At 42.9% G+C, this 57042-nt stretch overlaps 3 long non-coding RNA genes across 6 annotated transcripts; 1 reads left to right on the forward strand and 2 right to left on the reverse strand.

Moving 5' to 3' along the window:
• Window positions 1-10842: 10842 nt before the first annotated feature.
• On the reverse strand, window positions 10843-32575 carry LOC111770925 (uncharacterized). 2 transcript variants are annotated; one of them, XR_002804409.2, is made up of 3 exons: window positions 15771-16532; window positions 12915-15264; window positions 10843-11538 (listed from the first exon to the last, which is right to left on the reverse strand). It is a non-coding gene; the product is annotated as an uncharacterized lncRNA (long non-coding RNA). The 2 variants fall into 2 exon arrangements; XR_002804408.2 differs by lacking the exon at window positions 15771-16532 and adding an exon at window positions 32498-32575 and having other exon boundaries at window positions 11217-11538.
• On the forward strand, window positions 15629-53285 carry LOC138921062 (uncharacterized). 3 transcript variants are annotated; one of them, XR_011433322.1, is made up of 5 exons: window positions 15636-15893; window positions 47557-47658; window positions 48292-48487; window positions 50177-50303; window positions 50819-53285. It is a non-coding gene; the product is annotated as an uncharacterized lncRNA (long non-coding RNA). The 3 variants fall into 3 exon arrangements; XR_011433323.1 differs by lacking the exon at window positions 15636-15893 and adding an exon at window positions 46307-46512; XR_011433324.1 differs by lacking the exon at window positions 47557-47658 and having other exon boundaries at window positions 15629-15893.
• LOC111770926 (uncharacterized) lies at window positions 38116-48196 on the reverse strand. The gene is made up of 3 exons (XR_002804410.2): window positions 48014-48196; window positions 39667-39945; window positions 38116-39348 (listed from the first exon to the last, which is right to left on the reverse strand). It is a non-coding gene; the product is annotated as an uncharacterized lncRNA (long non-coding RNA).
• Window positions 53286-57042: the final 3757 nt, after the last annotated feature.

The following is a 57042-nucleotide window of genomic DNA, read 5'->3' on the forward strand; positions in this document are numbered from 1 at the left end:
ATTTTAATGTGTTTAATCTCCTCCTCCACTTGCATTGTGGAGCTTACAGAAAGGAAGGGAAAAGCAAGACTTTATCCCCAAAAATTCAACAATAAAACTCAGTTTCTTGTCATATGCCCTGCAGCCTCCACCAAAGAAAAGAGGTTAAAGTGACAATATTCTAGAACCAGAGAATTTCCTTTGAGAGATGTCTGTCTATAACATTAGTCCACAATGACTTTAAAAATAGATACCCTTTCAACAAGTGTTTTTTTGTGTTAGACCTTTCAAATATGTTGTTTCATTAAATTACCATAATAACCCTAGAAGTTAGGTATTATTATTCTCATTTCAAAAGTTTTTTTTTGAAAGATTTTATTTTTTTCCTTTTTCTCCCCAAAGACCCCTGGCACATAATTGTATATTCTTCGTTGTGGGTTCTTCTAGTTGTGGCATGTGGGACGCTGCCTCAGCGTGGTTTGATGAGCAGTGCCATGTCTGAGCCCAGGATTCGAACCAATGAAGCACTGGACCGCCTGCAGCGGAGCACGTGAACTTAACCACTCGGCCACGGGGCCAGCCCCATTATTCTCATTTCATATCTGAGGAAAATAAAATATTTTTAATGCACTGGTTGACTGTTTAGGGGCTATACGTCCCTCTCTTTCTAGTATGCATTCTTTTTGCAACATGACCTAGGCGTTCCTCCCATGCAGTGGCTCAGTCTATCTCTTCACTCCCTAGAGTTTGAAGTGACCTTGTGACTTACTGTGGCCCACAGAATGTGCTCGAAGAGACATGCGAGTTCCAGAGCCCGGCTCAAGAGCTTCTGCCTTTGTTCACTTGGAACATTCTCCTGTAATGTCCCTGAATGCAGGAGGCCCAGCCTATTGGAGAATGAGAGGCCATGTGGAGATGCCCCAGCTGACAACCAGTACCCGCTTCCAGACACATGACTGGGGCCATCTTGGATCTTCCAACTAATTGCCTTTCACTGAATGTAACTTCACGAGTTAGCAAAACTAGAAGAGGAACCGCCCACAAAACGCACAGATTTCTGAGAGATAATAAATCATTGTTGTGTTAAGTCACGAAATCTGTTATGCAGCAGTACATAACTGGTAAAGTGGCTGCTTGTTGTTTTTTGCATCAAGCGTCTATTCTACCTTCATTTGCTGATAGCCTCCTAAATCCCTTTTGTTATAATTGCTAATAAGATGCTCATTCTTGCTCTAGTCAATGGGTAGACATGTGACTCAAACTGGTCCAGTTGGATTCTCTGACTCTGGAATTTGATTCATGACCAAAGGGAGGAAAAATCTGGATGAAACTATTGAGACCTCGTTTCTGCTATCAAGGTGCTCTGGAGCTGCTGATTCTTTTTCTTTCAGGTCACATTGGTTTAAAACATTATATAAATCATAATGTACATCATTATATTTTGACCTCTATATACACTGCATCCCGTCCATCACCAAAAGTCTAGTTTCCATTCGTTGCTGTACACATGTGCCCCTTTACCCCTTTCTCCTTCCCTCTGTCCCCTTCTCCTCTGATAACCACCAATCTGTTCTCCTTATCTATGTGTTTGTTTATCTTCCACATATGAGTGAAATCACATGATAATTGTTTTTCTCTGTCTGACTTATTTACGGAGATTCTGCTTCTTATCTGTTTGAAATCTCAGCCTGAATCAGTTTCATGCTTGTGACCAAATGTCCCTAAGGAGTACGCTTGGGCAGGTTAAGAAGCTAGCTCAAAGTCACACAGCTGTCAGAATCTCCTGGAACCCACGTTTGTCCCATCCACTTCCCACTGATCTATGTTGCCTCCCCGATTCCTTCCAGTCTAATTTCCTCACTCATTTTGGCATCTTGAAGATGCCTGACCTTTCTTAACAAGGACTTAAAGAGCCAGTGATCAAGCCGTGAGCTGTAACTTAACTTCTATGCTGGGTTTCTCACTCAATAACCAGGTTGACAGTAACCAGAGATGGGACCTTCTAAACTGGAGAAATAGTGTGTTGAGCACGAAGTGGAGACTTTTTTTGATTTATTGAAGTATAATTGACAATATTTAGGTGCACGCATTTAAAGTGTACAATCTGAGAAGTTTTGCCACATGTGTACACCCACGAAGCCATCACCACCGAAAGTTTCATTTCCTTGCTCTCCTTTATGCTTCCTTCCTCTCTCCCTGCCCACGCCTCTCCTTTTCCCAAGCAAACTTGAGCTGCTTTCTGTCATCCTATAATAGTCTGCACTTCTTAGAATTTTATAAAAGTGAAATCATGCCGTATGTGCTCTTTTTCTCCGGTTTCTTCCACTCAGCATAATTTTGAGATTCCTCCATGCTGTCACATGTAGCAATAAATAGTTTATTCCTTTACATTTCTGACTAGTATTCCATAGTGTGTGTATACCACAGTTTATCCATTCTCCTGTTGAAGGACATTTGGGTGTTGCCTATTTTGATCTACTACCAATAAAGCTTATGTGAACATTCATATACAAGTCTTTGCTTCCATTTCTTTCAGGTAAATATCAAGGCGTGGAATGACTGAATCATACAATAGGTGTATATCTAAATTTTTAAGAAACTGCCAAACTATTTTCCAAAATGGTTGTACTATTTTTATATTCCCACTAGCAGTATATTAGGGTTCCAATTCCTCCACATTCTCACCAAATTTTGGTGTGTTCAGTCTTTTAAATTTTGGCTATTTTAATACGGTGTAACAGTATCTCATTGTGGTTTTAATGTACATTACTCTAATGACAAATGCTGTTGAGCACATTTTCATGTAATTATATGCAATTCGTATATCTTCTTTGGTGAAGAGTCTGTTAAAATATTTGCCCATTTAAAAATTGGGTTTATTTTCTTATTATTGAATTTTGAGCATTCTTTATATATTCTGGATATAAGCCCTTTATCAGATATATGCATTGAAAGTATTTTCTCCTAGTCTGTTACTTGTCTCTTAATAGTGTCTTTTGAAGAGCAGATATTTTAAATTTTGATGAAGTCAAATTTATCAATTTATGTTTTTAATGAATCATGCTTATGGTATTATATCTAAGAGCTCTAACCCAAGATCACAAATGTTTCCTTCTAGAAGTTTTAGGTTTCACATATAGATGTGTGATCCATTTTCAGTTAGTTTTTATGTATTGTGCAAGGAATGGATTAAGGTTCTTTTTGCATATGGATTACCAATTGTGCCAGTATCACTTGCTGTCATGATGGAATAGAAGGATAGAAAAGACTATTTCTCCATTGACTTGTCTTTGCATCTTTGTAAAAAATTGGTTATCCATATACGTGTGGGCCTATTTCTGGACTCTGTCTTCTGCTCTATCACTTTATTTGTCCATCTTTATGCCAAAATTACATTATCTTGATTACTGTACCTTTATAATAAGTTTTGAAATCTGGTGATATTAGTCCTATTTTTTTAGGTCCTTTGTTTTAAAACTTATTTTTGCTACTCTAAGAATCAGCTTATCATGTTCTACACATACAAAAAAACCCTGCTGATTTTTTATCGATATTGCACTGGAGATGTTTCCGACAGTTTGGAGAAGAACTGACACCTTAATAATATTGAGTTTTCTTCCCATGAACACAATCTATCTCTTTGCTTAGGTCTTAATTTCTCTCTGCAATGTTTTATAGTTTTTTTTTTAAGATTTTATTTTTTTCCTTTTTTTCCCCAAAGCCCCCCAGTACTGTTTTATAATTTTCAGTGTGCAGAACTTGTAGAGTTTTGTCAGATTTATCCTTAAGTATTTAATACTTTTGATCCTATTGTTAAAGATGCTTCTCAGAGGAGGAGGGGGAGGAGAGAGGGTGAAAGGGATAAAAGGGCACATGCGTACGGTGATGGATGGCAACTAGACTTTTGGTGGTGAACAAAATATAGTCTACACAGAAGTCGAAATATAATGATGTACACCTGCAACTTATATAATGTTATAAGCCAATGTTACCTCAATGAAAAATTAATTTAAAAAATGTATTGTTTCTGGGGCCGGCCCAGTGGCACAGTGGTTAAGTTCACACATTCTGCTTTGGCAGCCTGGGGTTCACTGGTTTGGATCCCAGGTGTGGACATGGCACCGCTTGGCACGCCATGCTGTGGTAGGCATCCCACATATAAAGTAGAGGAAGATGGGCACGGATGTTAGCTCAGGGCCAGTCTTCCTCAGCAAAAAGAGGAGGATTGGCAGCAGATGTCAGCTCAGGGCTGATCTTCCTCAAAAGAAAAAAAAAAAATGAGTTGTTTATTTTCATTTCAATTTCCAACGGTTTGTTGTCAGTATATAGAAATGCAACATCCATTCTTGATAAAAAAGAAAACTCTTAGAAGACTGGAAATAGAAGGGAACATCCTCAATCTAATAAACGGCATCTGCACAAAAGCTAAAATTGATGCCATACATAAGGGTAAAAGTCTGAATTTTTCTCCTTAAGATCCAAAACAACACAAGGGTGGCTGCTCTCATGACTTCTGTTCAACATTGTACCGTATGTCCTAGCCAGTGCAATAAAGCAAGGAGAAAAGTAAAAGTCATCTAGATTATAAAAGAAGGAAAACTGTCTTTACTTGTAAACACGTTATTCTCTACTTAGAATAGTCAGTGGGATTGATGCAAAAAAGCTACTAGGACTAAGAGATGAATTGAGCAAAGTTAAAGGATACGAAATCAATTGCACACATTATGTTTTGTTTTGTTTTGCTTTACTGCTGCCCTTGATATACATGAAGTAATAGACGTAAAGCAATTCATTTTTACTGCATCTTTACTTGTACATTTTTTCTTAAGTCGAATTTATAGTGTTTATAATCTTAAGCATCTTGTAGATATAATATTACCTTGTTTGACTCGTAAACCCAAGTGGAACAAAAATGTGTCATACTTAATGCTGACAACTCAGAAGACATACCCATTTTTACTAAACTACTAATATCAAACTATACTTGTTTGTCAAAGATTTACTCAAATCACATGACATTGAAAAACATTTGGGTTAGTATGTTTATTTTGCAGAGTTTTAGGAAAGTTTAATTTATATAAGCACTTATTTATCTCTAAGCTAATTTGAATAGAGCTCCTTTGCAGGATTTTATAAATTAATTAGGTAATACCATCCAGAGATAGAAAAATATCACGTCTATATAACATACGTTCACATATGCATACATCCGTAAACATATGAACAAGCACAAAGGGAGGTCTTGTAACTTTCATTCTAAAATTTTAGCTAAGAGTCAGATAAATACAGTAATACAAAACTCATGGCTTGATATAAAATAGTTGGCTCTCCTCTTTGCTGCACTTTATATTTTTTTGATCTGAATTGTCTTTCTGGCACATGGAACAAGTTAAGGTTACCTGCTCAATATGAGGGCTAACGCTTTCTACCAATGTTTGTACAGGAGACTTTTAAGCTTTTCTTTTGCCCTGATATGTAGTTGCTTTTGGGGGCCATCAAGTTCCTTGAGAGCCCCTGATGGAGGGTAGGGGCTGTAAAGTTCCAGTGACTGTAGAAGCTGAGGGCCTGGAGTGGGAAGGGAAAAGTCTGGCAGGGGTAGACAGAGGGACAGAGGAGGTAGGGGCTTGAAGGGGGACATATGAAAGGATTCAAGAAGCTGAAGGGAAGATCAAAGATGGCAAAGGAGGAAGGAATGGAAGTGGTGGGAAGCGGGAGAGGTCTTAGATGTGCCAGTTTGGGGAAGCTATTGAAGCTCCAAATTATCCTCAGTGAAGTCACGCCAACAAGAAGTGAAGCAGACAGAGTTGGCACTGTAGTAACAGAGCATGTAGTCAGCAGGGATTTGAGGAGGGGAGGTTCAGTTGACTGAGCACTTCTCATAAAAGAAGACGAATCAAATAGAGAGAACAAAAAGCCGGGGAAAAATTTCCAGCCCAGGAGTCAGGGAGTGAATCTGCACTTGAAACAAGGAGCCGAGAGGAACTTCCAGCCAGAAGGTACCTTTCAAACAAAGAAGCTGAGACTAACCCAACCTCAGAGAGTATACTCAGAATCTTTAGACTCAAAATCTGTCCTTACTGTGCTTCGGTGGACTGTCATCTGGAGCAGTGGCTCAGGAGTTGGACTCACCAATGGATCCTCGGTCAATGAGTCAGGAGTGAAGACAAAGGTTTCAAAGGTGTGTATTTGGGGTCCTGGGTGAGAGGCCCGGGGGTCCAATGATGAATCCGATCTGATCTGAGTCACAGCACTATAATTGTTAAAGAAAAAGTTCTTCTGACATCTGTTAAAATGGTCAGGAAGCTTTATTCAGGACTGTTGTGAAAGGTGTCAAGACTACTGCAACAGGGAAGCTCATTTGGGCCCAATTCTGAGCGCGCAACTGGGGATTTATAGCCAACGAGCAGAGTCGAGGGTAAGGGGTTGGTGGATGGAAAATGACTGACTGGGAGACATTAAGGGCAGGGGGATTCTTGCTAAACCAACTTAGGATTCTTACTGAAGACAGGCCAGGGGGATCAGATATCAAGGGCTGTGGATGAGGAATTTGATCAGATATCAAGAGTAGGGGGAGTCTCACTAGACTGATTTGGCAGGATTCTTGCTACAACTGGCGTGGGGATGCCAAAGAGAGGGCCTGAGGATGAGGACTAGTCAAAAAGAGGGCTCAGAGGGACCTGTCTGAAGTTGGGTCAGAGCGGCTTTATCAAAGGATGCCCAGAGATAGTATTTATGATTTTTTTTTTGCTGGTATTAATGGGGCTGATAGTCTGTGCCTTTCATAACAAATCAAAAGACATTAGGGCATGTGAGAGTTATACAAAGGAAATGCTCAAGTTCAAACTGATTACTTGAGGCTAAAGTCATTTCCTCAGCTTCCTTTCACTGATGAGTCTGCAAAGGAGCTGAATTCTAACCTGGTTCCCATCACCTGGTAAATAGGGCTGGTTCAAGACACAGACAAGAGAAGCAGGCCTACCTGTCTGAGGTGGGGCAGATTCTGGAAGAGACTCCAGACCATGGGGCCAGGAAGGAGAGAGGGCTCTCTTAAGTCCAGAGCCCAGTTGTGAGCCTGGATCCCCTGTCTGGGTTCTGACTAAAAACAATACAACATCATAACAAAAATGCTGTACTGTCTGCAATTAAATTTAAAGAACTTTGGCAGAGGGAGTGTGACGTCAGTCTCCGGGTTTTTCATTGACCCCCAGGGGCAGTTAGTTAATATTGAAGGGCTCTACTCAGGAATGAATACACCCTCCAGGGGAGGTTTGCTGGAACTGGAAAGATCGTTAAGAAGCTCCCGCTCTGGAGGCAGCTGTAAGCACTCCCCCGTCTTCATTCCCCATCAACACCACTGGCTTTGTTATTTAGCACAATGGATCTTGGAAGAGATTTTCATTGGTGAAAGAAGAGGTGTTCAGAACACGTGAGTTGGTTGAAAATACTGTCGCAGACACTTCTGCCCTTGCTTAAATGGGGTTTTATGATCTAGAAAGCCCAATGGGAACTCTATGTCCTTCCAAATGCTGTCTCTGTCTTAAGGTTTGAAACAGAACCTGTATCCACAGCCTGTAGGCAGATTCTCGCACCTGACTCTGACTAGATGTTCAGCTAAATCTTGCTGGTGGGATAGCGTCACCTCCGCCTTAAGTGAATCTGTTACGCAAGGGGTTTGTCAGAGTGCCAGCGGGACGGACAATGGGCACTTGATTGGGTTTATAGAACTGGCTGTACAACTTTTTTGTGCCTGCTGGCTTCCAAGTGTTTATTTTATTGCTGAATTCAGTCTGAGACTTGCTTTCATTGTAACGTACCACCTGGTCACGAAGTTGAGGAGGGGTGACCTGTAGCCCTCACCTCCCTCTTTTCAGGCACAGAGGCCCACATACGCCCACATGTGAATGTTTGCATTCCTAAGTTCAAGGAAGTTCTCTCTGAGGCTTGAATAAAGCTTGGCTCTATTGTAAAGGACCTTTGTTGTAGCAGAAGTGTTATTTCCATGACCCCTTGTGTTTCTACATATTGGTTCTTCAACATAAACAGTTCATATATTAAGCTACCTCAGTTCTTCTATTAGCAAGACTTAGGAAACTAACCAAATGGTATTGAGCTAGGAGTGAATTAAAAGAGAGCACCCAGCAGCTCCAGGAACCATTTTTTTAAATGTGTGTGTTTGTGTTCTTGTGTTGTTTTGTGTGGATGAATCAGTTTCAGCTTTTGAACGACACTTAAGGCAGGGCTGATAGCCCTGAGCCAAGAAAACCCCTGAGGGCTACAGTTTCTCCTCCCTGGCCTGAGCCCTGTGTTCTTTTTAATTTCAAAAGGCACAGGACACCTGCCCCACTCCAACTTTTTTTCCCATTGAGTCAGTTATTTTATTTGTTTGTTCTTTTAATATTGTTAAGTGCCACCCCCGCCCCTCCACAGTGTGGTGGATGCCTTTTTTCTGCTCCCATTCTCACATCTTTGTACCATGAACACCCCACGAGTGGTTCTATACCTCTGTGTCAGTCAACTATTGTTTTGTTAAGGAAGAAAATGCTTACTTCTTGCTGTTAACTACGTTGTGAAATTCCTTTCGGGGACCCCACAAATAAAAGAAATAAGACCATGAGGAGTCCTTAGACTCTTTAAAATTCCAGACTCTCTAAAAACAATATTTCCTGTCGAATCTAAATGTTAATAAGGTGATCAGTTGAGAGCCAAAGCACCATTGCGGGATGAGCTATTTTGGACATTATGCCCATGACGTGTAGAACGGCCAAGCCACTGTCTACGTTAACTTGTCCACGTGAAATTTCTGTTTTTCCGATTTGCATTTATCAATACTACATCAATGTGTACACGTCCAGTGTGTAATTGCACACCACAAAACAGTAGAGAAAGCTGACCGTTCCATGCCACTACGATGAGAAGCCATACTGAAAAGCTACCATCAATTTAACTTTTTTTACTCTTGACCTTGAACTATGCTTTGTGATCACTCTGTGAAAAGCAAACCAACATAAACACAAAAGCGCTATGTTTTTAAATGATTCCACCGAGGTGTTACTGGACAGCAGCAAAGTGTTCAGAAAGGGTCTTTGCTCTTTATTAGTGTCAGAAAAACGCTTCCTTGGGAAGGCAGTTACCTCTTGTTTAAAGCCCAGAGGATGGGAATAGGAGAGAGAGATGACTGTCTGATTGGGATTGATGCCAATGGAATGCAGACGAGTTGTACTTATAAGGCCTTGTGCTTGCCCAGCTGGGAGCGGCACTGTTCAGGAAAGCCAGGGAGATTTTTTGGCTGCATCAAACTACAGTAATGACTTTTTCATGAAAACTTGCAATATTCCTCATTAGGTTTGATGTGGTGTCATGGCTCCTGGATTTTTAACCAGAAACTGGATGAGAAGCCACTTATGTTGTACCTTAACCATCTGAGCTTAGAGCTTTCCTCTGTAAGATCCAGACGGTGTCTCCCACCTTACAGTGTGGTTCAATCAGAGGTGTAAGTGAAAGTACCTATGTCAGTAAGGAACATAGTAAATGCTCAATAAATGGTAGTGCTCTCAATCTTATCTTCAATCAATCATATAAGTGTGCTCTGTGTATAGCTCTTATTTAATTTTTATGTTTGACTCCTCAAGCAGGATGTAGAATCCTTGAAGTTCTCTTCTTTATTATCTTTTTCTTTTGAAAAATCAATAGCAATAAGCCTAAAGAATCAATGTGCATTAAATTTGTTGAATAAATGACACTTTTTCCTAAAAGTAGTTTTAAAGAAACACCATGCTAATATGAGGTAACTTCCTGTACCTCTGGAGACAGCCTGGAGGTTACCCTTATGACTCAATGAAGAAAGCCCCCTCAGTACTGAGGATGGGACTGCTGAGCCGAAGTTAGGAATGGAGAGTGTCGGAGAAATCGCCTCCCCACATTTGAGTTTCTAGGTTCCTTTCTCTGTACTGTAGGACAGAGAGCAGGGCACGTGCATTGCTTTCGTTCATCAGCAAATCAAAACACGGGCTGCCTATTTGCTCTCACTTTTAACACACTGGCACTTGTGCAGGAAAAGAGAAGAAAAGGAAAACACGTTCTTCAGGCTTTCATGACCCCTTCTGCGTTCATTAGTAAACCAGAGTGTGGAGAATGCCTGTGGCTGTGGGTACAGAGGCGTGCACACAACTGACTCTGCCTTGGGTCCTGGCAGGCGCAGCAAACAGTATGTTGTACACTCTGAGGTCCACGTAGTTGAACCTGAGTCTGACAAAACATCTTGTCTTCTGGGTTCACCCAGAACCATCTTAAGGTCAGGACAGCAAGTTGTAATAGCTCTAGGTCACTATGAGAAGTGTCCACTCTGCTTTGCCTCGACCCACTGGTCATCCTGAGTGTTGTAGAAACTGGATTTATTCGGGCTCATAGAGGCACGTGTTTTCGCTCTTACTTTTTGTTTTTTTTTTAAATATAACTGCCTTCCTTTACTAAAAATGAGGTTGGGAAATTATTTTGAGGTTTAAATACCTCAATCAGTCAGGAGGCTCTCCATAGTTCTGAAGCTCTTTCAACTTTTTCAAAATCAATCTCCTTTCTCCATTTGCCTTGTTATTCCATTAAAACATAATTCTCTGTCAACTCCCTTCTCTTTGTCTTGGATCCGCTAAGTCTGGGTTTGGTAAACAATTTTTGATTCGATGAATATCAACCGTTCCTCTATCCACTTATTCAATGACTCCGGTGTTGTTCCTACTGTGTGCCACTGACTGAATTTTACTGATGAGCAAACGGAAACTCAGAGGATATGTAACTTCTCCAATGCCAAGAGCAGCTAAGAAGCAGAGCTGGGATTTTGAAAGCATTTTTAAAGTTCCTCAGACTTTAAGCCCCATGCTTTTTATTCAATACATCTAATTTCAACATCTAGCAAGAATTCAAAAACTGGTGATAACCTACCTTTAATTATACATCATTTTACTCTTAAATGGACTTTTCCAGCTATTCTACCCAATTGGCTGCCAGTGTTACCTTCCTAAGTATCTTTGTCTTTATCTTCTCTAGGTCAATATGCAATCAATTCAGGAAGAGGAAAATAGGTTTGAAATTGGAGATTGGGAATATTTGTTCAGAGTGGGCCAAGCCTTAACTGCAAGATCTCCTATAATTTTAATGATAGAACCAGCTTTAGGGAACTCTTGTTAGGTTTGGGGAAACCATCTAGTACAAGGAAGTAGATAAGATGGGAAGAGATGGTTAGGTTTTTATATTTAAGCAAAGCCATTTTATTCTTACTTTCTGAAATAAGAGAAAAGAAATATGAAAATAGATTTATCATGGTATTAATTGCTAGTCTACGATAAGTCTATTTTTATTTTCTCTGAAGTTGCAGTTCTATTTTAGTTTATATATCAATCGTGCTTTTAAGATATTTTAAAAATTTTGACTAAAACCAACAGCGAAGGCTTTAAACAAACTCATTCCCCAGAACGCGTTTCTGTGGTTCCGAAGCTTTTCTTGGTGGAGCTGAGACTGGAAGCAGAGTTGTGAGGTTGGCAGGCATGGCCGGGAGAGGGTGTCCAGCTAAAAGAGAAGGTTTATGAGTGATCTGTGATGGAAAAGCCTTGGAAACATGGTCTTGTCTAACCTTTCAGCGAAAGGATCCTACGTGGAACTCTACGGCCCAAGCCATCCCAACTTTTTATTTATTTTAATTTTGGTATTTTTCTATTGTGGTAAACGCATAACATAAAATTTACCACTTTAACCATTTTTAAGTTTAAAGTAGAGTGGCATTAATTATATTTTCAATTTTGTGAACCATCTCCACTATCTATTTCCAAAATTTTCTCATCATCCCAAGCAGAAACTTTATACCCTTTAAGCAATAATGCCCCATTCCTCCTCCCTCTGGCCCCTGGTAACCTCTGATCTACTTTTTGTCTCTATGAATTTGTCTGCTCTAGGTACCTCATGCAAGTGGAATCATATAATTTTTGTCTTTTCATGACTGGCTTCTTTCCCTTAACATGCTGTTTTCGAGTTTCCTCCATGCTGTAGCATGTGTCAGAACTTCATTCCTTTTTATGGCCAAGTAATATTCCATTTAGTTTATGCATTCCTTCCTCAATCTGGCTTTTTATTTGAGAAAATTGTCACTGAGAGCAAAAAGGGCATTTTCTCAATGGATGATAAATAGATATTCCTTTCTGTTGAACAAGACGTGGTAGGCGGGTATCAGGTGAGGTTGTTAGCTAAAGGCACACAAATAGCATTCCTTTGATTGGCTCAGAACCTAACGAAAATCATTCTCAATCCTGAATTTCCAGATCAAGTTAATTTCCCTTCTGCCCAGGGCTTCAACTTTCCCCTGGACCCTGGGGAAAACACGTTCTCCATGTCCCAAATTTTGTGTGATGAGAAACCTTTCTCCTGATCAAATTTTCACAGCAGATTGCAATTTGGGGCCATGAATTTTTTTTAATACAAAAAATCTATACCAATGATGATTTATTCTTTAAAAATCAGGTAAAAATATTTGAAACTTAAAACACCTGTGCAGAGAACATATTCTAGAAGAGCATGTGTACTCGTTTCCGGTTCCAAGGTATGTATTCTTGTGGTTCTCTGGAGGCCCAATGACATGAACAGATATCTTTTCTGCCTTCTCCCTCTGAATTTGTCTCACCTTTTGCAACAGCCTCCCACAACCTACTTAATCATTCGTGCATTAACTAATTAACAGACATGACAGAATAAATTATTAATTATTCAATAATTATAATTATTAATTGAATAAGCATATTATAATCAATTATTAAATAACTAATGATGACGTTCAAAGTAATTAAAATTATCCTTAATATTTGTTATATCATAAGTATTAAGCACTTGATAATGAAATAAAAATTGATTAATTTTTGCCATTTTCATTCATGATTCTCTATAAGGCCTCTCACCAGATATTATTGATTTGCCAACCGGCCTGATTTTCCCGGCATCCTGAGAAACCGGCCTTCTAATCCTGCAGACATGAGTCAGACAATAGCCGTGCTGCAGAGGTACAGAATGAATGTCCCAGGAGGACGTATTTGCCCGCTTGGCGTGTACATAATCGCTGTAAGCCATCTCACAGAAACTTCCGTGCAGTCTCGGTACTAGTTAATTACTAACTTTATGCGAGAATTCATAACAGAGTTTTTCACTCTCTTATGTCATTTGATCCTCACACGGGCAGGGTGGAGCAGACAGGTGAGGAAAGGGAGCTGCAGAGCATTTAAATTGTAGAGAAGCTTGAAATCAAATCTTCACCCCATAAATCCCCTCTCTTTCCTTCTACTCAGACGAGTCCAGTTTATCTTACACTGGGGAGTAGGGCTTTGCAAAGGAGGAGGGCACAAGGCTTTGCAACGCTTAGCTGAATTAGTTGAAGAAAGTTCTGCAGGCCTAAGAAGCTGATAGCTGAGTGAGTCTTCCATTCACATGAAAGTTTAGATCCCCACTCAGTGTGGGCAGAATTGATGCTTATAATGGAACAGCAAGGGTCGAACATGATGCCCACGTGTCTCTTGCATAAACAGCTGGGGTCTGTCATGGGAGGTGATTATCTTGTTGTAAGCTGAATATTAATGTCGCAGTCCATCTGGGCACGCTCGGTCTTCTTTGACATGGAGGGGCTTTCCCATTGTGAATTATTGTGAAATGGCAGGTCCTCAGACGGGAAACCGGAATTCAGAAGGTGGGGCTCTGGCAAACAAGAGAAGGAATCCTGAGGATTTTCTGAGCCTCACTTCTCGGGTCTGAAATTTGAGGAACTGAGAAATGCTTTAAAGGATTTAGGTGCTAGGAGTTAAGTCCAACCCCAGGATCCGGGAGGCAGTTCACAAACCCTACACTGAAGATTAGAATGCTGTATTTTCGAAGTCAAGATGTTCGGAATTCTCTGTGTCCACAGAGAGTTGCTATCCCATACCATTAGTAATGCTTCAGTGAACTGGTTCCATGTTGTATTATCTGTGTAGACTGGGGAGGTAGGTTTGATGAGGCAATAGGGAGAAAGAGTCACGTGTCCGCCCTTGGGCCAGGTTGGTAAATAAGAGAGAGGTGCTTCTCCCTACAAGCCCTGCTTGATTGGACCTCTGGGGCCCAGCGAGTAAGCGTGAGGCCCCCCAACTCAAATGCCTGCAGAGCCAGGCAAGTAATATAAATGATTAAAAGCGACTCAGTAGGATTCTGGCAAACTGGACAACATGGCTCCATTTAGAGGGAAGGGCTGTGTCTGAGCTCGAGCTGATTGCTGACATGCAGAAATATGTGCCGAATGTTGCTACGTCTTCGTATGTTTCCAGAGAAGATGGAAACCTTGATTTTTTAAATGTGAAATATATCAATTGGGATATTGATGACAATTCATAGTTTTTTAAAAAATTGCATTGCAAGTTCATTACCTTGACGTTGAAAGTCCTTTGTCTCAACACTCTGCTCTCATACACTGTCTACAGATTTGTCCCTGACAACAGTAATAAAATTGACCTGTAGAGCCCCGACTTTCTCTCTCTCCCCTTTAAATCTGCCAGGGCTTAGAATACATGGCTTGCTGAATTCTCCCAAATGTCCTGGTAAGCGGGCGGGGGCGAGACTTCCGCAGTCTCTGCCACACAGCAGACTCCCAGGGCCTGATGGATTGGCTGGGTGTGCTGCCCTTGCTCTGCTGGCCTTCGCTCCTAGTAAATGCCCCTCAGGGTATGGGGCAAACCCCTCCCATTGCTGAAACGCAGCCCCTCCTGGAGTGGAACAGGACGCTATTGCATGTATTGCATCGGTAATAGCGCTGTCCAAAGGTCTACAAGAGGAAGTCAAAGAAAAGCCCATCAAGGCCCATCCATAACAGCAGGGAAATTCCAGGTCGTGAGCTTCTACCCACACTGGTGGCAGCCCTGCTCTGTGGTGAGCCCCAGCTCTGCAGCTGTCCTGTAGTGCCTCTGAAGTGCCGACAGAAGGATGACCCGTTGAGGTGGGCTCTGGCCTGACTGATGCAAATGTCAACACCAGCCCCGACCACGATCAGCAGATGAGTCCCCTGGCATTTGGGGTCTGCAGGGGCAAGTGGGTACTGTAAACACCTGCAGTGCTGAGAGCATGTCCATCTAGTTGGCTTCCATGGGGCCCGGGGCCAGCTGGGACAGTGCCGCAGGAAGCAGAAGCCGGGCCCTCAGGCTGTGTGCCACGGTGCTCTCCTCCCCCGTCCTGCAGATGAGTTGTGTCAGCCTGCTTTCCTTCCCATCTTGAGCACAGCGTTCAGGGCAACCACTGAGAGGCAATAAAAATAATGAGACCAAGGCGACAGGACCCAAATCCATGTTTTTACTTTGAGCAGACCCCATGTGTGTGCCATGCAGCGGAGGGGGTGGCCTCTGATCCTGGAGCCCCTCCTCTGCCTCCTGTCCCCTTTGGGGAAGGGTCTGTCCCGGGGCAGCCTCATCCCTTTAGGATCCTGTTTCCCCTCTCCCCGATGGTCTTTATAGTTTGCGTGATTTTGCTTTGTGCACCAGAGAAATAGGAATGGGAACAGAAACAGGATGCAGACGTCCACGGCTTCTTCCCCAGCGTCACACAATTACGTGCTTCGAGCTAGTGGCTTTGAGGAATGAGGAAAAACCTGTGGTTTTACCCCAACGTCCAAGAATTAGACGCAGCTTCAAGGGGGGTGGGGATTGTCTGGACTTAAAAATAGGCATGCAACACGTCTAGTGAGGAGATATGACCGCCCGTTAAAAGGACAAAATAGGAGCCCGGCTGTGGGTCAGGGCAGATACCTTCAAGGCTTTTCCCAGCCAGGCCCAGCCCGGGGGCTGCTGCTTGCTGTTGAGGTTGAGGGCTGATAAAGAAAGACTTCCTCCAACTTCTAAGGTCCACAAAGAGCAGAGAATATCCTGGTGGTGAGTCATACCCTCTGTAATCTATCCTCACTTTGTCAGAGAGAAATTTCTAGAACTCAAGCCTGCCCATGCGTGTCACTCTGTTTAAATTTGCTCATTGGTTCCCAGACTCAGCCAGTTTTACAAGACCCCTCATGATCAATCAGGCTCCAGCTTATCTCCATCAAAGTACTCACAGGTCCACAAACAGCCCATGTTTTCTCTTGCCGTGGGGTTTTGTTCTCTCTGTCTCTCTGTCCATTTCTCTTTCTCTGCTTGACTAAATCGTACTTCAAGATTGAGGCTTTGGGAGATTTCCGGGGTGGCTGCCCTGCACCGCCTGCTCCCATCTGAATTAGGGGCTCGGCAGGCCCAGGACGCTGAGCTTCCACATCTCTGACCCCGGCCTTAAGCACACACTTTGAATTGTCTTGTTCCTTCTGTGTGTTTTCCATCACATTGTGAGATCTTCAAGTGCAGGAACCATATCTCTTGTTTGTTCCCCCAAGGATGAACTGTCCTTTCAGTCATTATGTTTTGAGCTCCCATGATGTGTCCGAGGCGCTGTGCTAAGCTCTGTAGTCGCAGCGGCAAAAAATACAGAAAAGAAACCTGATTGCCACCTGCATGAGTTTGCCAGGGCTGCCATAACAAAGTGCCACAGACGGGGTGGCTTAAACAGCAGAAGTTCACTGTCTCACAGATGTCAGCAGGGTTGGTTCCTTCTGAGGGCTGTGGGGAAGAACCCATTCCATGCCTCCCCCACTGCTTCCAGTGATTTGCTGATCGTCTTTGGCGTTGCTTGGCTGGGAGAAGCATCACCCCAATCTCTGCCTTCATCTTGCCATGGCGTTGTCCCTGTGTGTGTCTGCCTCCCAATTTCCCCTTTTCATAAGGACATGGTTATATTGGATTAGAGCTCACCCTGACGACCTCGTTTTAACTTGATTAGCTCTGTAAGACTCTATCTCCAAACAAGGTCACATTTTGAGGTAATGAAGGACAGGTCTTCAACATATGAATTTTGTGGGGGAGAGGACGCAATTCAACGCGTACAAAGGATGTTGTGAAGCTGGGGATTTGGGTAGGGGTGGAGGAGATGCAGCATGACAGCAGACAGGCCCACATGTGGCAAGTGCTCACCTAGGAAGCGTACCTAATCTTGACGTGGCAATCAGGAAAGAATTCCTGTGAACAAGGACTGACTCCTGAGACCTGGGGGACAGCTGAATTATTCAAGTGAGAGGAGCAGAGAGTGGCGAGGACCTGTTGGGAGCAGAGGGGACAGCATGAAACAAGAGAATATGGCTCCTTGGAGAAACTGAAAGAAATTTTGTACAGAGAGAGCATAGAGTGGGAGCAAGGATTCAGGGAGAGGAGGCTGAAAGGAGAATAAAGCCAGGTTTCCATGATAAGGAAAATGGGACTTAGTCCCTAGGGCAGGGGAGAGTCCTGAAGGGGCTTTAAATAGTGGAGCAATGTGACCGGCATAAGCCCTCAAGAAGCCCACAGCCTCGTAGGAAAAACAGACCTGCCAACCAATCAATAATACTGAGTACTAACGGCCGCCCTAGAAGCATGTGCGGGAGCAGAGGAAGCATAAGAGCCAGAGGAATTCCTGTCCCCTGCGGACAGCTTAGCTGAAGGGAACAAGGGGGACAAAGAGGGGTCAGGAAGAGCTGCTGAGTGGATCTGGTGAAAGTCCTTCTGCCTCCAGCAGAGAGGCCCCAGCAGGCTGCTCCTGACCATCCCTGCCTGAGGGAGTCAGGAGGCTGTGTCCACACCTGCGCTGGGTACGCTCTTCCCACGTTTTGGTTGACACATAGAGTTCACGTTTTTGTTGTTACTATTGAGAAGATATGGAAGTGGACTTAGCGAAATTGAGTAATATAATCATAAAAGCCAGCCATAATTCTCTCTTGTGGGATATCAGAGGGATGGAGACCTGGTAGGGCTATTGTTTCCAGACAGCAGGTTATAGAGTAGACATGTGAATCGAGGTAATCGGAGGGGATGTACGAGGCCGGGAGAAGATGACTGCGGTGAAAATCAAGAGGGAGCAGGTGCTGGGACGCATGGCCTGAGGGATGGATGCACCTCCCTACAGAGCCCCCAGGAGGGGCACAGCACTGGAGGTGAGGAAGAGGGGTGTCTGGGGAGTACCATTTAATTGATTGCATAACCCTGAGAGTGAGTGCCTCATCGCAGCGTGGGGATGGGCACATTTGCTTTCTTAGTCACCAGGTTGAGCTTGGGTGCCAGCTAGAGAAGGGAACGGTGCAGGCTGGCTCACCTGTATGTGGTTAGGGATACTATTCAAGCCTGTTTTCTCACCTATTGTTTCTCTTCAGCCTCATTTCAGCCCTATAGATAGGTGGGGCAGGGATTATTGACTCTGCTGCAGATAAGAAGACCCTAGGGAGAGGCTGAGCAACATGACCAAGGACACCAGGGGTGACAGAGCTGCTCCTCCACCCAGGCTGACCTCTTCTTGACCTCCACCTCTCTTCCCGGGGGCTCAAGCCCCGTTCCGGTCATGGTCAAAGAGATGTAGTGCCTCATGTTTTTCCAAATCATGGAGACAGGATTGATTAAACTGGCAAGTTACTTTCAATTGTACCTTAAAAAAACAAAATGTGGAGAGCGACAGGTCAGATATGTGCGTGGAACCAATGGTGTACTCAGAAACAACAACTGGACGTGCATGTAGCAGCATGGGTGGGTCTTAGGAATGTGGCCCTGAGACAAAAGGGTAAGAAGCAGCAGGAGATAGAGGATACAATGGACTTTTTGCAAATAGAAAATACATGCATAAAACCACAATATTTTTAAAAAATTGGCATAAATAAAAATATATGATTAAACACATTCCAATGGTTATCTATAGGGAGTTGAGTTGGCAAAAGCTAATAAATCAATAACCAAGGGAAAGGCCCTGCACAGCCCAATGATGACAATGTGTCATGAGTAGAGGAATACTGCGTGGTCAACCTCTATAGTCAGAGATGCAAAATCCCCAAAACGAACAAAATCAGGACAAACCCTCTGAAACATACTGCAAAGAGATATGAACTGGGAACTTGTGGCCTTAGGCTTTGTTGACTGTGAATGGGAAGGCAAAGCGGGCAGACCTAGAACTTTCCTTTGTTTATTCACTTCACAGAGAAATTGTTCCCAGCGTTTCCTCAATGAAGATTCATCACATCCATCCATCCATCCCACCCATCCACTCATCCACCCATCCATCCATCCATCCATCATCCATTCATCCATCCATCCATCCATCCCATCCATCTGCCCATCCATCCACCCATCCATCCCATCCATCCACCCATCCATCCATCCATCCACCCACCCATCCATCCATCCATCCATCCACCCATCCATCCATCCATCCATCCACCCATCCACCCATCCATCCATCCCATCCATCCACCCATCCACCCATCCACCAATCCATCCATCCATCAATCCATCCATCCATCCATCCATCCATCCACCCATCCATCAATCCATCCATCCACCCATCCATCCACCCATCCATCCATACATCCCGTCCATCCATCTAACCCACCTTTGATCCATCATCCATCCCAAACACTTATCAAGTGTTCCTAAATGTAAGACCCTCTCCTTAACACTGGAAGGGGCAAAGAGATAAAGAAACCATCTTCCCCCTGGAATTTTTAATTCACCTTGAGGATGGGGTGATATGACTGTGTTACCACGGATTTTAGAGCTTGCCTAGACATACAGCTTGCACAAATAGCACTAAAAATGCCATTTTGACCCATCTCTTTTAGTCAAATTGGGAGGTGGGGGGAGTGATGCAGAAGTTATAGATGGTATTAGGTCAATCACATGGCTTGATTTTATGATGGAAACCCCAAAGCAACTGAGAATTGTCTGCCTCTGAACAAAAATAGTTAACCTTTAAAAAAATTATTTATTTTCTCTTTTACTTTCTTTAATGTCAGTTAGGGTTGAGAGCATTTTCGGTCTTTTACTTCATTTAACTTTCACAACCACTGTATGTGTGTGTGAGGAAGGTGCCTACATTATGCCCATTTTTATAGACAGAAAACTGAAGCTTAGGTTAAGTAACTTACTCAAGGTCACACAGTGATGCAGTAGGAATTTGAGCCCAAGTATTTCAACTCGAAAGTATTCTTTTTAATCCCCTACACCAGGAGTCAGCAAACTTTTTCTATGAAGTGTAAGTATTCCAGGCTTTGTGGACCACAATGTTTCTGTCTTGACCACTCAACTTGCACTATAGCGAAAGCCGCCATAGACAGTAGGTCACCCAGTGGGCGTGACCTGCGTCAATATAATTGCATTCCCTGTATTCCTTTCCGGGGGTCCTTTCTCTGGCCTTGTATAGTTTCCTCATAGGCATACTCTCATCAATAGTGTGCCAAAGTCTCAAGAGCGAGCCTCTGAGGATCTTTGGTGCTGTCTCTCTGCAGCTCTCTCCTCTGGTACTCTGCTGTGCAACTCTAACTGCCTGGGTCTCAGAGCTCCATCACCGTCTGCTCAAAGTGTGGAGACAGCTGGGCTGAGCAGGATTCTCCTCCCCATGTTATGCCTTGGAAACTCTCTCCAGGCAGTAAGCTGGGTCAGTCAGATGATTCCTCTCTCTCAGGAAGCACAATCTCGTGATGCTTGATAGTCAAAGTCTGCAAACCATTGTTGTATATATTTTGTCCAGATTTTTAGCTGTTTCAGGCAGAAAGACAGATCTGGTTCCTGTTACTACATCCTGTTCATAAGTAGATGTCTTGGTAAATTGACCTTTCAGTCAAGTTATTTTCCAGTTATATCCCTAGGCTCCATATCTATGTGCTGTAGTCTCTGAGTCCTTGCATATTTGTAAAGATCTTTCTTTCACTGAAACAGGGAACGATATCTTGGCTGCATATGATTCCTGCATTATAGTCCTTTTCTTTCAGCAGTCTATAATGTTTCCTAGAATTCCTTCTGGTTCCTAGTGTGGCAGAAAAGAAGCCAAATGTCAGCTAATTTTTCCCTTTGTATGTAACAAATGTTCCCTTCTGAAAGTCAAGAAGTTTTTAATAAATTCCCTTTTGTCCTTGGAATTCAGAAGTTTTAAAAATTAGGGTATGCCTCTTTTGATCAATTAGCCTAGAATGTATGAAACTCTTCCAGACTATAGACTCAGCTTTTCTTCAAGCTAGGGACAATTTTCCTCTACTTCTTGAATTGTTATCTCTCCTCCATGAGTACTCTTCTACTTCTACTGGAAATCCTGATATAGGCTCACAATCCCTTATCTAAAGTTTTTGTGTTTTTTATTTTTATTTTGTTGTGTTTTTTAAAAAACAAATTTTCAGCAAACACATTTGGTGGAAAAACATAACCGGAACTGATGTGAGGCTATTTTTAGTCATTTAAAAAATTAGAGTGAATATTCACGTGTTTTGCTCCTGAAAATGTTTGATTTCAGAGTGCTTCCCATATCCTTCTGGGGATGTTACATAGTATAGACTATAAATATGTAAATATATATAATGTAAAATATGTATAACATACATAAACATGTAAATATATACATACATAAAATATATATACACATCAAAATGTATATTATATACTGTATTACTTCTCAAAGCTGAAACAATCTAAATTCCAAAATTCTTCCCGCTTCAATGGTTTCAGATAAGAGATTGCAGATCTGTAATCACATATTTGCTCTTCTGGGTCTGTCCTCAAGGCTAACATTTTCCTTGGTGTTCCTCAGTCTCTGAATTTTTCCTCTAAGTTTTCATCTCCTTTCCACTTGACCTTCCTAGTTATTCATCGGGTCTCAATCCTTACCATCATCGACTTCAATTTATCTATGCTTATCTTAACAATTGAAAATCATGATTTTATTTATGGTACAATTACATCTCTTTTATGCTCTCTCTTTCCCTGTTTTTGATAAAGATATTGTATGCTTCCTCCAGGATTTCTATTTTTATAGTAAGCTGTGATACTAACACTCCTGTATAGTAAGTTCTGTAATAAGTCTTATACTAGTAAGGGTTTGGTTTGATTGTGAATGACCAATTCTATCCCACCACCAAAGAAATAAAAATAGCTACTCGAACAAGATAGATTTTGATGTGAACATAGGCATATGAACTGGACTGCTGGTACATTGACTTCACAGTCACCAAGGAACCACCTCCTTCCATTTTGCTGCTTCACCGTCTTCAACACTTGGCTTCTGTGTTGTGGTTGGAGGTGGCCATCACATCTGTCATCCAGCCAGCAGGAATGAGATACAAAAAGGGGCGTGGCATAGAGCTTCCCTTTGAGGACATTTCCTTGAAGTTGCATATGTCAATTTCATTTCTCTTTCGTTGGCCAGAACTTAGTCAATGACCATACCTACCTTCAAGGCAGTCTGAGAAATGATGTGCCTATTTGGGTGGCCATGTGCCCAGATAAAAATCTTTATAGAATATGGAGAGAATGGATATTGGGAGACTCCTGGCAGTCTCTGCCACTGTCTACTTGAGTACCTTGTTTTCTTTTCCCTGCTCGTTAGCTCTTCACCCTTAGTGCTCAGATCAAGTAGTTAGAGTGTCTTATGTGACACAAACCCATGAGTGGTGGGAGGTCAATAGTCTATATCCCTGTGAGGCAAGGACTATACTGGACTGTCTCTTAAGATATAAATCTTCTTGTAAAATGGTAAAAAGGATGGAAGTATGGCTTTGCCATCCATGGATACAGTAATAGGAAAATATTAAAAAACAAAGTTCAGAAGCAGCAGATTTGGTTTAAATGTAAGCAGAATAAAACAGGAACATTGATGATAATAATTTGCACACAGTACTTTACAATTTTCAAAATTTTTTCCACATTTTGAATAAACATTATTGTGCTTGGTCGTGAACATAACCGCCATTTGTAGAAAGTTGTATTGGTTTCCCGTTGCTGCTGTGACAAACTGCTACAAACCCAGTAGTTTGAAATAGTACAAATTTATTATTTTACAGTTCTGGAGGTCAGAGTATCTGAAAAGAGTCTCACGGGACTAAAACCAAGGTGTTGGCAGCATTGGTTCCTTCTGGAGACTCCAGGGGAGAAGCCGTTCCCTGCCTCTTCCAGCTTCCGGAGGCTGTCTGCATTCCCTGGCTTGGCTGCATCACTTCAACCTCTGCTTCTGTGGTCACATCACCTTCTTCCACTGCTCATTCTGATCTCCTACCTCCTCGTATAAGGGTCCTTGTGATTACACCAGGCCCACCTGGTGGTGGGTCATCCCAGCTAATCCAGGATAATCTCCCCACCTCAAGATTCTTGACGTAATCACACTTGAAAAGTCCCTTTTGCCATAGAAGGCAACAGTCACAGGTTCCAGAGCTGAGGACGTGGACATCTTTGGGGGGTCATTTTTCAGCCTTCCACAGAAGGCAACTGTATTCCCATACCAGGCTCACTGTTTTCTTTATGCCATCTCTAATGCTCACAACATCCTGTGACATAAGTGTGATATTCAATATAAGTGTTATATTCAGTTTGCAGATGAGAAATCTGAGGCTCAGAGATGCTAAATAATTAACATGTGTCACACAGTCTCTAAGGAGTAGAGACAGAATTCAAAGCCAGATCTGCCCAACTAAAGCTCATTCTCCTTTAACAACTATCAGTATCCCCCTTTTACAGATCATAACCATCTATCAATGAAAACAGCCCCATACAGGTTGGGGAGGCACCAGTGACTTCATGAATTCTTCCTCCATTTCCACAATTATACAATTAATCCAGAAATCTGGGCCAGTAGGAATCAGCCACTTTTATTTCATGAGCAAAAGTGTTCCTAAAATGCTGAGAATGTAAACACAACTGTAGAATATGGTGAAACTCAGGACAGAACATCCCCTACGACGTGGAAGAAAGGAGGCCTTCGCCATGTCTCTCTGTGGGGGACATGTCGATGGAGTCGGGAACAACTTCTCTCAGTGTGCTGAGGTACATTCTGTGATCTCCTGGGAAGGGGTGGCTGTGTTTTTCTATGAGTTTTGCAGTCATTTCTGTCTTAGAGTCTGAAGGACCTAAGCACAGTCATCACTTAACCACAGGAGCTATTGACTCCCTTCCCTTCAGTAAACACTGTGGGGAGGTTCTTTCTGCTTCCTCCTTGCAGCCATGGTAACCGTTGTTGGGTAATCCATGGTTGCCAGACTCCTCAACCGAAGTGAGATTTTTGAAAAACCTGATGTCATATCCAGGACAAACACGAAAAGTCCTTCTAACCATACTAGACTCCTTAATAACTATGGTGTTTCAGAAGAAATTTATACACCCTAATATGCCCCTTCCTACTACTGCGGAAAGCGTCATTCACACAGAGATCTGTCTCTATTCTGAGAGTAGAGGGAAAAATAATCATTAGAGTTATTGCATATAAAATGCTTGTTGGGCCAGAATCCATGGGTGGACTAATTCAGCTGTTCTGCCTTCCTCAGGCAGGAATAATATGATTCCCATTTCACAGACGAGAAAGTTGATGTCTGGAAAGTGGAGCCCTGTGTCAAAGCTGCGTGTCCGTAAGAGTAGAGCTGGGATTTGAACCCGCTGTGAATGATTCTAGGCTAGGGGCTGTGCTGTGAGCCAATCTTGTGAGTCAGCCTTACGTATAGATTCCATACTGTCCATTATGTGTGTTTATTTTGTTATCAACTAGCTTTCTAGTTCTGGAGATAAAACCAAGGATGAGTTCTTCTTCTCACTGAGGGAGCTTTTACCCAGAAAACACAGACTTTCAAGAAACAGGTTGAGCCAAGGCGAACTTTCTCTGATGGGGAGAACGGAAGGATGCCCTGCCAAAAGGGAGAAGTTAAGGCCCTCAGTGACCCCTCCAGCTGCACGTTCCAGCCTGTGGGACGGCAGAGGAGCCCTGGGGCCTCAAGCCCTGCTTGCTCCCTTGAAGCTGGTGTGGTCTTGGCTCCTGTGCACAACGGCCAGGCATCCGGGACCTGCGATGACCTGGCATAAGTCACCTGCCGATCCTTTAACAGTGAACAGCTGGAGTCTAATCACACTCAAACATTCAAACTCTGCTGCTTTATCTCGACGCTCTATCAGCCAGCTTTATAAATGGAAAGACAGCACGGAAACCAGAGGAAGACAGTCTTCTTATAAAGTTACATTTATTTGTTTGAGGGGCTGTAGTCCCCAAAGTGGATTTTCCCAGGGGCCCCTTCCACGGCAGCATGCTACGACACTGTGAGGAATTTATACTATTATTAGGAATATTATTACATATTATATATATTTTTATATTATGTATTAATATGTTAGGGATATAATTTTTTTTTTTTAAGATTTTATTTTTTCCTTTTTCTCCCCAAAGCCCCCGGTACATAGTTGTATATTCTTCGTTGTGGGTTCTTCTAGTTGTGGTATGTGGGACGCTGCCTCAGCGTGGTTTGATGAGCAGTGCCATGTCCGCGCCCAGGATTTGAACCAACGAAACACTGGGCCGCCTGCAGCAGAGCGCGCGAACTTAACCACTCAGCCATGGGGCCAGCCCTTAGGGATATAATTTTTATTGAACTATCTGGACCTTATTGAACCCTCAGGTGTATGTTAACATTCTTTTTTTTTTTTTTTTGAGGAGGATTAACCCTGAGCTAACATTCATGCCCATCTTCCTCAACCTTATATGTGGGACACCTACCACAGCATGGCTTGACAAGCGGTGCACAGGTCCACACCTGGGACCCGAACCAGCAAACCCTGGGCTGTCGAAGCAGAATATGCTAACTTAACCACTGTGCCACCAGGCTGGCCACAAGGTTAACATTCTTAATGTGTATAAAGAGTTCTTATAAATCCACACAGGAATAAAGACGAACAACCCCACACAAAAATAGGAGAAATAAAGAAATAAACCGTTCACAAAAAAAAAAGAAATATAAAGTGCAAAAAATGGTAAGAAAGTAGTCAATCTTACTCTTAATGAAAACAATTTAAAATAAATGAGTTGCTATATTTACCTTCCAAATTTTCAGAAAAAAACCCCCAACAGATTTAGAACTCCATGCTGTAGAGAGTATGAAAAAATAGAGTTATATATTCTGTAGTGAGAGCATACATTTGCTTGAATTATTACAGAAGGGCATGTTGGAAAAAAATATATATAACCTTTAAAGAGATAGAGAGCCAACTCTGATGGGTCACTGTTTCAGTGGCCCAGGTTCATCTCCCAGTCACAGAACCACACCACTCGTCTGTCAGTAGCTGTGCTGTGGCAGAGGCTCACATAGAAGAACTAGAAAGACTTACACCTAGGATATACAACCATGCACTGGGGCTTCAGGGACAAAAAAATAAAAGAGGAAGATTGGCAACAGATGTTAGCTCAGGGTGAATCTTTCCCTGCAAAAAATAAATAAATAAAGAGAAAGACACATACATACCCCAAGGCATAGATACACAGATATAGAAATAGAGATGCACTTACACACATATACTGCATGTCATTTGACCCAGCAACTAAACTTTCAGGAATGTGACCTAACATAGCCAATCAACTTGGAAAGATGCTTAATCTCACTAGAAATCAGGGAAATGCAAATAAAATACAAGAGACTGTTTTTAATCAGAGCGGCAACAATTCCAAGTTTTATCACATAAACATGGGCAGGCTTGTAGTGACACACACACCCTCATCAGATCTCTAGTGGAAGTGTTATTTGTGTAGCCACTTTGATGGGAGATTTGACAGGATCCTTTAAAATTAAAAACGTGCCTTCGCTTTGTTGTTGTTAATGCGTGGAGTTGATTCCGACTCCTAGCGCCCCTGTGTACAGCACAGTGGAACCCTGACCAATCTTTTTGTGCCATCCTCTCACTTTCTGGCACTGTATCAGACAACACTCTGCTGCTATTCATAGGTTTTCATGGTCAAGTATTTTGGGAGTGGGCAGCCAGCTCCTTTTTCCTAGTCTGTCTAATCGAGAAGCTCTGCTGAAGCTTGTCCACCACGGGTGACCCTGCTTGTGTGTGAAATACCAGTGGCATAGCTTTCAGCATCCCAGCAACACACAGCCACCACAGTATGACAACAGACAGATGGGCAGTGTGGTTCCCTTACTGGGGAACTGAACCTGGGCTGCTTCTGGGGCGGTGGGTACACCAGACCTTAACCATTAGACCACTGTGACTTCTCTATGATCCAACCATTCTGCTTCTCTGAATCTTCCCAGAGAAACATTTGCACATGTGCAGGAGGAAAAGATCTAATGCAGCCTTTCTTGTCTTACCAATAACTAAAAAGAGCCCAAATACCTGGCAATGGGGAAATAGCTCAATAAGCAGGGGTTTGTCCTCGTTGTGGAATCCTACGCAGCACTTACAGAGAGGGGTGCAGAGCTTCCTCTGCTGACATAGAAACACCTCTAAGATACGCTGCTGAGTGAATATGTATACAGCGTGTTAGCATCTGTGCACCACTTCCAGCCTCACAAATAAAAACTATCCAGCACTATATATTTTACTTAGATCCATGAAAATACATGCAAACACCTTAAAAAAGAGGAGGACATGCATTAACCAATAACAGTAGTTATCTCTATAACAATGACTGTGACCAGATTAAAGCTGGTTATTAATAGGGACTTTACTCACATCTGTAATGCTTTTTTACCAAGAGCATGTGTTCATTCAGTACATGTGTATTTTTAAAATATTTAAAAGAATGATTGCAAAGATTTTGCTACACTGATACTTATCAAGGCATTATTTGGAGTCCTGAAAATTTGGAAATAACCTAAATGTCCAACAGGAAGGAATACATCGTGGGATATCTCGTGATGGATTACAACACAACTGTCGAAATAATATTTAGAAGTCTACTAAATAACAGAAGGGAAATGTCCACCATAATTGTCCAGGGGAAAAAGCAGATTACCAAACAGTGTGTAATTAAATACCTGTCAACTGATGGGTCCAAAGCAGAGATGTCAGATTCCAAAATATGCTAGCCAAAAGGCTTTCTAAAGGCTCCGTAACACCAAAGACAACAATGTGGGTGATAGAAATAATGATCCCACTGAGATGATGGAATGACCAAGAGCCACAGAAACTGACAAAGAGGAGAGCTTGGCCAGGCAGCTAGGTGGAGCATGGAAGCAAAGTGCTACGATGCTGCTGAGGGTGAATCAGTATCAACTTCTGCTCGTTCCAGACCCTTCTGGAGTCCAGGCCCAAACTGCAGTTGGCCTAGCTGTACCCAGAGAATCTGATCCTTCACTGGTTGTGTGACCAGCAGCAAGGCAGTCTTGTCTCCTTCCTCCAGCTTCTTCAACAGGGACTCGGTCAGGCCAAGGACAATGGCTTCCTCCTGTTGGAAGATCTTTTCAGACTAGAGAGTGTGACCCCCAACTGCGCAGGGCACCTGCAAGTTGCTGAATAACAACATGCATTCCAGACTCAACTCTTCATTTCCTCCATGGAGCACCGAGCCCCATACTGCCTTCCTAGGGCAATGCTAGGTGGTTAACACCCACAAGCCCCTTTCTCTTTGGCTTATCGAGAAAGTGGTTCATGTTCATTAAATCATGAGAAGTGTCAGACAAAATGGCAAAAGTCCCCCTCAAAAGTCAAGAATGAATGTTAGAAAACTAAGTGGTAGAATTACTCACAGAGAAACTCTTTCATGGAGTAGATAGATTTCACTTTATGAAAAAGGAACAGAGAGAAAGAAGAGAGAACAGAAAGAAGGGGTGAGCGGGAAAGAGGAGAGAGAGAGAGAGAGAAGAGGTAACGACCTGACCAGAGAGTTTGCCAGAGTCACACATGACTGTTTATTTCTAACTGCCCACTGCTGCCAGCGACACTGTGCTCTCCCTTTGGTGGAGTGGGGGAAGAGCAGCAAGATAAGATAAGGGGGCAGAAGAAAGTCCAATTTGAAAACCCCCAAGTGGAGAATAATCTGAGTCCTAAGCACTGGGCAGTTGTGGTTAAAGCAATTACAATAAGCAATCAACCAACCAAACAAATCCATGTCTCTACCTGCGTTTGGGGATAGAGAAGAGGAAGCATAAAATGAGGAGCAACAGGATGAAGCGTTTCCGATGCTGCAGGTGAACGTCAGGTGCCCAGATGGGTTCCAGAAGCTGAGAGCCTCAATTTATTGAGTTCGATTTATTTCCGCCATTGTTAATAATAAGCTGTGATCAATTTAATTTATCTCTTTCATTGTCCATTTTCCCTCTACTGTGTTTAAATCCTCTTCCCCTCCCTCTTGCTTTTAGGCCTGCAGGGAGCAGTTACTCTTAATGAAGGGGACCAGCAATTCAAAGTCCCTCCATTGTTTTATAACAAGTGGTTCCTTGCATGGAAAGGAAGCACCTAGAAAGGGCAGATGGGGTTGGAAAGTTCCTAACAGAACTGCAGACTTGCCCGGGTCGAGTGGAAGAACTCGTGAAACCTGCACGCCAACTTCAGGGATCTGAATAACAATTGGCTTTGCTGCTGCTGTTCAGCTTGCAAAGACATTTAAAAGCTTTCTTGCATGATTTGTCAATGGATTTACTTAAACAATTTACATCCTGACTCTGAGAATAGGTCTGTGCTTTTGAGCAATACTGACACCCAGTGTTTGAAACGTTAGGACTGAAAGAAAAATCAGACTGTGCAGGGACAAGGAAGAAGAGACTAGAAGAGCTCTCATTCATTGAGGACCTACGCATTGTACAGATGGAGGTTCAGAAAGGGGAAGTGACGATGAGCTGGGCCGTCTTCCTGCTCTGCACCAGGCTTGCTCTACTCAAAAGTGAACGTGGGGGCTGGCCCAGTGGCATAGTGATTAAGTTCATGTGCTCCACTTTGGTGGCCTGGCGCTTGTGGGTTCGGATCCCAGGTGTGGACCTACACACCACTCATCAAGCCATATGGTGGCAGCAAGTCACATACAAAATAGAGGAAGATTGGCACAGATTGGCTCAGGGCCAATCCTCCTCCTCTACCCCCCACCCCCTAAAAAGTTAATGTGGGTGTCCGGGTGTAGAAAAGATTATTCAGTGACTATCTGGTTTGAAAAATTAATATTCAACTTATGGGAGTTACAAAATTTAAAAAATAAGCTAGTTTTTACGTTCAACTTCCAAATCTTATTTTATTTATTAGTAAAGTACGTTCACAGCAATCATATTTACTATTTGGGAAAGTCTGTCAATCAGCAATTGAAATACTTAAGAAGAAACCTGAATATTAAAAAATAGGGAAATACACTTAGAATATTTAAGGGGGCTAATTAAGTTTATCATGGGATCCCCTCAAACATTGTAATTCCATTTGTAAACTTATCATATTAAGACACCTTTTTGAGCACATCTGCCTGAAAAGCCTTTCCAAATACTTTATAATAACTTTTTAAAATCAGATGAAACAAAATATAAATAAGGCAGTTTGTTAAGTTTGTGAAATGACTCAATATTGTTTTCAAACATAAAATAATTAATCTTGTTCCTTTCCGTTTAATATGTGTAAATAACTGAAAAGCACATTTTAAATTGGAATCACAAGGCTCATTAGTTAGATCCTTCAATAGGGCAAATGATCTTTAATACGATAAGTACATTACATTCCAAGTAAACACAGATTATCCTGAAATATAATACAATGGTATTAATGATGGATTTGGTTTACATATTAATCCAAATCTTCTTGGTGTTAAAAAGCATTTACCCTATAAAGAAACTGTATGTCAACCTGACCCATGTCCATTCTGCTTTCTATGTTGATGCTCAAGGTTACTCGTCAGCCCCCCGGACTGTAGTACCGATCCATCCTATGACGTTAATGGGACACAGGAGAATAATTTATAGCCGCCATAGCCCATGCCCTTCAAATTGTAGGGTGTAGTGGTCCACACCTTTGGGTTTGAGATATTTAGATCTTGCGTTCCTCCTCAATTCCCACCCAGATTGTAGTTGACTTCCTTTTCTGCTTCAGTTGGATCTGCATTTCTTTGACTCCTTTGTGTACCAATGCCCACTAAATTATGATACGATAATTTGATAATTTCCTATCACTTAGAATTTTTATTATAAATTTACTGTAAGTTCTCTCTTGGACTTAATTATATTTTGAATATAGAATCACCTTTTGTACACCTAAAAAGAAAGTAAATGTAAAATAAATTGGTGAACTTCTTCATAGTCAGAGTCTCTTTTGAATCACTTTTCCCCATAATTGTTGGAGTATATGCTTTTCAAAAAGTTAAAAAAACAAGATTCTTATGCAAGTATAGAATAACAACCGTCAAAGCTTAATGTGAGAACCAGCAGGATGGTAAACCTGGTTCAGAGGAGAACGACAGGAACGAAGGTTGTATAGGTATTGAAAAAGTATGTGGGAATAAGATTGCTAGATTAGAAACAAAACTGCTTAGTGTCCTACAGGACAATAAAACGTACCTTCAGAGTTATCTTTTCTATTAGACAAAGATCATTTGCATCCCTACCAGACAAAAACCTATAAGTTAACATGTAACTTCACAAATTGTGAATCTTTACCCAGTAGCAGTTAGCAAGTCAAACAAAAGTACATTCCATTAGACAATTGAATGACCTATACGACATTGAAATGACATGCCAACCTCTCTTTGCCTTATTTCCAAGTTTTGGGTAATTTTTCTTTCTTTCTTTCTTTCTTTTTAAAGATTGGCACCTGAGCTAACATCTGTTGCCGATCTTCTTTGTTTTTTTGCTGCTTCTTCTCCCCAAAGTCCCCCCAGTAAATAGTTGTAGATTTTAGTTGTAGGTCCTTCTGGCTCTGCTATGTGGGACGCTGCCTCAGCGTGGCTTGACGAGCAGTGCTAGGCGCATGCCCAGGATCCAAACCGGCAAAACCCTGGGCCACTGAAGCAGAGTGCACGAACTTAACCATCCAGCCATGGGGCCAGCCCCTGGATAATTTTTCTTGACGTTACTATCAAAAACCTTAGTGATGCAGCATTTCTTAAAATAATCCATTGAAGACCAAAACCATTGGCCTGGCTCTCAAACTGGCTTTACAATTATGTAGCATCAGCTAACTTTCGTCTCTTCCTTCAGAAATGTTGTTGAACACGTCTGCTTCACTGCCTTCCCCACCTCCTCTTCACAATCGTTTGATTCCTGGGGTTGAAAGCAGGTTATACTATTATTTCTAGGACGTTCCTCCAAGTCATTCTAAGTTTTGTGTTGACACTTTTATGTTCTTGCATTTTTAGGCAATGATAACTAGATCATGACCTCTACTTGGCAAACAATGGTTGTAAGAGGTTGTTTATTTGAAGGTGCTCTCAGTTTCGGAGATTTTAAATTGTGGGGGGAAATCCTGTGTCTTAAAATTGATGACATATAGCATATCACAGAGTAGTTGAAAGATTAGTTGAGAGACTAGTGTGCAGCACGTAGAGAGTATATATTTTTGGTTCTCCATAACTCCATAAATGTTAGTTTCCCTTTTCCTCTCCCGATACTAAAACTCAAGTGACTTATATGAATACATCCTCTTCCTGCAATGAGGAATGCAGGCAACCAGAGAAGAGTTTGTTCCATAGGGGTTCCCAAATTGCCAACTTCTACAGACCCTGACTCTCCCTTTATTCTTACCTTTGTGGCCACGAAGGGACAGGGCCAGAGGTAGATTCTGAAGTCTACTTGCTGCCATGAAGGCATGAAAATGTCCCCAGGAGCCCATAGGTAGGGCAACTTTTATCTGAGTGTTCTCAGATTTTGATGCAATAATGATTCTGTTGACACCACAATACTTCACAAGATCTCATTTGCTTAGGAGTGTTTCCCAAGCTGTTTCATGTCATGGCATATGCAGCAAATGATAATATGTATCCAAGCCCTGGGGCCAATGGAGAGGCTTCTCCAGACCAGAAGTGACTGCCCAGGGGGCTCCAGCTGCCCGGCCCTACCTGACCTCTCAAAGGCCGAGGGGATCATAGCCATACCCTGTGACGCATCTGCCGCACGGTGACCTGCTATGCACTCTCATTTGTTGGGATCTAGCACTGGTGATAGGCTTGAGTGTGAACCAAGAGTGAAACCTTAAGATGAGAAATAAAGCAGGTTATGCTCTCGCAAAAGAATAGTGCAATTTCTGTCTATTGGAAGAAATGAGTAACAAACCTTTCAAAATTAGTAGTCAGGATTCAACTGTAGCCTGGTCACAAAACTACTCACCTTATCCTTAGATGGGGACAGAAAAAGTTTACTTTTCTTCCCTGTGGCTGATCTGATTTTCCTCATGAGCCCAAACCCATTGGGTAATAGGAAAAACAAACTAAACTATGTTTAGAATGATCTGGTGAACTTAGTCTTTTTGTGGTAACATAAACTGTCTCAGTGTAGGAAAAATGCTCAGTTCCTTTAGCAGAAATGCTCAGGCTCTCATTGTCTCAGTTTCCATTGTCCTTCCTGGCTCCTCTTCAAGGTGACCATTATAATTCATCCTCCAAATGAGATGCTTTTTTTTTCCATTTAAAAAAACACATGCCTGGTACAACAAGCCATGCATATAAAGATAGCATGACACTTTCCATGTTTCCACTCAATTTCCAGGGAACCACTGTTAGCAGTGTCCTTCTAAACATGTTCTTTGCAGATGTACAAACATCAAGAAATCTTAGACATATAGGTGATTTTTTTTCTAGTTAATAAATGGAATCACAATATGCACCATATTCTATAATATTTATTTTATGGCCACTCATGTCAGATCAATTCAGGACACGTTTGAGAGGGAAAAGGGGCACAGTTAATAATTATCTCCAGACAACAGGCGTGAACCAGTGAAGTTTGTTCACCTGGTTATGGAGGAGAGGTGTGGCTCACGCAATCGCATGGCAGACAAGATGATTAGGTCCATTTTGTGTCCACTATCTATATCCAGTCAGTGCAACAAAGTGGCTGGGTTGGGCAGCTTCCTGCACTGGTCCCTCTGAAGGGCTGCTGGCTTCATCTGGCCCTTTGGAGTGATGTGCTTCACCCCCACCAGAGTCTGGGGACCTGGTCACTTTTTCTGATCTTGATATCGGGATTCTTACAAAGCTTTTCGGAAGTGATCTGAGATCTCTGTTGGCTGATGGCATTCTCAGACGGCTGTATTCCCTTCTTGTGGCACCTGGGACTGTTGGGACTCCAGTGTGCCACTGTAGACCCAGTGCATCCAGAAGCCCTGCCTTAGGTTTATGTCACCCACTTGCCATTATCTTGTGCCATCTTGGATGTGCGGGGGGGCTGAAGGCTGGCATTCTCTGAGGACCTGAAGCTTCCCCTTCCTCTGCCCAGAGAAGTAGACTGCCACTTCTGAGGTTCCAGGCTCCTGTCAGTGATCCAGTGTTTCTAATGTTCCTCCCTTCCTTGGGAGGTCTCAGGACACTTGGTCCTGAGAGATGGGGTAAACCAAAACCCCAGAGTTTGTCCTCCTTAATCTATCTCTTTCCTTTCTTCTGAAACCCCTCAGTTCCAGAGGGGACAGGCTCTGGGCTCTCCATTTCCTCCACGTCACAACTTTCTTCTGTCTAAGGATCGTAGCCTAACCAGCTTACCTGTCATTGAAGGATGGGGGTATTTTCTCTATCTACGTGGAAAAATGGTCTGGGTCTACAATGTGGGTCATCTAATTTGGTTTTTGACCTATTAAAAAAATTGAGAAAAATATCTCTCCCAATAGAAATCTGCTTTCGAGCTGACTACCTTACTGCAGACATGAACAGAAGTCCAATCTGATGGTCAATGTTGAGCAAAGATATGAGGGTTATGGAAGTTATCTGCTCTTCTCCCAAGCACTCAACACACGTTGTTAAAGGGCAGGAAACCTTGAGTAGTTACTACACATAAATGGTAGCAGAAACCTGGGTATTGCCCAGACCTGCCACACTCTTGGGGTGTTTTATGGGTGACTTATTGCTCCTCGAGTCAGGACAGGAAAGAAGGAAAGAAAAGTGAGAAAGGGGGCTCCCACCACCCACACAACTACTATTGTTCCAGCTCATCAAAACAAGAGTCTGAAGAGTTGCTGGAAAGTACCTTGATTGATCCCTTCATAGAAACAAGAGCAGAGAGGAAAAACCGTACAATGAAGGTTGAAAACCAAGCAAGCATTCTGCCGTCGATTGTCCTGCTTTGTCCTCCCTCTATCTTGCCTCTCCCACTAGGCAAGCTTCAGGTACCATTTCCCCTGGATTCCACTCCTTCTCCCAGTGTTGAAGAAAACCAAGTCTTGTTCCCAGAGCATCTGGTGAGGGCTCCTGGCACACTCAAGGAGGGAACAGCAGGGTGAAGGACTAGGCAGAGGGTGGCAGAAGCACAAGATTTTGGAGAAGTCAGGCCCAGATCTGAATCCCAGTTCAGCAGATGCATGACCTATGGCAATTTACTTACTCTGAGCCTCAGTTTCCCCATCTGTAAAACTGGAGTAATACTCTCTACTTAAGGGACTGTTATGGGAATTAAATATGCTCATGGGTATGTAGTCAGTTCTCCATTAGAGAGACGTGTGGACATCTAAGCAAGCCTCAGACTGTGCCCACAGGTGCCACGCTGGGCTCTGGGGGACATGACGATGACCTCTTTCACTGACTTTTTCCTGGTCACTGCCTATATAGTTTCAGAAATAGAGTTGAAATTAATTCCTGGGAACAATATTTTTATACATAATTTCATGTGTTAGTGTTAATGAATGTGAGAAACAACACGTTCAGTCATGAAGAGCTCAGGACCATGAGTTCAAAAGCCAGCTAAAAGCCCCAACTAGTAGTATGACCTTGAGCAAGTCCCCCAACTTCCTGGATGTTCCTTTATCTGCAAATGGAGGGTTAGGACCAGAAGGTCTCTGAGGTCCCTTCAGTTATAACATGGTTTGCTTTACAATAATGTTTAAGAAAGCAACTGGCTGATGTTTTCCCCTTTCTAATGTTCTCTGCCCAGCAGTGTGATCATCAACTCTTGGGTCTTGTTCTCCAGTGAACATCAGACTTCTAGTCCCCAGCCCTCAGCCCCCAGGTCATTCTGTCCCTTCCATAGCCTGAATCCTCCAACTTCCCTTTTCAGTCCATCTCTGTAAGGGAGGATATGCTAACAAGAGCTGGGCAGATTCAGCTGAATGATTAGCCCAGTGGCTCCCTGTTACTTCAAGACTCTTGCCTTTTCTCTTCAACTGAAAAAACTCATTCACACTGCTCCTGCCTCAGGCTACAATGACATTTGAGAACCGGCCTAAACAGTGGTTCCTTGGATCTTCCAACAAACCCATTCAAGACATTCTTTCAAACAGTAGCCAGATCTTTGATTCATGAAAGACCCATAGAGAAATGTCCCAACTACTGTTTCCTGTTAACATGTCTCTGTCCATCTCAGACAGGGCACCACGTGGCACCATCTCCAACACACTATCCACTGGCCAGAGACCTCCAGCTCTGGCTTCCAAGCCAAGAGGAGGTGAAATCACAGGCCAGCCAGGATTCCTTAGGTTGCCTCATTGTAAAATGAGAAATGCAACAATGAAAATAATTTTAATAACTTCACTGCAGCGTTTCTAAGGGAATTATAGAACAAATGAGGTCATCTAAACCCTGCCACTCAAAGTGAGGTCCAAGGATCGGCTGCACAGGCCATCACCTGGGAGTTTATTAGAAATGCAGACTCCCAGGTCCTATCCCAGAATCTGCATTTCTAACAGAATCTGCAGGAGATTTTCAATGCACATTAATGTTTGAAAGGCACTGACCTAAAATGCCTTGAGAAACTAGAGGAACTTTGTGTCGAAAGGTCAAGGATCTATATTGCTAGCACTTTAAGTAAAACTGTATCTCTTGGGAAAATGTTGTTACATGGCATTTAGACTCATATATGACAGAGACAAGAATAGGAAGACCTTATCCTCTTCCTCCTCCCTTTCAGTGGTAATGTATAGGGTTGCAGAATTGAAAAAGTTTAGTGTAGGCAGAGAGGTTCCCTTGGGTGGGAGGGAATAGCTCACAACCTTGGGAAGGGGGGATGGGAGAAAGAAAGATGAGAAATTTCGGCAGAGGAACACTGGGGGTTAGTGGAATTGAACGCAGTTTTGCTGAGATGGATGGTGACTTTGCCCTATCTATTTTTGGAGTTGGATTTATATTTCCTTTGATGCCACACTGTAAGGAGATGGGTCATAAAGTGGGAGAAAGAGTCCCAGAATTCTCCAAGACTCATATGTAAGCACTCCATAATTCAACTTCTCAGGCTACCACTGTTTGCCCAGCATAGTGCTAGAAAAACATAAAAATGTGGAGTGTTCAAATATTATTTTAAAGTTTTAAGATACTTTATATATCATAACTCCAAGAATCTTACATTACATTACATTACATTACAGATGAACATACTTTAGTCTAGAGACTCAAACTACTTGCCCAAATGCACAAGGAAGAGCCCGGCTCAGATGCTGCGCTATGCCCTCAACACTCGTCACAAAGCAAAGTAATGACTTAACAAAACTTAAAAGCATTAGATGTGTCAGGTCTTGTGCCCAGCTCGGGAGGAAACAGTGAGCTATCTGGAAATTACCCAACTCCCATGGAAATCCCAGTTGATGCCCCGTCTGCAGATACACAAAGTGGTTTTGAAAAGCAGGCAGCAAAGACTGAAGGGAAGAAGCCAGCCCTGAAGAATTCCTCCCCCGAAAGGTGGCCAAGAGCCAAGGAGCTCTGCTTCCTTCTCCCCTGGAGTCCTCCTCTTCCCTAGTGGTGGGTGCTGACCCCTGCAGAGGCTGCTCCAGCAGCATAGAGGCAACAGCCAGAGTCCCCAGCAACATCTCCTTTCTCTCCAGCATCCAGTTCTTGAGCTCCAAAAAGTGTGCTGCTTTTTCCCAATCCCCTTAATAAACTGCTCTGTAGGATCTGAAGGAGTAGGGCTCGGGTGGGCTATTTCAGTGGCCTGAACACCCATCTGGGCCAAACACTTCTCTAATTCACACCACAGCCCAACTTGGGTGACTCCTACTTTTTCTTCTGGAAACAAGAAGTGGAAATCCAGGAAGACGTGAAAAAAAGGCAGGAATCAGGAGGCTGGGGAAGTGGAGGCCAGTTGGTGTGATTGCTAGGACTAGTGTTGGGGGCGGGGCAGGGGTGCTAGCAGCAAGGCGGGGGGCAGTGGAGTATTAAGAGTGACAGTCACTGGGGCGGCAGCGCTGTCTGCCCCAGCTGACTGGCGTCAAAGATAAACCAAGCTGGACGTGAAAGTGGTGAGGACGGATTTTAATCAGTAACATACCATTGTAATAGGGAAAAGAGCCCAGTGTGAACTGAACTCAACTTTGATTTGCACAGAAGCACCTGAGTGTTTTAAAGGAAGAAAGAAGGAATGGGGAGGGGGGTGACCAGGGGCTCCGTACAGTCAGGGAAGTGAAAAATTACAAACTATGGGGGCAGGGGTTGGTCCATGGGAAACCCATCTGGGTTTGCTAGCTGGCACTTAGGCTCCTACCCTCCCACACTGGCAGGGAGACAGGGGCCCTGTCTTCAAGTGTTGCTGGAACAGTCAGTTCTTTCGGCAGCCTTGAGTTTTCTCAGGCAATACCTTAAGTGGGGTTTAGGGTCATCCTAGGGATACGGTCTTGAGCTGTTAAAAACTATGTTAGTGTTTTGTTTAAGTCTTTATGGGACAAGGTTGAGCACTAGTTGAGAAGAGGGCTCAGAGGAGCCTGGCTAGAGTTTGGTCAAGGACAGACTCTTGGTCACTGGCCCGAGGTGGTCCCCTTTGTGTTGAGTGTCTTAGCAGCCTCGCTAAACACATACAGCTGACATTCAGCGTTGCACTGTGCTGGGCGTCCCGGCCGCAGGATTCCTCCTTGCTAGGGGAGTGCTTGGGAGGGAGATGGCCCACTTTCAGTCTGGCCCCAGGATGCTCAGTGTGGGGAGGATGCCAGCCAACTAGAGGAACCATGGAAACAGTCAGATTTGGAGCTGGAACTTGGTCCGAATCCTGATTCTGCCACTCATTATGTCCGAGCTTCCATTTCCTCACCTGTGAAATGAGGGAGAGGCCTTTCTCCTTGGGCTACTGGATTAGATGGAATCCTTCTGTAAAGTGGGTAGTATATAATGAACATTCAATAAATGCTCATTCCTTTCCTCCTCTTTTTTAGTTCAGAAAGTGCCTGATTTCATAAATAGGCTAAAGACCAAAATTCCCCTTGTAAGTTGGTTGTTTGTAATTTAGAAACGAAATACATTATATTTAGATTCCCAAGACCACTCACAAACGCCCATTTATGCTAAATATAGGTGGTTCACTATATGCTTATAACAAAAAGTGCAGAAGCAAAAAACATTTTTGTCAGCAGTTTCGATGTGCAAGATGTTCACAAGTGAGGCATCTGCTCTCTGAAATGTGCCCAGGGCGAAGACTCTTTCTGAGAGTTCGAAACCCAAGCACCTGTGCTTGATTCTTGTCACCTCACCTGGAGTTCTCTGTGGAAGTTAAGAGAATAAATTTTAGTGCCAGGCAGACTTGAGTTCACATCCTAACTCCTCTACTTAGTAAATCTGTAATGTGGGGCAAGTCATCTAACCTGAGTAAGCCTCAGTTCCCTCACCTGTGAAATGGGCTAATAACAGTTCATGTCTCCGGGGGTTCTTATAAGGATCAAATGAGAGAACGCATGGAAAGTGCTTGGTGGAGCATCTGGTCAGGTACTGTTACCAGACCAAGGAGCTCATGGACAGTCTGCGTTCACAGAATGTTTGGAGAATTGATCTAAAGTGTGAGGGAGAGGAGGGGGGACTCACCCTGCCCTTACGACAGCCATATTTTGTGACAGCCACACTTACAACGGCCACTGATAAGAGCAGAATGTGGGGTTTCCATTGGGCAATTTTCACAGACTGAATGGGGATGGAGTAAGAGGAAACAGAGCTCTAGAAAACAAAATGGTCTTCACAGTCGTGTGTCACATTCTCTATGGAAACCCATGCAGGAAGCCGCATGAGCTCCAAGGTCTCCTTCCAGCTCTGGAGCATCCCAAGAGGCAAGCTCTGGTCCAGCAGTGACTGCGAAGTGGATGGTACCTGAAAACGTAGATTCACAAAGGCAATATTTATTTAATCTCAATGAAGACTTTTTGTTGGAGGAGGGGTGTGATTCTAGAAAACAATTACTCATTGTCGATGTGAGGCATTAAGAAAGCAATAGGCTTTGACCTGTAACCCTGGTGGGAATTAGAAATGTGATGATGGTGACCACATACGTCATTCATTCATTCCTTTATTCACCAGACAGTGCTCCCACTGTGTGCTTGGCACAGTTTTAGGCACTGCCTTAGACACAGGGAACAAAGCAGAAAACCCCCTCTTTGCCCTCTTGGGGCTGACATTCTGGCATGCACCTGTCTTCCAGAAATAATTCCAGAGTGTGGAGGGCAGGAAAGAATCAAGAAAAAAGGGAGAAAGGGGAGGAAAAAAAAAAAGAGTAGAAAAGCAAGAGAGGGAAAGTAAGAGATGCAGAAACCCATGTCAGGGGCTGGAGGAATCCACCACACTTCTTCCGGGTGCCTCTGGATGTTACTATGGTTACTGGTCCCAAATGGTCATCTTGAAGTTGAAAGTACATTTGTGTTATTTTTGTGACATTTATATGTGACGGTCGCAAAGCCTCTGTGTGGGTTGACTAAAACCCGCTAGTGAACATCCAACACTGAGGAAATGACCTAGAAATTCTCAGCATCCAGTTTTGTCCTCAAGACTGGGCAGATCTGCAAAATTTCAAGTATCTTACACAAAGAGTAGTCGAGACTTCATTGGACCCTGTGGTGAGTTTATCAGAATGTGGTTGCATATCTAGCAGGCCCTGAATACATAGAAAATAGGGAATCCAGAGTTGGAGGGAGGGTTGAGAATCTAGGAAAATCTGAAACATGGGCATTGTTAGGACAGGCCCATGGTAGGGTGCTCAGGTTGGCATGAAGCCTTGAGTCTGTGGGCATTGGATGCCCAAAGTTTTGGGGAAGGGCATGTGACAATGGTTAACTTGCCCACTGGGCCATTTTCTAAGAGACCAGCTCCATCTTCCTAACTTCCCAGAGGCCTCTCCATGCCATGCACAAGGCACCAAGCCGACTCCCATCTCATCTCTGCCGATATGCAAATTGACTCCTGGAACTCTGGTGGGGGATGGAGAGGCCCCCCTCCCTTCCAGCGTGGGAGAGCCAAGCTCCGGGCAAGGAGCTCAACCCAAGCTGCTGCCTTTCCCTTCCTCCTCCTCTGCCCCACTTTTGTTTTCATCCCACTTCCCACCTGGGTGCACCCTATGTTCTCTCAGATCCTGCAGCCACCACGCCTGGCCTCACCGAGCATTCGCATCATCTGAGCCATCCCAGCACGAGTGTGGGAATTTCACTGATTTCCGTCAAGACAATCAAGAATTTCTTATAAAGATCGTTTGATAGAACAAGAAGGGAAAGGACAACACAACTCAAAAGCTTAGTGAGCAAGCATAGGCCTTCCTGACAAGCATCTAAATTCTGCTCACAGGCTGACTTGGGCTCAGGGCATGGGCCCCGGGCTGTTGGAAACTAGACTAAACTCTTTGCCTTTTCAAATAAACTCAGCTGGCACCAGTTGGACTTCTTGTTCTTTCAGCACTTGTCTGGAAAGTTGGAGGGATGGGGCTGGGCAGCCTTGGGGCTACGCTGTAGTTTTGATCTCCTTCTGCCCTGGTCCTGCCCGTTGGGGGAGGACAATCTCACTCTACCTGACCTGCTTTTCCTTCTCAGAGTGGGGTCTTCTGCCGTGCCCCGTGGTCCCACCACCACCCAGAATGAGAGAGAGAGAGAGAGAAAGAAATAGATAGCTGAATGAGAGGAGAAATAGCAGCTGTTTGAATACCCAAAGAAATCATTCAGTAGAGACCCTGGAGAGAGAGAGGAATTGCTGGAGTGTGTCCTTAAGTAGGTAAGAGGTCATGGATCTAGCACACACGTGAAGCAGTAGCCCTAGGTAGGAACATGTACAGGCAAGGTGGGGACTGGCCGGCAGGTGTCTGCAGAACTTTTATTCTGACAGCTTCTAACTTACAGAGAAATGATAAGCCTTGTCACGGGCTGCGAGTGATGGTGGTGGAGGAGGTGCTGGTGGTTTATGGAGAGAGAAGGTGTGAAGTCAGAGTGGGAGGTTGACTGGATTCTGGAAATGGCACAGAAAGTGCCCTCTTGAGATTTATGGTTATAAGTTAAAATGAGGCCAGTTGGCATGGCTTTGGAATTTTCTCCAGGCCCTGTCAGCTGTGCGGTATGTGGAGAGTTGGAGGTAACTAGGTTGAAGTTTGCCAAGTGAGTGATGAAGCAGAAGGGCAAGGGAGTTGAAGGTTTATGCAAGGGGGAGATTATGCTGATTTCCGCCCCGATGAAGGGCTGTGGAGGGAGGACAGAGGACATCAGGGGAGCGGAAGGACAAGCTGAGGTTGAAGGATTACATGACTCAGGGTTCTAGAGGGAGTAAGTGGGAAAGATAAAATGGTGGTCCTTGAGCGGGGCAGATGAATGGGGGTTATGGAGAGGTGGCGGTTATTAGTAATGGCGTGAGTGTGGCTCAGGGTACCATCATGAAAGTGGCTGAGGCAGGGCAAGGCGGATAATCATTAGAGAAATAAGTTCCACAAACTGAGAGGACTGAATCTAACTCAGTGGCCAGCACACTATGGTTCCTGGCCAAACCCAGCCTGCTACCTGTTTTTTAAATAAAGTTTTATTGGAACACAGACGTGCCCATTCATTTATGTATTTTCTATTGCTGCTTTCATGCTACAGTGGCAGAACGGAAAACCGAAAATATTTATTATCCGTCCCTTTAAAGAAAAAATTTTCCCACCTTTGAACTAAGTGGATATTGAACTCACCATAGTTTACAATTTTAAGTAAACAAACAATGTTCTACAACAGAAAAAATTTAAACCAACGTTGTTTCCTGCAATAAATATTCATGGTGTAATGGTTACAAGCCAGTTGCCCTTGAAACTATGAAAACAAACTTTTCAATATTACAGAAAAGCTCTCTGCTCCTCTTTATAAACAGATATTCTGTTCAGCTTTATGAGGACAAGATACAGAATAAGGGTTGATTTAACTTGAATGATGTGCTAATGGTTCTGTAAATATTCACTAAATGTTGCTCTTTTGATTATAACATGAAGAGTAAGCTACCTGCTCTATCTTCTTAAACTACCTATCTATCAGCTAAAGCTGAATTAAGAAATAACGTGCTTTTAATTCCTATTTCTGTATTGGCTATGAGTTCCAGCTATGTCATATCATTCCAATTGGGTCAATTCTGGACATAATAAACACTACAGATCAACATACAAATGCTTTGTTCTCTCAGAGCATCTTCACTCCGCCTCCAGAAGAGTCAGGAAACTGTAGTTCTTTAGAGATCATCCCTGGCATTTCCATCTAAGTAGTTCCTTCTGCTATTATCTAAACCATCATCCTATTTATTTTCTTCATAGCAATTATCCAAAACAAATCAGATAGAATATTCTCACTTGCTGTCAAAACTTTTACTGACATGTCCCAGTTTTTGTAGATATTTGGGATTTTAGATATAATTTTTATTAGTAGTATGTTTTTTATTGTATAACTTTTCTTTCAAGTATAATGTACCTTTCATTTACTTTTTATTTTGAAATTATATTTAACACATCTTTTTAGACTTATTTCTGTGACTAAATTAAAGCTATTTGTACTCATTCCTTCTATATCACAACTCTTTCATTCGTAAGTCAGCCCTTGTTAGAGAGGAGTGGAGTAATTTTTTTGTGGGTAAGAACACGTGGAGAGTATATTTTCTTAGTTCTTGCTGATGTGAACATATCATTTTGTTGTTTTCATAAATGAGTAACGACGTTGGCTTGCTGTAGAATTCTTGAGTCATACTTGTTATGTTTCAAACCCCTAGATGTAGTTCGGTTGCCTTCTGGTAATTACCGTTCTGGAGCAAAAGTCTAAGGCCACATTGATTTTGCATTTTTCTCTACAGAAACCTAAAAAAAATCTGATTATTTGTTTTGTAAATTCAAGCATTTCTCAAGGAAATATCCAGATGTCGGACTCTAATTTTCCTGGTTGAAGGACAGGTTTTTACATTTTTAGACTTAGGTATTGTTCGTTTCAGGAAACTGGTTTTTTATCTGACTGTCGCTTTTATTCAACTGCTCTGGTTTCTTCTTTAGAAATGCTAGTTATTAGTTCTATATTCTCTGTCGTCTTTGCCATCTCTTTAATCTCTGCTCCCTTTTGCTCTGCATTCTGGGAGACTCTCTCAAGCTTGTCCTCCCATCAGACCTTCTATTTTCTGCCTCCTCAGTTCTGCTCTTCACTACCTCCAACGTGGTTTTAGTTTTGCAATTGGGTTTTTAAAAAAAATTTTTTTAAGATTGGCACCTGAGCTAACACTGTTGCCCACCTTGTCGCTCTCTCTTTTTTTCTTCTCCTCCAAACCTCCCAATACATAGTTGCATATTCGAGTTGTAGATCCTTCTGGTTGTGCTATGTGGGACGCCACCTCAGCATGCCTTGACGAGCCGTGCTAGGTCCGTGCCCAGGATGGGATCTGGTGAAGCCCTCAGCCGCTGAAGCAGAGCGTGCAAACTTAACCACTCAGCCATGGGGCCGGCCCTGCTATTGGGTGTTTAGTCTTTCTTACTATCCTTTTGTGTCCATTTGCCGTGTTGTCAAGCCAGAAACCTGAATCATGCTTGACCCTTTGCTGTCCCTTATGTCTTCCTCTAGTTCATCAACCATTCACAGTTGTTTCAACCTTCAAAATATTGCTTTAAACTGTCAATTTGTCTCCCTCTTTACTGCCATCACTTCAGTTCAAGACACCATCATCTCATCCCTGAATTGAGAGTCTTTTTGCTTCCTCTATTGTATTTTCTAGTCTGTTCTCTATACAGTAGTAATTAATATACAACCATGCACTGCATAACGATGGGCATGTGTTCTGAGACATGCGTCGTTAGGCGATTTCATCATTGTGTGAACATCGTAGCATGTACAAAGTTAGATGGTATGGCCTTCTACACATCCAGGCTATATGGTACCAATCTTATGAGACCGCCATGGTATATGTGGTCCATTGTCGACCAAAATGTTATTACGCAGCCCTTGACTATGTGTATATATTTAAATGTATGTATATATATGTGTGTATGTGTAAATATTTATATATAAATAGATACATATAAATACATATACACACACATATACATATATATTCACACTCAATAACTTCCTTTTGTACTTAAGATCCACAGTGCTTTTCCTCACTGTGAAGGTCCTGTGTGAGCTGACCACTGCTTATGTTTTCTCACCTGTTACCACTCACCAGGCACGCTGGTCTTTTTTCAGTTCCTCAAGCATGCAGAACTCTTTTTTTTACCTCAAAGCATGCTGCTTTCTCTGCTAGTAATGCCCTTTACTTGCTCTTTTCATAGCTGGCTCAGATTAAATACCGCCCCTTACAGAAGCCTTCCCTGGTGACTTTATCTGAGTAGGTCCCTCCCAGTTACTCTAAGTCAGCACCCTGTTCACTTTCTTAATAGCAATTATCACATTTTAAGTTATTTGTTTATTATTGTATTGTCTACGAACCCCATCAAAGTATAGGCTACAACAAAGGTGGCATTATGTCTGTTTCACTCATCTCTGTATTCCCCACGTCGAGCACAGTGCTTGGCATATAATGGTTTCTTAGTAAGTACTTGTTGAAAGCATTTGTTTATCTTATATTACTCAATTTTCATCTCCACTTACTTTTTCCTTATGGTTTTCTTGCTTTTGCTTAATAGAGACTACATCTTTTTACATCCTATAGAGAATGTCAGTTGTCGAGTCTTCTGGATCCCACTGTAGATTATTTTTAGAGATATGATTCTTCTGGATCATCAAGATGAAATCCCTTTCCGATTTTTTGTAGCTTTTTAAAATTAGTTCTCCCCATAGGGTTTTCCCTCCTTATTTATTCATCCTTAAGTGAAGTGACATCTGTGGAGAGCTGGTATTTGTTAAGAGTTCGGGCGAGCTGATTGTCTGTGGTCGCATCCAGTTGTGTGGAATCTTACTCTCAGAGCGACAGCTGGAGGGTAGGTGGACAATACAAGATCCTGTTCCCAATTTCTGGCAGACACTCACCTACGGAAGCTCTATTTTACCAAACTGCCCACTTCTACCTTATCTAATTGGTTCTCTGATACTGTATCTGAGGCCAAGAAGCGCATGAAAAACGTAGGTTTCTAACATCCCGCTAAACAGGTTTCTTTCCCACTCTTCTCTTAGAGAACTTTACTTGTGGGGACTGTTTTTCCTAAAATGTGATGAGCTACCCCCAGTTCCTTCTACCTTCTGCACAGGGTTTTTGATTTTGTTTGTGTAAGTTCCTGTCTCTGAATGAACATGGATTAAAGGGGAATGGATGGGAGTGGCTGCGGTGAAGAGGAACCCCGGTGTGATTGGTTGTTCAGATCCCGGGTCCTGGAATGAGGGGCAGAACTGCAAGGATGCACGAAATATCTTCCGACCTTTGTGAAGTGGTCTCTGTTTCCTGAGGTGAAACCTGGCTATGCTTGAGGAGGAGCCTGTGGTAGGTGCGCCTTCCACCCAGCTCTACCTGCCGGATCATTAATGGCGTCTGCCCGTATTTTCCGTGAGGTTATCTGTCAAGCCTAGTTTGGGGGATGGTGTGAATCTTTGTGCTTTCCTGGGAGGCTGAGAAAAGTTGCATTTTAGGGTTGCTGATTAGATCTCATTAAAATAAAAAAATTTATTATTATTTTTTGTTAGACACTGAGATGATTTTCCTCAAGGTAGCATAAATAATGACTGTTAAATATATGCTTTTTTCTCAATCAGCTGTATGTTAGGAACCAGCACTAAAAGAAATTAGAAGAGGAGTTTTGTATTTTCTCATTTGGTTGAGACTATTTAAAGCCTTTCCTCCTCTTAGCTACAATAGAGTCTCTGTGCTTTCTGTCCTAATGAAGCGACGAACCACGGCGAACGCCTGTTTCCCTTCGATTTTAATCCCCACTTTCTTTTCTATTTTCAACTATATGTGAACTGATATAAACTAGAGAAATATAGAATTAAACTCTTGAATGGGTCAATAAAAAGGTTACGTATTCTGTTTTTTCAAGATTTTGGTGATTATTACGGAGAAAACAGAACTAGAGGAGTTAGAAAGTATAGACTTATCACTCAGCAACAGAGAGACTTCTAAATATATATTTAAAATATTTTATTAAATAAAAATTATATTTAATGTATTTATATAAATATGATATAGAATATATTTAATAGTTATTTTATATGTAATTGGAGTTAAAAACATGCAGAAAGAATTTTAAATATATAATTATATATAAAAAGCAGTAAATATATATTTTATGTTAAAATATATTTAAAAGTATACTATATACAACTATACAGAAATATATGTGTATTTTACATTTTATTTGTATAATATATAAAATATATATTTCATGTTAGAATATATTTTAAATGCATATTTTAAATTTTCTGCTGCTGAGATAAATACACGTTTTGTAACCCCCCCGACCATCCGCCCCCCGCAACCCCGGTTCTGTTTTAAATATTTATAAATGTCTCCGTTGTATTTACTTTTCAGACAATGATCAAGGGACCGAAATGGAAAGGTTTAGCTCATGGCGGCACTAAAGACTGTAGACTATAGATTGGCATAAAATCTGGATGAGAGCCAGTGGATTTGGTGAGCAAATCCTTGCAACAAGCCTTTGATGTTTTCAAGTTAAGGCCGTTTGAGCTGAAAACCAGTTCAGAGCTAAGGGATTGAGACCTTATTTTGAAAAATAGAGCTCCACCTAGTGGCCATTCGAATGCTGACTTCTAAAGCTGAGTTCTAAGAACTCGCCAGTTTGGGAGAGAGCCTCTCTCCCAATTTGTTTTCTCTCTGCCTTTATCTTCTACCCCTGCCCTTGAGTTAGGCTTCAGCTGCCACTCGCCCCCTAGGTCGGGAACCCTTGTGTGTTGTTCTTAAGTCTAGATGATGATGACAGACCCTTCCTAGAGAGTGTTTGGACAGAGGATGAAGGAGCACTCCTCACCTTGGCTGCTGTTTGATGGTTATTGGAGGCAGCTGGAGGCTGGTGGTGGTGGGAACCCTGAGCTAAGACTCCCAGGACACCCAGGTTTGGTCCTGGCTGTACCAATAACTGGTACACTTGCTTCCCCTCCAGCGCTCAGAGCCTTTGTCTATGTAACCAGGGGCCTGAAGGAAGAATACTATCAAGGGCACCTTCCAGTTCTGAGATTCTATGGTTCTAGAGGGTGTTCGAGAAGGAGGAGGGACTTCAGACCTTGGCATCTGCCATTTCTCATACAGGCCTGTTCCAAAAGCTTGGCTCTCTCTAAGGTCAAGTCATGCACCTGGCCTGGGTCCCAGTGAGAAGAAAACCCAACACAAGCTCTTGTCACTTTAATGAGATGGGACACCCACGTCCTCTTCACAAGGGATTTTTCTGATGGGAGAGCTCTTGGAAAACGTACCCAAGGGGGAGAAAACACCGTCTTTAAAATGGGTAAGCACAATGAAGGACTGTATTTTATTTAAATCTATCAAATTAACAAAGATTACTTTTTTTAAAAAAATTATGCTCAGTGCAAGCAAAGGTGTGGTGCGATGGGAAGGCTGATGGGAGTGTAAACAGGGTGACCTTTGTGTGGGCAATTTGGCAACCTCAAAAGCTTTGAAAATGATGGTTATCCTTTTCTTGGAATTTCAATCATAGAGGCAGAAATGCAGACAAAGATCACTATACAAAGATACTCCACCTTCCATTATGTTAGAGAAAAACTGGAAACAACCTAAACGTTCAGCTTTAGAGAAGAGGTTTAAGATGGTGGTGTCCGAGGGCTATTTCTGTAGTTGTTTCACCACAGAGTCTTTTCTGAAGTCGAATATTAGGTGAAAGTCTAGTATGCAAATGGTTGACTGAAGCGGGGAAGAGGGTTCTGGTCTGGTGCCCACTCAGACTGGGTGACCGCCCATCCCCGCTCCGCACTGTGACAACTCCTGAGGTGCTTCCTCGGCAAACAGCCCACTCGCTGGCACAGCTCAGAGCCGCCGACTCAGTCAACTGGGGGATCTTAATAACAGCGTTTCCTTCTGACTGGTGGAATTCTGGATGAGTCTTTCCCTGATTCTTTTACTTTTCTGTACTTGCCTAACTTTTCATCATGGTGGTATTTTTTTTTTATTGCCACTAAATATTTGTCTTAAGATGTTAAAAATAATGTCAGTTTATTATTTTAGAATTGGATGTACATTTGTCATAGGAAGCACGACATTTGTGTCAGCCTGGCCAACATATTCTTTTCTTCTTGGCAAATCTTTAGTCTTATGTGGGAAACCCGAATGAACAGAAAAGCAATATTATACACAATAGCCAAGACTTGGAAGCAACCTAGGTGCCCATCAAGGGACAAATGGATAAAGAAGATGTGGTATATATACATAATGGAATACTACTCAGCCATAAGAAATGATGAAATCCAGCCATTTGTGACAACACGGATGGTCCTTGAGGGTATTATGCTAAGTGAAATACGTCAGAGGGAGAAAGTCAAATACCCTGTGATCTCACTCACAAGTAGAAGATAAAAACAATGACAAACAAACACATAGCAATGGAGATTGGATTGGTGGTTACCATAGGAGAAGGGGGGAGGTAAAAAGGGGTGATTAGGCTCACATGTGAGAGGATGGACTATAGTTAGTTTTTGAGTGGTGAACAGGATATAATCTGCACAGAATTCGACATATATTACAATACACATCTGAAAGCTATTTATTGTTATAATCCAGTGTTACTGCAATTAAAAAAAATAAAATAAAATAAAAACTACCCATAATCCCCCCACCTGGGGAAAATTACTTTTAGTATTTTTAGTGTATTTCCTTCCAATTTTTTCTGTGATATGTGTATTATATATATCATATATGTATTATTAAATATATTATATAATAAATATATTATGTATCTTGCATATGATGTTTTATTATAAACATAGTTTTACATCCTATTTATTTTTGTAAACATTGTATTGCACATTCCCAAAACATTGTTTTGAAAACATGATGTTTAACGTTTCTCAATATTCAGTTCTATTAACCTAATTTTAGAACCAATATTTTTGCTATAATAGATAGCACTAATGCAAACATATCTGTACATAAATCTTTTCTATTTATCTGATTACTACCTCAGATTGGATTCCTAGAGAGAAAATTACTGGACCAAAGTTTATGAATTTTTTCCAGACTCAAGAAGCACGTGGCTAAATTCCTCTCCCATGGGTGACTGTAACACAACACTCAAAAAAATCCTCCCAAAAGTGAGTCACCAAGTGACCTTTACTTTGGTAACCATTGATTGATTTAGAGTTAAAAATGTATGTTACGGGCCCAGCCCAGTGGCGTAGTGGTTAAGTTCGCACATTCCGCTTCGGGGGCCCAGGGTTCACCTGTTCGGATCCCGGGCGCAGACCTACACACCGCTTGTCAAGCCATGCTGTGGCAGGCACCCCACATAGGAAGTAGAGGAAGATGGGCACGGATGTTAGCTCAGGGCCTGTCTTCCTCAGTAAAAAGAGGAGGATTGGGGACAGATGTTAGCTCAGGTCTAATCTTCCTCAAAAAAAAAGAAAAGTTAAATGTGGCCTCTTCGTTAGAGAATAAGTCTATTTATTTAGAAAATAATTATAAACCTCCTAAATGTTTTTCATTTATTTCAAATTGAGCTATAATCTGTAGAATGTTAAGGAGTCTTTTTGCTTTTATCAGCTTATAGTCCATTAATGTTGTATAGTTAGTTAAACAAAGTTACTGGTTTTCTGGTTTCTGTTTCTAGCTTCCGTCAAGTGGACGACGGCTTTCAATTTTGGACAGAGGATTAAGCAAGCTGATGAAGAGCCCGGCCAAAACACTGAATACAAGCTTTGGCTTCACGAGACTTGTGTCACCCACTCTATCTTCCGACCGCTCCTTCCAGAAGCATACCTCTCCTGGGGCTTCATATCCACGAGCGTAGACTCCTGCAGACGGGAGCTCTGGTCCATGGGGATGGGGCATCTTCCTTTTATGTCCCCGTGAATCTCCTTATTGCTGGAGGAGTTCCCCTCACCAACCAGTTTGTTTTAGAACTTGCGTGACAATATTGTTACATTTGAGCACTCAGAAATGAGATGCTGACATGAGTAGTGATTTACACAAAAATCTTCATGTTCATAGTTTTTAGAAAGTGGCTTACTCAGAACTTTTCAAGGGTAGGAGTCCCCTGAGCCTGGCACGGTGTCTGACACCGGGGATGTGCCCAATGAAAAATTGTTGAATTGGAAATTGTCTGGAAATGTAAAGGCGGGTAATGTTATGGAACTATTTTGAACATTATTCATCTTTCTAAAATAATTGGAAAAAATAGCTTGGAGAAAATTAAGCTTTTGTTTTGAAATTTGGAGTTAAAAAAAAAAATCTCAAGTGTTTGTATCTCTGCTGTGTCCTCATCATGAACAGGAAATTTCAAACATAACAGAGACCCAGTTCTCACTGCTCCCATGTGGTTTCCGTGTGACTTTCAGCTGGAGCCCTGTTGGCTGTCCTTACTGATGCCACTACTTTTAAAACCTAGTAAATTTAAACAGCATAACACAATAGTGCCTTCTCTTTGTAGTTTATAAGGATTCCCTCATGTATATTATCTCATTTAAACAGTACTTAACGCAGTCATGGGCATTAAGTGTTAGCATCCTTGTTATTTCCATTTTATAGCCAAGAATGTGGGGATTTAGAGAGAGACTGCGTAACTTACTCACAAAAGTGTCCAAGCCAGGATTCACTTTTTCCTGCATAGCGAAGCTTCTAAAAAGGTGAAAGAAACTCGGTTTTGTAAAGACAGAGTCAGATTCTGCCCAGGTACAGGGAAGTTGTAAGAACATCTTCTCCTTGGTTGTGAGAAGTAGGGAAGCTGGAGCACTTAGAAAATCGCACGAGTCCACTTAACTCACAGGCCAGCATCTCCTAAGACGTCCTTCAGTGTCCCTGTCTGTTCACCAGCGAGGAGCGGTTTAAAGTGGGAGAGTCCGGGTAACCCAGGTCCCGGGTCACAGACGGATGCAGAGCGCTGAGTCCCACAGCCATGTCCTCTGTGCCTCCTCTCGTCTGGTTCCTTAAGAACATAACGTGACAGTCACCAACGTCACAGTTATGGAGAGAGGGTTAGAATCATTCTTCTAAAAGGTAGGTGACGATCCCATTTATTGTTAGAACTGGGACACTTTCTTTTTTTTTTTTTGAGGAAGATTAGCCCTGAGCTAACTACTGCCAGTCCCTCTCTTTTGCTGAGGAAGCCTGGCCCTGAGCTAACATCATGCCCATCTTCCTCTACTTTATATGTGGGATGCCTACCACAGCATGGCGTGCCAAGCGGTGCCATGTCCACACCTGGGATCCCAACCGGCGAACCCCGGACCACCAAGAAGCAGAATGCGCGAACTTAACCGCTGTGCCACTGGGCTGGCCCCATGGGACTTTCTTAGTGGTGTACCCGAGCTGGCCCATACTGGCAACGGGCAATGAGTCGATTGCTAAATTTTCTGGACTTTTTGGAGCCAGTTGTCAAATACAGTCATTATCAAATAATGCAGATTCAAACAATGCTCTAATTCCTGCAGCTATGTGAAGATCATCAGCACATTGCAATCAGTAGCACTGAAGCTCGAAAAGATTTCTGGGTTTTTTTCTTTTTTTTTTTTTTTAAAGCCTTACACCTGAGCTAACATCTGTTGCCAATCTTCTTTTTTTTTTTTTTCTGCTTTTTCTCCCCAAAGCCCCCCAGTACATAGTTGTATATTTTAGTTGTGGGTCCTTCTAGTTGTGGCATGTGGGACGCCACCTCAGCATGGCCTGACAAGCGGTGCCATGTCCGTGCCCAGGATCCGAACCGGCGAAACCCTGGGCCGCGGAAGCAGAGCACGTGAACTTAACCACTTGGCCACAGGACCAGCCCCGAGATTTCTCTTTAACGAATATAACTTGTACAAGCATAAGAAATAGTTTAATGGTAGATCAACATATCAGATTTAATGACAATAAATTTATTAGGAAAAGAATAGATCAACATATCGGATTTAATGACAATAAATTTATTAGGAAAAGAATTAGCAGACTGGAAGGCAACTCCGTTTATCAAATCATGGTTGAATTGCAACCACAGGTTGGCCAAGGATGTAAGATTTTGTCAAAAACCTACAAAAGCATTCAGTTGGAATCAATCGGACATATGGAATTTACAATAAAGAATAGTGTATATTTTATTATTATTTGTAGATTGTGTACTACTCATCCTTTATATCATATATACATATATATTTTTGAGACCTTATTTTAAACATTTACCAGTGCACCACTGCTTTTGAGAAGGAAAGGAGATGCTGTTAACACATATGTAGGAGCCATAGGTGCCCTCAGGACTGTCCCTGGCGCACAGCTTCTCAGGTTTTGCACCGACTCTCAGGGCTGGCTTGTTTCCTTACCATCTCCCTCCCCACCCAGGGCTCTGCAGAATCCCTCCAAAAAGGCTTCCCCTCTCTGGGTCCCTTTGCCCCAGGGCATCACAGGAGCTTTACCTCCTGAATGGCTTGCTGCGTCCTGCTTGATCCTTTTTCCAGGCCCAACATTTAGAACCATTTCTGGCACTATTAGTTCTGAGGCTTTAGGAGAGTCTCTTAATATCTGTGCATCTTCATTTCCTTACTGCAAAATGGGACTAACAGCACCTACTTTTCAGGGTTGTAAAGGATTAGAAATAGTACCTGTAAAGTGCTTTTCATGTTTGGCACAAAATAGATGCTCAGCAAATGGTATTATTATCTTTCTTGCTGCTACTACAACGATGACTTCTCTTATGATTACTCCTCCTCCTTTGCTGGCTGCGCTCTGTCTCAGACTCCATGTTTTGGACACACTTCCATCACCTGAGGCCTCTGTCACCTTGATGATTCTCACCGCTCTATTCTACTCTATAAGCTGAGGGCTGCTCCCCCTTTCCTGTGCCCAGTCCTGGCTCGTGGGGTGGTGGTTGCAGTGAGGGGTAACCGGTGGCTGCTCTGCTCATTGTCCAGGAGGGGCCCCGAGACTTGGTGGTGGGCCTTGGGGAACGGCTCTGGAGCCTCAGGCCTGGCCCTTCCCCGGGCTAAGTGATCCAGGTGTGGGTATGATATCTAAGTTAGGCCAGGCAGGCACTTCAGCCCTGGGCCCAGGGGTCAGTCCCGAGGCCTACCTGTGCAAGGCAGGCCAGTGAACTCTCTCCCCGGGCTTTTTGAATTGGATTGAAGAGAAGGAGTCAATCCTTCTCAGGAGCTGGCGAAGACAGGTTGCTTATCCAAAGAGCCAGTGGGAGAGTCTGAAGCTAACGACAGAGTGAATCACGAGATGGTGGGAGAGTCCTGCTAGGACAGTTGGCAGCGAAACCCAATTGCATCCTGCCCCTCTCTTGAGATGCGTTGAGATCTCCACGTCTCTCGAGGATAGTCTCGCACTTCACCTAAGCCAGTTCAAGCTGCTTTCCTTCTCTTGCAGCAACAACCACAGAATTCCTAGTTAACACTCAGGGGCTCCCTAGTTCCAGGAAGGAGGAATCGGATACTCGTTGCCCCTTCTCTGTGCAGAAGAAGCCCCCATTTAAGGAGGGGCCTAAATCTTAATGGTTTAAACCAAATGCTCAGGATAAGCACAGAGCTTGACGCAGACAAAAGGCCTGGGACGTCAGCGCCCATACCCCAAGGAACCTGACTCTGGAAGGCTGGTGTGCTCCGGACTGATCAGAGGTGACTCCTGTGACCTTCTTGCTTGACCCCTGATCTGAGCTCCTAGAGGCCCATGTGAAGGAGAGACTGAATATGCTGCTTTTCTCTGAAGTGGACATCACTGTGTAATTCAGGCAGAACATGTGTCTTCATGGCCTCCCCTGAGCCTGTGGCAGGCATTGCCAATCAACCACAGCACTCTACAGGTGAGCTTGAGGGCAGCCTCAGAATCCTTCTTATCACAGGTGTACTTGATCCTTCTTGGAGGATTCACCAGGTTGGTCTTCATGATGGAGTGGGGCCTCCGTGTCTGAAGACCACACGATGTAAAACGGCTTTTTTGGATTTGGCTCTTTGTGGGCTCTTTGCATATGGAGATTCTGCCTTCCACAAAGCTACCCCAGCCCCTGAAAGTCAAAGGTTAATACCCAGGGAGGGTGAAAACCTACTTTAGAGCTGCGAGTGAAAGGTTGGGCTGGGCAGAAAGGATGTTGGGATTAAGGTTATGGAGCAGCCTGGGTTTCCATAGAAACATGATGCACTTGAGTCAAACGTGTGTATAAACTTTTCCACACTGCTTTTACGCCTAGAATGGTGCTGGAAAAAGGTATTTACCGACCATGCAGGCAGAGTGAGAATGTCAACAGCAAAGGCCCCCCAAAAAGCCTGAGCCAAAGCAAATGGCAGGGGCTCCCCACAAAAATCACGGTCGAGCCCCAGATGCAGCCTCCTGTGCCACTGGCATGGCACGTAGGCAAAGTAGTCCAGCTTGGGGAACAAGAGGTCTCGTAACTCATTCTGGAAACATACCTCCCTTAAGAAACCCCTAATCAGCTGAGTCATAGTGATGTGGGTTCTTTGGGGTTTAATGAAATACAGTACCACCCTTTGCAGGCCCAACGCCTCCACTTTACTGGAGACTTGGGTAAGAAAGCCGAAGGTGGGAAAGTTCTGGCGGGAAAGTTCAGCTGGAAGGAAGCCTTCTATAAGCAGTTAGCATGTCCTGCAGCCTCGGCATCTGAGCCTTTGTTGTCCAGCAGCCTGTCAGTGGTGTAGGGGACTTCTGCTCTCTTTCCCCATGCTTACTTCCTGGACTGGCTTAGGGAAAATGGCAGGACCGTCCCCTCTCAAGCCGGGAAGGAGCACCAAGTAACTACACCATGTTCTTCCATCTGAATCTTGGTCAGATTTGAGTCTTCCCGTGGTACGTGCCTCCCTGGTAGATCGTTTCTGAACAATAAGTGAATTCAAGGTCTGACAGTATCTCATATTTCCTCCAGGAGAGGAATTAAGGTGTGTATGAGTTTCCTAGTGCTGCTGTAACAAATTACTACCAATTTAGGGACTTAATGCAAATTTATTAGCTCACAGTTCTGGATGTCAGAAATCTGACATTGGTCTCATGGGGCTGAAATCAAGATGTTGGCAAGGCTGCGTTCATTTTTGGGGGCTGTTGGGGAGAATCCATATCCTTGACCTTTCCAGCTTTTAGGGGCTGCCCACATTCCTTGGCTCATGGCCTTCTTCCTCCTCTTCCAAGCCAGCAATATTGGTTCAAGTTCTTGTAGCTCTCACAACACGTGACTCAGACCTCCTCTTCCACTTTCCTCTTCCACGTTGAAGGACCCTTGTGATTTCGTTGGATGTGCCAATAATCCAGAATAATCTCCCTAGCAATTTTAATCCCATCTGATATGTTAATTCCCCTTTGCCATGTAACCTACCTTTACACAGGGTCCAGGGATCAGGACGAGGACATCTTTGGGGGAGCCATTGTTCTGCCTGCCACAGGGCATCCCCAGTTTGTCAGGAGCAGTCCCTTAGAGCAGACCTTTGACATTCATAGTCTTGACCTCTGAAGATTTGAAGGTTCTTGGTTTCAACCATTTGGGAGTGATAACGAGGCTGCATGAAGTACAATTGTTGACCATTTTACTTCTACGCTATTGTGCCAAGGCCAGCACCTTACCAGTGAGTGAGCCTAGCCTGCCTCCCAGCAGGGACGTCGCAACATGCCTTTGATGATCTCATTTAATGATGCTCAGATTTAGTTCTCACAATAACCCTTTGAAATTGATATCATCATTCCTGGATTTACTATGACAAAACTTATAAAATTATATGCTATAGTGATATTTCCAAGTTCAAAGATTATTTACATATTCCGCACAAAAATGTAAAAGTTTTGTGTTCTTAGTGGACCTAGGTCCCTTGCAGGCCTGAAAAAATATCTTTGACCACTAGAGGGAGACAAATCTTTGAAGAATTAGGG

The sequence above is a fragment of the Equus caballus genome, chromosome 27, assembly GCF_041296265.1.
Source record: "Equus caballus isolate H_3958 breed thoroughbred chromosome 27, TB-T2T, whole genome shotgun sequence".
Taxonomy (NCBI): Eukaryota; Metazoa; Chordata; class Mammalia; order Perissodactyla; family Equidae; genus Equus; species Equus caballus.